The sequence below is a fragment of the Lathyrus oleraceus genome, chromosome 4, assembly GCF_024323335.1.
Source record: "Lathyrus oleraceus cultivar Zhongwan6 chromosome 4, CAAS_Psat_ZW6_1.0, whole genome shotgun sequence".
In the NCBI taxonomy this organism is placed as follows: Eukaryota; Viridiplantae; Streptophyta; class Magnoliopsida; order Fabales; family Fabaceae; genus Lathyrus; species Lathyrus oleraceus.
Genome location: NC_066582.1, coordinates 57,831,639 through 57,903,727, shown reverse-complemented (window position 1 = coordinate 57,903,727; position 72,089 = coordinate 57,831,639). Strand labels below are relative to the sequence as shown.

The 72,089-nt window shown below is 41.2% G+C and overlaps 1 long non-coding RNA gene across 3 annotated transcripts; it reads right to left on the bottom strand.

Moving 5' to 3' along the window:
- Positions 1-17,021: 17,021 nt before the first annotated feature.
- LOC127135153 (uncharacterized) lies at positions 17,022-70,138 on the bottom strand. 3 transcript variants are annotated; one of them, XR_007808441.1, is made up of 4 exons: positions 70,051-70,138; positions 18,170-18,410; positions 17,530-17,642; positions 17,022-17,334 (listed from the first exon to the last, which is right to left on the bottom strand). It is a non-coding gene; the product is annotated as an uncharacterized LOC127135153 (long non-coding RNA). The 3 variants fall into 3 exon arrangements; XR_007808440.1 differs by lacking the exon at positions 70,051-70,138 and adding an exon at positions 18,592-18,713; XR_007808439.1 differs by lacking the exon at positions 70,051-70,138 and adding an exon at positions 18,592-18,707 and having other exon boundaries at positions 18,170-18,372.
- Positions 70,139-72,089: the final 1,951 nt, after the last annotated feature.

Here is a 72,089-nt window from a genome sequence, read left to right as displayed (position 1 = left end):
ATAAAAAAAAAAAGAGTACACCCGGTGAGTCGAAAACCCAAAAGGGCGGCTCAGGCAAAAATGGGTATCCCGGTGGATTGAAAACCCGAAAAGGGGGCGATCCAGGCAAAAGTTAGGGAATAAGCGAATGACTGTGATCTGAGTTCATCAGTGTTATATCACCGTTTCATTCAATCCAGCAATCTTCGAAGGTTAAAGATCGACTAATCATCCACTTCAGAAAGCAAGATGAGCAGAGCGTCTTGAGGACATACGAACCATAGCAGAGTCGAAACTCAGTGGGACCCCGTTTCCACATTGCCATTAGGATAGTTCTCTTTTTATAGCGATCACCTCTTTTCAGGGATCAGCTTCCTGATACCCTCGCCTATTCCTGGCACAAATTTTCTCCCCATTAAGAGTCGAATAATTCAGTTAAAGAGCCTCTTTATTTTTCATTAATCAGTTTGTTTGCAAAAATGTCCGAATTTTTGATAAAACATATTGCATATGAACATAATGGTGGCTTTTGCAGATGATTTGCACAGGAAAACATTTAAAATTGCTTTGAATGTGCTTAATCCCGGACGGTGAATTCAAACCGAGTAATTCCCCCGAGGCATACGTGTATTTTTGGTTGCAGGTCACAGGAACCGGATGCCAAGTCATGAATCCTCATCCCCAAGCGGTTGACAAAGTCTCTCCTCAGCAGAGCATGTTCCCCAACAGAGTTGACAGTATCCAGACTGTCTATCCCCAGTAGAGTTGACAGTATCCAGACTATATATCCCCAGCGGAGTTGACGGTGCCAGACTGTATCTTCCTAGCAACAGCGGAGTGGTTGCATACCCAACGGACAAGAGGGTGGTGTTCCCAGTGTTCATCTCATCCCCAGCAGATTATTTTTAACAGATTTGTTAATCCCCAGCTTGAGGACGATTAGCAAGTTCATATCCCCAGCAAAGGTCGTTTCCTACGACATTTCCCCAGGAAGTGTTTTCCCCACAGACTCTCCTCACAGAGCCTCGCCGAACAAAGTTTCCATAGTTGATACTCCCCCCGCAAGGTCGACTTTTCAAGCAGCCAATTTATTTTTGGTGGCTCATTGGTCCCGGCAGACGGATCATTCCCCACAGAGCATTCAAGGATTGATACAGCGATCTGTTCCCTACCGGAGTTTGCTTCCCCTAGCAGATTTCTTTTTTCTTTTACACCATGCATAGCATTTGCATTCGCATGCATATCATATCAAGCATACACATAAGCTGATAAACAGGTTCTTCCAAGCAGACTGAAGAATTACTTTACAACCAAGGTCATGAGATCCAGCCAGAGGATCAAGCGTGAGTGATCCAGCCTGAGGGTCATTTTGAAGATTCAGCCTGAGAATCGTTTTCCCGTGATCCAGCATGAGGGTCACTTTTTGGAGATTCAGCCTGAGAATCGTTTTCCCGTGATCCAGCATGAGGGTCATTTTTGAAGATTCAGCCTGAGAATCGTTTTCCCAAGAGTCAGCCTGAGGCTCAATTTGAAGATTCCCCAGTGAAGTCGCCTACAAGCTTTATTTCCCCAGCAAGTCTAATTGAGGAGTCGTTACAACATGTTCTAGCCCGAAGAATATGTACGAAGCCCAAGAGTGGAATATTCTCGAAGCTGCATATCTAATATGAAGGTTGGGTGTAGATTTCAAAAGAGGGTCAACCAGCGCATGCCTCAGATGCGGGATCCTAATGATGGGAATTTATCATCAAAATAATCCAGATCTAGCCAGAAGATCGAAGTCAGGTCTAGCCCGAAGACCGGAAATAGATTCAGCCAGAGAATCGAAGCAATTCAGATCTAGCCAGAAGATCGAAGTAGATTCAGCCAGAGAATCAAAGGAAATAGATTCAGCCAGAGAATCGAAACGAAGGAGATCTAGCCAGAAGATCAAAGAAGATCTAGCCAGAAGATCAAAATCGTATCCAGCCCGAGGATCAAAATTAATATCCAACCAGAGGACTAAATTGAGTATAGGTTCAACCAGAGGATCGAAACTCCAGATTAAGCCAGAGGATCGGAAGAAAGATAAACAGCGCGGTGTATTTCCGCGTTTTTGTGGTATTCTCGGAGCACAAATTTTCGGTATGTCTTTGGTATTCAATCACAGCTCACCCCGTTTGTCTGATAAGCTGTTCGCTTTCATCCTACTCGGGTTAGCTGATGATTGAATAGGGGCAGCTGTAACACCCCAAAATTTGCCCTCCTCATTCATGCATTCATTTAGCATTTCATATTGCATTTCATCATGTCAATCAGAATTAGATCCAAAAAAAAAAAAAAAAAACGAAAAAAAAAAACGAAAAAAAAAAAAAAAAAACGAAAAAAAAAATAATTTTTTACAAAAAAATAAAAAAAAAATAATAATTTTTTTTATTAATTAATTAATTAAATAAATAATTAAATAAATAAAATATAATAAAAAAAATTTGGACTTGGGTCTCTCTCATTTGAGCCCACAAAACCATGAAATTCAGTCTATAAATACCAAGACTTCACTTGAGAGAACACAGAACAAAGGGGGATTTTGAAGAGAAGCAAAATACTTTGAGGTTTCCTTGGAACAAAACCCTGAGGAAAAAGATAGTGAGAGAAGACCTAACGGAGTTCAGAGCAGCCTCCAAACCCCGAAGGGAACTCAACTACACAGAGTCACCTCTGCCTCACATAAACCCTGAAGATTGTTTTGTAAACCTCACGGGTGCAACTCAATTTCAATCAAGCTCTCCAATCAGGTTTGCCATTATTCCCATTACCTTTGCCCATGGGTTTAATATGTATATGAATGTATAAACAATGCCTTGAATGTTTAACCGTTTAATTTTTGAGTGTATGCCACAGGGTTTGAGGTTTCTGAAACCATACTGTTATTCATGAAAAAAATGCTTATGATGTTTCACTAACCCTTTTGTTGAATTTTTGTGAGGGCTCACATGACTTTTGCAGGGATAACTTGCGTGGTTTCCCACTTTATTTGTGGGATAACCCCTGGAGGTTCATTCCGATTACCTGTACTGACTCACTTTTCTTTGATGGTACCAGCTTGAGAGATCTCTGGGTTTCTTGTCCCCTTGGTTGTTGTTACTTCGGATCTTTATCCGCGTGGTACTTTTACATTTTTCCCGCATTTTACTGCTTTCCTAGCTGGAAGACCTCGATAGGAGGCAACGTTTGAGCCCCTTGGTGACATTTTACTTTGAGATACATGTTTTGTGTTTTGTATTCATATCCCTGCAGGTAGCGCGGTTCCTTCGTCAAGGACTGCCTTTTTGCCCTTGAGCATCCCAAACCCTAACCCTTTATTGATTTTTCTTCTCCATAACACACGTTTACTCCTTCTACTACAGGCGAGTAAGTCTCCAAAGGTCGAGCATCCGGTAGATTGCGTAGTAACGTTGTTCGCCCAAAACCCAATCCATAACCCCGTAGTTAGCCGAACTACGTTTTGCTCTGATTCTCAGGCCAGATGAGATACGTAGGCATAAGACGCGATGTCTTAGCGAGCACACATCCCCCCAACCCATAGGTCAGCCGAGCTACGAAGACTCTGATTCTCATATCCAGATGAGATACGTATGCAGTGGATGCAACATCCGCGCGAGTCATTTTCATTTAACCCTTTTTTTTTGGTAAACAGCACAAGATAAACCCACACCCTTTAGACAAGAACTACAAAAGTGGATCCCGTAGAGTACTACGGATGCGTAGGGGTGCTAATACCTTCCCTTCGCATAACCGACTCCCGAACCCAAGATTTGGTTGCGAGACCCCGTCTTGTCCTTTCCTTTTTCAGGTTTACTTCGAGCGTTTCCTTTCCCTCCTTTGGGATGAATAACGCACGGTGGCGACTCTTCTGTCTTTTTCTTTCGCCGGTTGTTTTTTTTTTCGCACTGTATTTTTCAGGTTGCGACACAGGCCAAGATCTCTGGAGCCAAGAAACGCAAAGATGAGTTTTTGAAGTTTGATGATGCTTCCATGGCTAAGGAACTAGATTTTGGTATGGAGTTTGTTGAAAAGGCGCGAACATTAGAAGTAGAGCTCACAACTCTTCATTCGAAAAGATCATTGTGTGAAAAATGCTTGGAGTTTCACAAAGCAAAATACCTTCATATGAAGGCTCAACTCCCTTTTTATCTTTAGTCTCTTTTCCATTTATTCCTTCACGACTTTTTGGTTTCGATTGTACTGATTATTGACCCCTTGGGCCGTTGTAATGAACTTAAGCCATGTTGGCAACATTTTATCACCATGTTAGCCTCAACCAATTCGCATGCAATTATTCATTCATTATTTTTATCTCTTGGAGTGCTGGCTTATATTTCTTTAAATATTTTCCATTCACCCTTAAGATTTTTTTACCTTTATTAAGCTCCTCAATCTCATAAGCAACGTTAGAGAATACTTACAAAATTTGAAAAGGACCTTTCTGTTTGGGGGACCATTTCCCTAAGGCCCTATCTTTTCGATCCATTGGAAGGATCACTTTCCAAACCTAGTCCTCAGGAAAAAACATCTTAACTTTAACCTTCTTATTGTAAGATTTCTCTACTCTTTTCTTCTTCCTTTTCAATAATTCCAAGGCATTGAGTCTCTCCTCATCTAGATCAACTAACTCATCAATCATCATGTTCCAATATGATTCTGATGGAATTTCATGATGCCTCTGAATTCTTGTTGGTTGTAGGTAAATCTCGACTAGTAAAACTGCATCATGACCAAAAGTCATTCGAAATGGAGTTGAGTTAGTAGCCTCTTTGGGAGAGGTTTGTCACGCCCACAAAACCTAATCTAAAGTATTGTGCCAGTTTCTGGGCCTCTTCCTCACACGTTTCTTAATCAAACTATTTACCACCTTGTTTGCTGCTTCAACCTGACCATTATCCTGGGCATAATATGGCTTAGAAGTTAATAATTTGAAACTCATTTCCTTAGCAAATTCTTGCATTTTTCGACCAATAAATGTTGATCCTTGATCTGTTGTAATGGTCTATGGGATTCCAAATCTATAAATAATGTGTTTCTGGATAAATTCAATCACATCTTCTTGGTCTACATTTGGAAAAGGTATAGCTTCAATCCATTTTGTAAAGTAATCAATACCAACCAAAATATACCTCTGACTTTTAGATGATGGTGGTCGAATTTCTCCAATAAAATCTAAAGCCCAACCTTTAAAAGGCCATGGTTTGACTATAGAATACAGTTTGCTTGCAGGGACATGTTGTATGTCTGCATGTACTTGACACTCTTGGCATCCTTTGGCGAATTCAATGCAGTACTTATAGCGGTAAATTCATGATCATCAAGCTATAGATAAGCAAGACATCAAATAACAAGAGTCGCCACCGCGCTTTTATTGTTTCCAAGGGAAAAGGGAAAAGTACGAACAAAACCCAAAAATAAGAAGTTTTCAAATCAAAACTAATAAAATGCCAGAGATTACTGGTAAGGGGGTTGGTTACAAAGAGGGAAGGTGTTAGCACCCATAGTGTCCTAGGTACTCCTAGGGAGCCCTGTCTTGTGTGCATATGTATTTTGTACAAAGTGATGTTTACAAACCAATAGAATGGGGGGATGAGAAAAGAATTCATTGATTATATTTTTGTGTTTAACAAGACCTTCGAACTTGTGCCTACGTACTAACATAAAAATGAGGGATCAAAACCTCGTAGTTCGTGATACAAATTTCAAAGTGGATGCATTGCTTTTAATCAAAAATTAAGTTTGAAAGGCACGAGGGCCTAGAAAATGGGTTGAATGAGTTAATCCTTTTTGGCTTTTGAAAATTTTAAGTCAAGTACAGTTAAGTTTATTTACAATTTTGATTTAAGAAAAGAAGTTTGAAAATGCAATGGCATAAGGCCAAAGTTTCTAATTTGCAAAGGGTCTAAGTTAAAAAAAGACAAGCACAAGCAAAGATGTTTTTAAAAGGAGGGAGAGATTTTGAAATTAAAGAGATGGGGAAGAGATGAAGAGACTAATCCTAAGCATAAATTTAAAAGTTAAGAGTTAAAAAGATCTGACCAATGGGCTGCAATCCAATAGACAAGAATGTCATATTGAAACCCCAAATTCCCTTGTACATTAGAATCAAGCAACAAATAATGCACACAATATTAACTTGAAGAGCAAGGCATCAAATAAAGATAGCCACATCCAAGCTTTAGCCACTCCATGATCTCCTTCACATTTGCCCATGTAACAGATGAATTCCACAAGTCACTGGTTCAGAATAACAGCTTCATAATGATCATGTTGCAGATGAACTCAAAGGGATCTTCAATGATGTATCAAATGAAGTTTCAAATTACAAGCACTTGGTTACACAAAAGTTGGCATTGGCCAAGTCCTTTGTATAGGGAGTGTTGCCTAAATTCTAAGTCCAATTGTCTCAGATCAAACCAACAGTCCACACAAGAAGTTTTTTTTAGGGTTTTTGTTCTTATTATGTACATTAATGGTCAAAGACCACACAAGCAAAATATATCACAAAATATGGTCCAAATGAACAAAGTGAAAATGACATTAACATAAACAATTAGAATGGAGTGAATAATGGCAAATGAATAAGGCTTAAAGATAAAGTGAATTAAAAGTAAAAGACTTGAAATTAAATGTTAGTTGTTAATGAGTTAGAAGTTAGTATTGCTTTTGCTTGTTATTGTTTAAGTTATTCTTTGGAGAACACTCAACCCACTTATCACAAGCATAGATCCTTGAACCAAGACATCTTCCAAAGGAAGGAAAAAAGGTCAAGTTTCCACACAATACCATGAAAGAGGGGAGACTTACAATCTCACTAACTAGAATGATATGCCTTTTGTGTCAAAAATTTAGCGTTATGTTAAGCAATCGTAATTGGACTTATGTAGAAGTCACAACTATTTGAGATCGCGCAATAGAATTTTGGTGTTAATGCATGTTAGATACATAATATAATGCACTATGCTCATGAAACATACCACACACAAAAAGAATATGCAAAAGAGGTGGCCTAATCTCATCCATACTTATGTTGATTTTGCAATGAACTAGCCTTAGGATGTTGAGATATCATAGGTCAAATGAAATGGATGCATAAAGAAGGGGAATTAGATGAAGAGGGAGGAGAATGGATCAAAACTCAAATTGGACAAAGGAGTACTTTTACCAAATTAAGATCATTCATTCATTTTGGGAGATGGAATGTACATTCCATTAATCCCCTAAATCCAATGATCTTAATCTCACCAAGTCAAATCAACCTTGGCCAATGCCTAACAACACAATCCAAACTTATACAACCAATCAAAATGACTTAACACAATTATTTGGCACTTATTCAATTTAAAAATACTAAAAATAATGCATTAAGTTAAATATGGTTTGTCAAATTCCTAAAATCTCATCAAAACACCAAAGAAATGGCCATGAGATTTATCATAGGTCAAACAAGGTCAAAGGACCTTGGAGAAAAAATTTCAGAATTTTTGGAGACTTAAAAGTATTTTTAAACAATTAAAAATATTCACAAAATCAATTAAATCATGAAAAATATTAATAATGATCCAAAAAATAATTTTAATTCAAAATATGAAAGAGGATTTTATTTAAAAAAATTTGGTGAAACTCTCATATTTTTTGGATCAATATTAAAATTAATATGAATTAATGAAAATAAAACAAATTAAATGAAATTCAAATGATCAGAAAAAACGTGGACCACTTGATCTCCCTCATTAATTGAGGTGGCAGATCAAGTGGTCATCAGCGCATTTTCCACCATGGACTTAAGTCAATGCACCACAAGAATGGTAATCAAAACCAACGCGTGAAATTAAAACATTTTAAACAAGATCAATGGCTCAGAACCTGTCCAGCAAAACCACTGGCGCTGGAACTCCTGTCACCTTCTCAAGCGAGGCTAATCGGACTGGTTCAGTCATCACCATCACATAAATGAAAAAGGAGGACATGATCTAAAATAAAAAATGGCGTAGAGCACGAATCAGACATCAATTTTAACTAACTCCACATATATAGAAAGATATAAGGAGTTGAATTTTGAGGTGTGTCAACTGAGTTGCTTCGATTTGACCTCAAAGCAACTCAATCTTCTTACCTACATTGGTAGGACTTCAGACAACCAAAGATCCAAGAGAATTGATGAGAATTGAGTGAGAATCAAAGAGAAGAAGATTTCTGAAAAATACCTTCAATATTGTGCAGAACTGGATCTTGCTTGCTTCAAACTTGACTTGATCACACTCGAGGAGCTTGCAAAAGTGGTTTGGCAATGGAACAAAGCTTTGGATCCTGGAGTTTTTGAATCTCCAAACAGTGAGATTCAAACTCAATTTTCAAGTTGTAAATTCTCAGGTTTTCCTTTGAATTGTGAGGGTTTGAAAAGAGGGGGCAAAGCTGGCGCGCAAGGTGTCTTTGAAATGAGCTCAGAGGTCATGTATTTATAGAATTTGGGATTGATAGTTGCACACTTGACATTTTGCTAAATTTGGCAATGTCATGCACAAGCTTGCATGGGCGTGTACAGGCCCATGAAGAAATTCATTTTGATCCAATTCCAACTGTACTGAAGTTTAAATGATGCTTGAATGGCAAGGCAATGCAATGTGAAATTTTGGACATTTGATTTTTCCACTTCATGCAGACTTGTTAAGACCATGCGCAGCTCTAGCAAACCTCATCCAAAATGCATGAAATAGGACTCTTTAGAAAGCTTAGATCAAGGGGAATAACTTTTATGTTGGACACTTTTTCATTTGGAACTTGGAGCATGGTGAATTTTGAGGTGGAAGTTTGGAAATTTCAACATGTTAAAAATTTTTATAAGTGTTAAGTCATATATCTCAATATTCCACCTTACTTAACTTTTCATGTGAGCTCCAAATGAGAAAAGTGCCTTCATAAAAGTTGTATCTATTTAAAATACCTTCAAAATGGTCACACTTATCATGTCATTTGGATCTAGAATGATAGAGTTATGCATTTTTGAAGTTGAGGAAAATCACTTGTTCAATGGTATAGGGCAAAAATGACCTATAATGTATCCTCATATCACATGCTCATAAAAGTTGAATTAGCTCTCACTCCAAACATAAAAGTTGAAGTAAACATCTTGAATTTGATTTTGAAACTTGGAAATATTTCATATCATAAAATTTGAGCAAGTTATGGCCTTGGGTAGTTGACTTTCAAATTAGGGTTTAGACAAAATGACCTATAATGTTTCAACATAGGAAATGATTTTCCAAGCAAAACTAGCTCTAGGTCTCAAAATGAAAAATGTTTGGAATGTCATTTAGAGTAACTTTTCTCTTTGAATCATTTCCATATGGTGAAAATTATAGGAGATAGGATCTAGGGAGACCCAGTTTTGATCAAATGAACTCATCTAGCCAACCACCATCAACCAACTTGCTAACCTCCAATTCTCTTGACTTTTTAGGCTCATGGTAGATCATATATGCATAAGATGATGAAATTTGAAGTGTCCCTTGATAAATTTGATCAATTGGTGAGGAAGCTTGTTGAAGAAGTTACTCAAGATACCCAGACAAACTAGGGTTTCCAAGGCAAACTACCTCCAAACTCTTGAAGAATACTTGATCAAAGTAACATATGAAGATCATGGGGACTCATATATGATGCTTAGAGCCATTGTGATCATTCCTTGGTTGTGCTCTTGTAGCCCTGAGGGTCTTAAACCCTAGATATGAGCTTGCTAGATCAATGGGGATCATGCCCTACCTACAAAAGAGTTAGGCAAATGCAAAGACATATTTTTGGTATTTTGGTTAGTAAAAATGATAATATACAAGTATGATACAATCACATGGTGCTTGGTGATCTCTCCCAAAACAAACCCAATGAAAGAGGGGTAAGGAGGATGCCAAGGTATGATCCCAATGTTAATGCATGTGATGAAGTTGCATGAGGGATCTTAGGGTCAAAATTGGGGTCTTACAGTCTTTTAACATGGTAGGCCAATACAACCCTTGGCGAAATAATAATTACTTCATCTTATGGCCAACCTGATGTGCCCCACATGATCCACCATGGACAGTCGAAAGGGCTAGATATGCCTCTGATTCACTAAGACATTTTAGTAAAACTCCCTCAGGAGTCTTTTTGAATAATTCATTACCCAAAAGGACATAACTTAAAGCTCGATACCTGGTTTTCCATTCGGTAGAAACTGTCGGATTCTGCAAATACTCCACTATTGGTTTTATCCAATCCTCATCTATCCAGCTATCTAATGCCAATATTTCAAAGCTCTCTTTGTCAGCGTATCCCAGTTTTGTCATTTCCAAGTCTGATGGGGCTAATCTGGTCGACACAACTCTTCCTCTGACTTCAATGACTTTTTGCAATTTCTCTTTTGAAATTTTATACCCAAACGCAATTTGAGCCAAGTCATTAGCCACTTGATTTTCCAATCGAGGTATGTGTCGAATATTAGCCATCTCGAATCTTTCCAACAATCGACTGGTTATTATGAAGTACATGATGAGATTCTCTTTAACATACTTGTACTCTTTTGTGATATGTTTTATAACTAACTCTGAGTCACCCATTATTTCGACTCGAGTTTCCCCCAATTCCAATAATATCTCTAGGTCGGCTATCAAAGCTTCATATTCAGCCTCATTGTTCGAGCAAAGGCCTTCCACTTTATATTGGAATTTTATTGGAGTTTTATTAGGAGAAATAATTAGAACCCCTATGCTTGTTCCGTCTTTGTGACTAGATCCATCGAAGTATAACTTCCAGGACTCTAATTCGAGATAAGTCACTGCGTTGTCAGTTATAGAGTGGTCGACTATAAAGTCTTTTACCACTTGTCCCTTAATAGCCTTTAAGGGCCTGTAAGTTAGGGAATATTCAATTAAAGCTAGTGCCCGTTTTCCAATTCGACTATACAAAATTGGTTTAGACAGCATATTTTTAATAACATAGAAATGCGATGAAACATAAACGTCAACTGGTTTTATATAATGCTTCAACTTCGTACAAGAAAAATACAAGCATAAACACAAATTTTCAACTATGTTGTACCTAGTTTCTGCATCACTTAAGACCCTACTGAGGTAGTAAATGGCTCTTTCGACACCATTATCATCCTCATGAGCCAACATGCTTCTTAAAGTCTTGTCAGATGCAGATATGTACAACCTCATACTCCTATTCCTACAAGGCGGTATCAGAATCGGTGGATGGCTCAGGTATTCTTTGATCCTATCGAAAGCCTCTTGCTAGGCGTGCCCCCATTCATAGCCTTCCTTGTTGAGTCGGGGAAGGGGTGAGAAGGCTTGCGTTCTTCCACTAAGGTTCGAGATGAATCTCCTCAAGAAATTGATCTTGCCTAGCAGCGACTACAATTCCTTCTTAGTTGATGGAGTTTTCGCCTCCATTATGGCCTTGGTCTTGTTCTGGTTTATTTCGATTCCTTTTTTATGGACCACAAAGCTTAAGAAATCTCCTGCCTGCACACAAAATGCACATTTGAGAGGGTTTATTTTCAGACCATGTCTCCTCATCCTTTCAAAAGACAATCGAATATGGTCCAAATGGTTCTTCCCTGAAACAGACTTAACAACAATATCATCAATGTAGATTTTCATAAGAGTCTTTATGAAATCATGGAAGATCGAATTCATTGCTCTTTGGTATGTTGCCCCAACATTCTTTAGACTAAAAGGCATGACTACCCATTCATAGGTGCCTAAGGCTCCAGGGCATTGAAACGCTGTTTTTGGGACATCCTCCTCAACAATGAATATCTGATTATATCCAGAATATCCATCAAGCATGCTAAGATACTCATGGCCCACGGCAGAATCGACTAACATCTCCGCCACAGGCATTGAATATTCATCCTTTGGGGTCACAGTATTTAAGTCTCTAAAATCTATGCAAACCCTCAAAGTACCATTTTTCTTAATGACAGGTACAATATTTGCCAACCATTCGACTACCTGGTCGTACGAATGAATTTACAACGAAGAAGCCTTTTGACCTCCTCTTTAATATTTGAGAGAATTTCAGGTGCAAATCGCCTCGAATTCTGCTTGATGGGCTTCTTCCCAGGCTTGATTGGCAACCCCATTTCGACCAGGCCTTTGTTTAAACCAGGCATCTCATTATAATCCCACACGAAACAATCCTTCAACTCTCTCAACAATTGGATCACTTTGACTTTGATCTGAGGGCTGATATTGGCACTGATGTAAGTTGGCCTTTTTGTCGATCCCTCTCCTAAGTTGATTTCTTCGAGTGGATCTTGAGCCAGCATCTTGGTGTTTGTTGTCGACGAATCTTTCTCGAAACCCAAAGGCTCGTCATCATAAATGGCGTCGAGCCTCTGGCCTTCATCTTCATTCTGGACCTTATCAGGTGGTTCTGGATCAAAGTCCTTCCCAGGACCTTTTCGGTGAACTTCCTTGTTGGCCTCGACAGCCAAGTGCTTGTCTTCATCCTCTAAGGCCGCTTGCTGTTTGTTTCCGACTATGTAAGCCGAAATTCTTTTTAGTGCTTCGAACTCAGTCATCATCACAGAATTTCGCTTCCCCAACCTGTTGGGTCGACTCCTAACGTTCCTATGTACCCAAAATCATCTTCGCCCACTACTTCACGATCCCATTGAAAACCATTGGTGGGGTGTAGATACAAAGAACAATAGGCATTATCATCTGGAGTGAATGCAAAGCTGGTCGGATCAGATGGAGCAATATTGGCCAAATGTTTGTCAAACCGGTGTCTGTCGACATGATTGATTGGAGTATTGAAGTAGCCCTAGTCTGCTTCTACATTCTCCACAATACCGTCTGGGTGCCAGATGGTGATTCTCTGGTGCATGGAGGATGGTACAACTCCAACTCCATGTATCCATTCGCGTCCAAGTAGCAAGTTATAGTTGGCCTTTGTCTCCACAATCATGAACATCATTGATCGAGTGACAATTCCCACTGTTAGCTAGACTTGGATTACCCCAAGGGTGGTCCCCACCTTTTCCTCATAATTGGAAAGCACCGTGTTATGAAGCTTGGCATCGGTGTCATACTTACCTATTTTCCTCAAAAGGCGATGTGGCATCAAGTTCACCATTGCGCCACAATCAACCAAAATCTTGTTAATTGGGACGTCTTCGACTTTCCCAGGAATAAATAAAGGCTTAAGATGACTCTTCATAACCTCATTTGGTCGCTCGAAGAGAGCATTTTATTCCTCCATGCAATCATTATTCATCACGTAATAGCACACTAGTTTATGAGCGGCCATTTCCATGTTTGTGATATCGTTAGTATCTTCAACCTCAGTTATTTGGTCGAATTCTCCAGGGAGCACTGAGACCATATTAACTCTGATATCCAGCAAAAACTCTAACCCAAAGTTGAAATCATCTATGAGCATTTCGTCTTCTGATACTGCTCGATCATGTTTTTCTTTGTCTGTCTTTTCTTGAGTGGTAAGCATCCTCTCGACCAACATTAAATCCTCTTTCTCCTTCTTTCTAGCAGGCATGTTGGTGTTGGATTCAGCGTTTTCTCTTGCTCCAATCTCCCTCTGCACCTTTCTCCTTCTCTGTTCCCTTCTTCATTGGGACCTCGTCATGGGATTTTTCCCTTTGTAGTTCTCAGAGATATGGGCTGCCTTTTGGGACACCTAGAATTCTTTACGGTAGGCCAGCGACGAATATTTGTCTATTTCGAAGTTCTACCATTTTCCATGACCATGCTTTCTGCCGTAGGTTGTCCTCACCCATTTTCCATTGGAATCCTCTACATTGGGTTTGAAGGAGATATGTCTTGTAGCAGGATCCTTTTGTCTTAAGCTTCACCAAACGTCTGTCTGGGTCGAAACACCTCCTTGGATTGAAAGCTCTTCTAGACCTGTAGACCCATTGGTCCTGAGGGGCTCCCTGATCCCATCTGTATTTTGCCTTCCTGACTCCCTCAAGATTGTACGCCGCTTTCTTGTCGAACACGACACTGCATCGAGGGCATAACATGACTTCTGATTTCTTCCCTTGGCATCTATGGAGGAAATCCATAAGAGTCTATTCTTCTTTTGGGAAGGCCAATTTTTTGTGTTCTTCTTGTCGACGCTCGTCGTCGACTTCCATGGAAGTTTCCTCTGAAACTTCGACCATGTTTACATCATCTGGCTCTATGTAGTGAGCGTCAGCTACCTACAGAGGGTCAGATTCAATCTTCATCTGGCTCCTGGGTTTCTCTCTGAATTTGAGTCTTCCCTCCTTAATAGAATTCTGAACAAGATCCTTGAAAAGAAAACATTGAGACCTTTTATGAGCCAGGAAGTTATGGTACTTATAAAAACCTATTTTCTTTCTTTTTTCTAAAGGAGGCATTTTAGCACCAGGAAGCACTATCATTTGGCCATCCTTAACTAACAAGTCAAAGATTTTGTTACATTTTATAACGTCGAACGTATACGTTTTCTTAGGAAATATATCATTCTTTTCTGGTTCGATAGGGTTTTTCCCATTCGAAGGAGCCAAAACCTTACATGAATAAGGAGAGCCTTGCTTCAGTTCAGCAAGAGCGATCTCGCTTTCATTCGAAGGCTTATCATATGGTCCTTCGTTATCTTTATTAAATTTGACGTAGGCCACTCTCTTATTCCTATTGGCTCTAGTTTTTTCTTCCTTCAAATGCCCTAGTTGTCGAACCCTATCGGCCAGTTGGGCCATATCCCTCAAGTATTGGGTGTCCAATTTCTTCCTAATGGAATAATCAAGGCCTCAAGCGGCCATTTCGACCAACTCATGTTCTGGAACTTGCGTAAAACATCTGGCTTTTAACAAAACGGAATTTATTCAAATAGTCATCAATTGGCTCAGTAAACTTTCGCTTGATGCTGGCCAACTCTTTTAGACTAATCTTCGTCTGTCCCATGTAAAACTGCTCATGGAACATTCTTTCTAACTGAGTCCAAGTGTGAATCGAACTCTGTGGCAAGGTCGTAAACTACGTGAAGGAATTCTTTGTGAGAGAACTTGGAAAGTAATTTATCCTAAAAATTTCTCATGCCTCTATTAAATACCTAGCCACATGTCCGACATTGGATTCAGTTGTATCCCCAGAAAACTTAGTGAATTTAGGGACCTTCCATCTAGGAGGTAAGTCTGACTAGAGGATATATTCTAAGAGTGGTGACGTATAGTTTGGCCTTTGAAGACCAAAGTTTACCTCGTTTCAAGCCATGATTCTTTCAACCATGGCTGCCAGATTATTATCCGCTGCCATATCATCATGTTGCATTTGTTGTATGAGGATATCAGCATTCTGATTCCTATTTACCAATGTTATCTTTGGTTCTTCCTTCACACGACCTCGTGGTTGGTTTCTAGGGAGTTCGACCCTATTTTGTTTGATCGCTCCTCCCATATTTGCCACGTTTGCCCCGGGTGTGTCTCTTTGGTTCTGTTGAACTTGGTTAATGGTAGGATCCTCCTCGAAGGCTACCCCCTAGTTTTCTACCATATACTCTCTTTGTGGACGACGGGGAGGCTGAGGCACACCAAAGAAGTTCGCCAGGCGCATCATTTGTGTTGCCACTTGTCGGTTAGACTGGGTAGTATCCTGGATCAAAGGGTTAAGGATTATCCTCATAGTTTGGCCCAACATCTGGACCATGTCATGGTTACTTTCATCCATTTGCTGTCTAATGATTGCAACGGAATTTTTCGTCAAATTTGGCATGCGGGTAGAATATCTCATTCCTAAAGAATGACTATTTTGACCCATGTTCACCCCAGAACCTACTTGCTGCAACGGCGAAGTCATCACACATCCTGAAAATACTAGAGGGCCGCTTTGTAAGTTTTCCATCATCGAAGTTTGCATTCCATAGGGTTGATCTCGACCACTTAATGGCATCGAAAATCCTGGAGGCGTAAAAGGTCTAAACACAAAAGTCCCTATAGGTGGGGGAGTTTGTGAAGGGCCCATTGGCCCAGTAAAAGTCAGGATAGGCCATGCGTGGGCAATCGGATGCGTAGGCATTGAACTTTCCATCGATGTTATAGGTTCAGAAACGGTTGTTAGAATCGTCGGTCCCTCCGTCGAAGGAACTGGGGGTGGTTCTCCATTATTAGTTGGCATATTCTGAGGGTTCCCACTATCTGGCTGGTTTGAATTTTCCATTCCTCTCGTGTACCTTCCTCTTTGTCTATCTTCGTTGGTGGTGATTACTTTACCACTTCTTAATAACATACAACAAATTTTCAAAAGGAGAAAGATGACCGAACGACAAGAACTAATACAATGAAGAAAATTTACCTTTTTGTTTTCAAAACAGTTAGCATCTTCCCACTGAGCGTGCCAATTTGTTTACCGTAAAAATTGGTAAACAACCGCTGATCTTCCAAATTAAAATATTTTGGTTACTTACAGGATCGATCAGATTGATCCTAGGACATGTGCTAATTGTTTTTAGGGCGAAGTCTGATAAGTGATAAACACTTCGACAAAGTTCATACTTAAATGACTTGTTAAAGAATATAAAGGAAAGATAATGCAATGAAGACAATGAAAGTACTAGAAAGTAAATGGCGAAGAAGATAAATTTCTGGGGAAAAAAAAAAGAAAAGAGTGATTAAATTACTTTAAACAAAAACATGATGTCACAACAAACATACATTTTCTCAATTTACACTTTCTCTACATATGAATACTTTGGGTAATTTATACCAATCGAAATAACCGCTTCCAACGGCCTATTCACCAGATTGAGACAAGTGGCACTCTGCATGTGCGTGATCGCCCACCATGCCCCACGTATGTCTGTCGAACTATCGTTAGTGATGCTTCTGTTTTCCTACTGCTAGAAACATTTCTAAGTCCACAAAACACTTTTACCCTTGTATCAAGGTATTTTCGACTGGAATTTCAAACTTTATAATTTTGTCGAAGTATTCAATTTCTTCGTAGGAGTTTATTTCCTTATTTAATTCCCATAATCCATATCAGGCGTCGAAGTTGGAGCTAACACCCATACCATCAATTACATTCAAATATCCAAAATTAATTCAATTGAATTACAATTTCGATTCATTAACACTCAAGACTAATTAAAACATTCAAAATATTTTCATAGCATCCACAAACCACAACAGTTCAAGACATGGTATCATAGTAATATACATCACCTATCATCCTAACACTAGCATGCCAAAACACGATTTTGCAGCCAATAATTAAACATCAGATGATGCATCAACATCAACACACAACTACAGCAAGTCCACCTACAGCCACCCAAACCTTCGACAATAACAGACCAAACCTCAACCTGCAATGGCCAGTTTCACAATAGGGAATCAGTTAAAAAATCCATAGCACAAACAATATCGGTTAAGGAGCATCATTTAACACCAACTCACAATAACCTTTCAATAATTCTAAACATAATACAAACTACAAGTGAATAATTGACAAGTAAATCTCACATAATTAATAAATCAGTAATCTAATATTTCTTTCTTACCTAAATAATTTTCCATTAAGCATTGCAGCCAACATTTTTATTTGTCTTCTTTCACAACAAATGCGTTCTGCAAGCAGTCCTAACAGCATGTGGTCCTAGCAGGGCAAAGAAACCTGAAAATTCACCACCAAATACACATGTTTAATTCTATACATTCAAATCAGGAAAATGAATAATTAACTTGATGATACTCCTACTGCAAGGCTAGATAGCAGTAGCAGTATTTTACAGAAAATTAGATGGAATTTGATAAGTTATTTTCATTTCATGTGAATTACAAACTTAGCTCACTAAAATAGTTCATAGCATACTAAATGTTAAGTGGGTCTAATGTATAGTTGCAGCATAGCTAATTTCAACTCAATGAACAAACTAACCAATTTACATTTCATACTAAGTGAATTTCAATTGAATTTGTAACTAACTTCACCTAATCTCTAATGGACTAACAAACAGAGTGAACCAATTTTAAAAGTTCCTAACAGGACCAATTCACAGTGAATTTCAGAATTCATTTCATCCGAATTTCAATTTCATTTGAATCTGGATTCCTAACTAACTTATGAATTTGAGAAGAATGTCATTGTGAATTTCAATATAATTTCTAACAAACTTGGAGATGTATAAATAGTATAAATACCTTACTGCAGAACTTCAATGAAAAAAGGAACCAACTTCGATCTTCAATTCTCAACTCTTCATTCTATTCTTCAACCTTCAATCTTCTTTCATCTTCAATCTTCAATCTTCTTCAATCTTCAATCTTCTTCAATCTTCAACCTGCAATCTTCATTCTGCAATTGGGTGTCTCCACTCTGCAACCTGGGAATCCCATTCTGCAATCTGCAACAATCACCACAATCCCTCAATCCGCAGCACAACTACAACAACAACAACAAGAACGCACCAGAACAGAAGAAGGGAGAAGAAGAAGGACATATCGTATCAGAAGCCGAAGAGTATCAGAAGTAGAAGCACATTAGAACAGCAGCAGAAAAGGATCGAAGAAGAAACGCAGAGGGAGAAGAATAAAGAATGAATCGAAGCTGAGGAATTCAATACCTGCAATTAAGGGGAGGATCCTCAACTTGAGTTCTCAATCTGCAAGCTTTTTTTTTCAATCTTCAACCAGTTTTTTGCTTCATAAACCTGCCGTGAGGCCTGTACCCCTGTCTCCATTACTATTATTAATCTATTTATTTTATTTTAATTATTAAATAATCGATGGTAATTAAGTATTTTTGGAATGAGGTTAAGATAATTTTGGCTTAACTTTCATCATGTTGATTTTGATTAGTTAAGTCGTAATTAATTCGAATTAATTTTGTTAAGTCTACAAATTATGCATAATTAGGTTAGCCCTTTTTATATATTCTGAGGTGATTAGCTCTAGTTATAATTAATTAGTATTAGGTGTCTTTAATTAGATTTTTATTAAATTCAACATTAATCAATTTTATGCATATTGACCATTTTACCCCTAGGTAGAAAAATCTTGATTTTTCAATACATACTCCCCTAGTTTAGGATTTTAATTAGAATTGTCTAATTTCATTTAGTTAATTAATTCAATAGGATTTATCATTCTACATAGTTTCAACTATTCGTTTCAACCCCTCTGATTTAGTGTTGACCAAAGGACACTTTGGTCAACCAAATCCTTTGTAATCATGGTGTAAACCCCAAGCCTATTTCAAGTGATCAAAAGATCCTTGATCACTTGATATGACAAGTTCATTGTGCTCAAACTATTGTGGATATGTTGAATCTCAAGAGCTCAAGACCTCAAGGTTCAAATAGAAGATCAAGACTTCAAGTCAACATCAAATCAAGCATAGTTAGCAAAGTGGATTGCCTCTTAAGCACAACAAAGGTATCAAAACTTGACAAGTGCGATTCAAATTGTAAGCTATAAGCCTTAAGTGATGAGGAATAATGAGATAGAGTTTCTCATATCCTTGTTTAGAATGATTATGTGTACGGGGCGTAGGCCCTAGCTATTCAAAGCATTCGCCCTCATTCATAGACTTTAGCATAATTCGTATCAAACAATTGTCAAGTCTCCTCAATATAACATATAACATGACATCATCAAGACCAATAATCATAAATGTCTAAACACTCGTCAATCATGGTAAGAGTTATACGTTATGAGCCTTAAGTAATGAGGAATGATGAGACGTAGTTTCTCCTATCCTTGTCTAGAGTGACTTTGCGTACGGGTTGTAGGCCCTAGCTATTCAAAGCACTCGCCCTTGTTCATAGACTTTAGTGCAATTAAAATCATGTAATTGGCAAGTCTTCTTCTTCAAGCAAGCATCAATCAATCAACACTTCAATAGTGAAGCATCATTGCACATCAATCCTCCTTCAACAGTGAAGCACCATTACTCCCTTCAGTATCATACTCTCCTCTTGAATGTTCATACATTTCTTGGGATCATTACCTCAGGGTCACATACCCATTTCTCAATCAATTGCTTCATGTGTTGCCTATCAGTTCAAACTATGGCATACTTTGTTGTTTGCCCCCAAGGTCCTGACCTTGGCAACTTCTTTTGGCCTATGGAGTACAGACTTTGGCTTTGCTTCTTGCCCACAAGGTGCAGACCTTGGCAACCTCCTTTAGCCCATGGAGTTCATACTATGGATTTATTATTTGCCTATGAGGTACATACCTTGGCATCTTGCCCATACAGTTCAGACTGTGGCATCTTTTATTCCTTGCCTACAAGATATAGATCTTGGCATCCTTGCACCCATTAAGTTCAGACTCTGGCCACCCTTATTTTGTCTATATAGTATAAACTTTGACATATTATTCTTCCTTTCAGTTTAGACTTTGGCATTCACTCATCTAGCCCATTGGGTTCAGACTCTGGCTACCTCTTCCATTGCCTTATAGTTCAGACTTTGGCATCATACTCTTTTGCCCTTTTGGATTTCAGAGACTCTAACATTCAGACCAGTCCATTTGCCTTGTGTAGTTCAGACTATGGCACTCTTATACATCTTACCCATGGAGTTCAGACTTTGTCAACCTTCGACATTGTCTTGAAGTTCAAACTTTGGCATTATGTTCCCTTTTCCCTTATTGAGTTCAGACTCTGGAAATCGGTTCCTTGCCTTTGTATTTAGTTCAGACTATGGTATTCATCTATCTTGCTTTATGGATTTCAGACTCTGGCTATATCTCATTTACATTGTGGTTGATTACCATCATTGGTTATTGCCACGTCCTTGCTTTGCTAAGCAATTTGCCTTGCCTCTTGGCAATCAATCTCGTTCTATTTTATTTCAGCCGCAATAGGTTGAACTACGATTGCTCTAATTTTCTCATTGCACGATGAGAATACGTAGGCACGAGGGGTCGAATCCTCCACGAGCATACTTATTTGTTATTCTTCTTTTCGCCTTAGGGCACCATTCATATCTTTCATTATCCATTATCTACCTTCAATCATAAACTGTTCACCTAGTGACATACTGTTTCTTTGAAACCAAAATACAATTTTCTCTGGAATTCCATATATACCCTTTTAGGACCATATAGTGACAAATCCGCATTTGTGCCTAGAGTTGTTTGGATTGTCCCCAGATATTTATTTACTTCTTTTTCGGCTCAACCATACAGTGATACCATGTTGTAGGCCCTCACTTGTGGTTTGTGCCACCTTCCCTCTATAGTACAAATTCCATTTCTCATATGGATTCCAATATATCTTCCCTTTGGTTTCAAATTATACTTTTCCAGTCACTTATTACCAAATCTTCACTTTTGTGACTTTGGTCACTTCATTCCATTCATCTCCATGATGCATTCATATTCTACCTTCATTCACTCTATGTGATATACACTCTATCTTTGAGCCAAATACATTATCTTTTGTGCTCCATCATGTACCTCTTTATGAACCAAGAGTTGTTTGGCTTGTACCCAAACACCTAATTCATTCTTCTTCGGTTTCTCCGATACAATGATACTGTGATGTAGGCCCTGACTTGTTGATTCAGACCAGTTTACTCTTGGGTTCATATTTCACCCCTGTTGGAGTTTAAATAACACAATTCTTTGATTCAGACCATACCTTGTTATCACGATTCTTTTCATCTCCCACCACTAGTTCTATGAACTACATAGCTCTGAATTCCTTATTTCACTATGAGGATACGTAGGCATGAGGGTCTCAATCTTCACCAAGCACTTTATCTATTTCTTTTCCTTTCCCTTTATTCTTTCACGATTAATCCTTAGATATAACACCTATTTAAGCTAGAACAATCAAAACGGTTCCCATGCAGTACAATGGATGTCAGGGGTGCTAATACATTCCCCTTGCATAACCGACTTCCTTACCCAGCATATCTCTTTCCCCCGGGTTTTATCGATGTTTTCCATTTCCTTCAAGAATAAATAAAGTTCGCTGGTGAATCTGTTGTATGTTCGAGCGTACGATGCGTTCGGGTATATTTCTGCTAGCTTCAAATATTTCCCCTTTCCTTTTATAGGAATAAATAAAGTTTGGTGGTGACTCTGTTTAGTCCATCATTGCGAGTGTGTGATTGCGCTTCTCTAAGTTGTGTTCTCATTTTTTCGAGGTGCGACAGATGGCGACTCTGCTGGGGACCTCGATTTCCCTAAGTGAGTCAAGCCTAGTTAGGTTATTTGTCTGCCTTTTTTTGTTTACTTGTGTGGCTTTTCTTTATTGCTTTTGCTATCTTTATTATATTATTGATATAATTTTTTGTATTGGTTCTATTATGCTTTGGTACTTTGATACTCTGATTGCAAACCTTGTGGGAAATAATTTTTACCCGAGTCTCGAGTAAAAACATAAGATAGGACGAGGTTGAGTAGTGCGGGTCCGCGAGATAAATTTCTCATTGGGTCAGTACGAGAACCTTACTTAGAGTAGATCATTGGGAGGATGTTATCGCCCGACAAGTAAATTGTTATAAGCTTCAATATTTTCATTAGGATCCATGACTCTGAGGATCATTTGTAGAACCTTAATCCTTTTACCAATTAGGAGAGATGATTGCGTAGTATGTGTAGCGGGGTATTCGTTACCATTAGAGATATTGACTAAATCCAAGGTAAACCATACAAGTCGAGTCGCCACCGCACTTCTATTTATCCAAAGGAATGGTTAGAAAGCGAATAAAAACCTAAGAGTTTTATCAAATCAAAAACTAGTAAAAATGTCAGAGATCTGGGTAAGGGGGTTGGTTATGCAATGGGAAGGTTTTAAGCACCCAAAACATCCTAGGTACTCCTAGGGAGCCCTTTTCATATTTGTTGTAAGGTTGGTATTTTGTGAAAACTATTTGTGCAAACATGATTGAAGAGATGAGAAAAGAATATACAATTTTATTTACATTTTATGTTTGAATGGATAAACTCATTGCCTACGTACCATCTTAAAAAAGATTAGGATCAAAACCTCGTAGTTCGGGGTAAAAATCTCAAAATGAGTGAGTGGATTGATTGGTCCAAAAGCCTTAAGGTCTTTTGTTATCCAAGGGAGAAAACTCAACCTAAAACCATAAATCCACCATGTGAGGATAGCTTCGACATGCTAGTGAGGGGTTAACCCTATAATAAGCATGGAAGACTCATTGTCCATCACTAAGGATAAAGGTGAGTATTACATCTACCTCAAAGATAACTCAAACCTAATAGCTAAAGGTTATGAAAAATTTGATTAAGGAAGTGGCCATTGAAACCACAAAAGTATTTGAATGGGTTATATTTACCAATGAAAAGTATGTACAAAATGGTCAAAGTTGACTTAGAAGTTCAATTCTAAATAAGTGTTAAGAAAAGAAAGTTTGAAAATCAAAAGCATAAGGCTTAGGTTTCTAATGTTTGAAAAGAAGTGTTAAATGTTTGCACAAAAGTTTTGGCTTGGGTTAGAGTGGAGAGAAGAAGAAGAATGGCTAAAGTCCTAAGCATACAAGAGGTAAGGGATAGGAAACAAAACCACAAATGGAGTTCCTCTCTTGAGATCATATTGATGATCCAAGTAGCTCACATCCTTTGGAATAAGCAATCACATAAGCATAAACTCAAGCAATCAACAATCAATGAATTCTTGGAAAAGGCTCCTCAAGGTATCTTGGATCTCTCTCTCTTAGAAGCTCATGGTAATGGTTCCTCAACTAGGCTCAAGTTGGAATCCCTAGCACAAAAAAACACACACATCGAAAGGTTCTATTCACAATCAAAGAATGGACAAGAGGGAGTTTAGAATATGGTCCTTTCAATGTTCATCTTCAAGCTTTAAGCATTCTAAAGGCATGAGGCCTAGTTGCTCTTTGACATTTAAGCACTCTAAAGGCATGAGGCCTAGTTGCTCTTCAAACTCCATTAGCTTGGGTAAAGTCCTAAAGTCTAAGTCCATTTTTTCCAATTCTTTGCATTTGGTTCACAATCAAACAAACAAAACACAAGCACAAAAGTATATACACAATTATATGCTCAAGTGAGCAAAAGGCAAATGGCATTAACATAAACATGTGCTTCAATGAGCAAAGGAAAAAGCAAATGAATAATATGTACAAGAATAATAAATTGCATAAATGTAAAGTGCAAAAAAGTAAATGTTAATGGTTAATGGTTAGTAGTTAGTGTGCCATAAGGCAAATTTAGCGTTATGTTAAGCAATCGTAATTGGACTTATGTAGAAGTCACAACTATCTGAGGCCAGTCAATAATAATGTAGGCAACAACACAAGTTAGAAGTCTTGATTAGTGAACCAAGTTCCAACAACTTTCCATGCCAAAAGAAAAAGAGGATTGATCTTGTATTGGTTTAAGTCCTTTGCATGATTTAGGAAACAACCTATCCTTAATGCAAAGCCATTCACTTGATCAATTGATCAAGATGCATTAAATTTGAATCAAGGAAGATTAAGTCTCCCTAATCAATGTTAACTTATCAACCTTTAACTCATTGATCAAAAAGAAAAAAAAAAGAAGAAGAAGAAGGAGATGAATAATGGAAATGGAAATGGAAAGAATAAAGTGCATTAAATGAAATATAATGTACCAATCAACATATGTTGACCAATGACATTGAGGATCATGGTCAAACACTCAAAAACAGAAGTGAGATGAAGATTGGAAGTCAAGAAATGAACAAAATATTTTTGACATTTTTTAATATTTAAAATAAACTTGAATTAAAATATTAAAGAAAGGTCAAACTTCAAAATCACTTCAAATCAACTTTGAAAAGTCCAAGTGATTTATCCTAAGTTCAACAAGGTCAAACAAAGTTTGACAAAAAATTTCAGCATTTTTAAAAGTCAGAAACTATTTTTAATCAATTAAAAATGAATAAAAATAACCTAATTGAACTAAAATCTCAAATCAATTAATAAATTGATGAGAATATTTTTCATAGATCCATCATCATTCAAAGAGGTTAGGAAAATATTTTTGTATTTTTTGAATATCAAAAACTATTTAAAATGAATTAAAAATAACCAGAAAAGAGAAAATTCACAAAAAATATCAAATGACAAAATAAAAAATATTAAAAATCATTTTTAGAAACTAGAATTTAAATGGAGAAGAATGCAATTGGTCCCATATTTTTTGGATTAAAAATGATAGAGTTATGAATTTTTAAAAATGAGATGGAATTAAAAAATGAAATGGAAAAATAAAATCAGAATTAAAAATGGCAAAAAGCGTGAGCCCTTGGATCTGAGCTCATTAATTGAGCTAGCAGGTCCAAGGATCCAGAGGCGCACGTCCAACATGTTCCACAGTCAATGCAACCACACGTGGTATTTAAAAAAGTCATAAGAATGGACAACCAGGATTAGATCTGGAAATGGAAATGGATGGCCACAATTGGATCTGGAGACCAGACGGTGGCCAGCGCCACCGTCTTCTCCGGCTAGCTCCGGTGAGAGCTCAAATTTGCAGAAGAGCAAATATGCACCAAAACACACGATCCAGACATCAATCAAAAGAGGAAGTGATGTACATCACTCCTATACCACTCACTTCCACTCTAGATTCCTATTAAGAGAGAAATCAGAGATGGAAGCTTGATGGTGTTCATCATGAACTTGCTTGATTTTGAAAATTGAGCATACAACAATGATGCCTCTATAGAGAGGACTTCAGACAACACAATAGCCAAGCAAATAGGTCAAGGAATAGGGAGTTTCGAAGAAAAAACCAGTTGATGAACACCTTTGAACTGTGGAGCTTTGAGTCTCTTTCCTTGCTTCCTCTTGCCAAACAGAACTTCTATGGACTGGATGATGAAGGTTTAGGAACTTTAGATCTGAAAATTCAACCAAATGCAATTGAATTTCAGATCTGAATTTTTTGAGAAAAATGAACTTGTTCCTTTAGGTATGGTTGTGGATTCAATTGTGCAGCATATCAGGCGCCTTCAGGTTGAGATTTGGAGTGAGCAAGCATGTCTATTTATAGCTGAATTGGAAGCAAGGCAAGGAAATACTCGTGTGTGCATGAGCTTGGATCCTCCATGCATGGGCCTGTACAGGCGCATGTGAGGCCCAAACTCAATTGCATTTGCATGCTGATGATCAAACAAATGGATTTGGACGTGTAGTTGGCAATGCATAAGCTTGTGCAATGAGTTTCAAACAAGTTTCCATACTTGCACCAAAATGTTCCCCTCTTCGAAAATGCCACTTGAAAAAATGAAACATAGGCATGTGGGTAATGGTTGAAAAGGTCTTGACATAAGGAACAAATGTTATGTTGGCCAAAAACTCATTTGAAGTGTGGAAATTTATGAAAACAAGCCATGAAGTTCATAGTGCAAAACATGCTTTTGAAAATTTTGCCAAATTAGCCCAACTTCAAGCCCCTCTGGTTTAATGATGCAAGCCTCAAATGGAAAAACTTCCAACATAAACGTTGTAGATCTTTTCAAGGCAATCAAGATGGACTTAAATTTTTCATCATTTGGGTTTTTTATGAAAGAGTTATGGGCACTTGAAGTTGTACTTTTTTGCCTTTCAATGCATTTAGTCCAAAGTGACCTATAATGTTTTGCATTATCACATGTATTTACTTTGAGATTATGAAATTTGTTCAACATAACATTTGAAATAGACATCTTAAGCTTTCCAATGCATTTTATCCCACCTCAAAATCATAAAAAATGAATGAGTTATGTTCTTGGGAAGTTGACCCAAAATTAGGGTTTCAGTCAAAATGACCTATAATGTCTTGGAATGGATAATGACCTTCCAAGCTTCAAATCAATTTTTGATGAACATGAAAGTTGTTCATATTGTCCTTAAGAACATTTTTTCTCTTAGGATAATCTCAATTTGACCAACACATAAAAAGTTAGGTCTCAGTGTATTTCAAAATAGTCAAATGAATTGACTGCTCAACTTCTCAAGTCCACAACTCATATCTTGATGAATTGATGATTGAGGACACTCAAATAAGTTCAAATATGCATGAAATGATGAATTAAAGAATTTCCATTGATTGTATTTGATCATGGGCTAAGGTTGCTTCATGAGCAAGGCACACTTGGTACACAGATGAATTAGGGTTTCCTTGATAAACAACACTCAAACCCTTTGACTTGCTTTGATCATTGAGACACTAGGGAGGCATATTTGATGGATGAGAGATTTGGGAACCATTGCCATGCTTGCTTTCATCTTCTCTTGGCCATATCTTTACACAAAGGATCTCATAGAAGCTTTTGATCTTGTGATTGCTCAAACTACAAACAAAAATGTTAGTGACATATTTTTATGCTTTTGGTTAGTAAATAAAATGAGAAAAGTAATGATATACAATTCAAGCATGCTTGGTGATCTCAAACCACTCACAAGAAGTTCCACCCAAAGGCAAAGGGAACCAAGATGCTCATGATCCTTGAGGCTTTGCAAATGCAATGTTATGATGCCATGAGGGATCTTAGGGCCAAAATTGGGGTCTTAAAGATGCCCTATTTAAGGTCATTCTAGCCGGAGAAGTGAAGGTTAAAATCTTCGTCTCGACGAGGTAGAATGGGCTTAAATAATAACAAAGAGACGAATTTTGGTCCCTAAGAGACCTCATGATGCAAATGTATGTATGCAAAAGGGTAATACTTTGTGGGGATATGTGTCCACAAAGAAGAAAAGAAATAAGGAGAAACTGACAATCCGTATGAGTGATAAACTCACAAATGGGACAGAGACTCTATGACTCTTCTGAGGATAGAAGAGGGATAAAAATGCGTGAGCAGGGCACGACTCAAAGCTTGGGGAGCATAATTCCAAAAGGAGTAAATCAATGGAAAGACCCGAGCTGACTCAAGGGCGCATGTATTGGGGAATATGCCAATACAACAAAAATTATCCATAATGGATACTTCGGATAAAAATTCGGACTCAGGCTAGGAGAATCCACTAAGGGACCTCGCTGGGGAAAACCCAAACAAGACTCCTCTGGGGAGGCAACGGGATGAGGTATTACCGGTTACTGAGTAATAAGCTCAAAGAGACATGTGATCTGAACACCGGTATAAGGGTGAGAAAACAACATGTTCGGGAAGAATGAATATCTAAGACCGGTATAAGGGTGAGAGATATCAAACATCCGAAATCATCTGAGGAAGACCTAAAAAGGTATACCTTAGCTCAGGAAACTCTGACTCCGCGAAGGGACAAAAAGTCATAATAGGGAGCAGAAGGGAAGGAACACCAGGGATGCCGGTTACTGGGCATATAATAGGTGACCAACCAAAGCGTGAATTGGGGAATATTCCCAAGACACTCATCATCCAAAAGAGGGCTAAAAGCAAACTTGATTATAGGATGGACATTCGATTCCAAAGAAGAGATACGAATCTTACTCGACTAGGGAAGAACAAAAAGGCTTCGACCAAAGAGCGCATGAGATATATCATCTATTACCGTCAGAACATAGATAACATACTCGCATGGAAGATTATCCACAACCGGTTACTGGGTTAATAAAGGATAAATCGGCCGAAAAGAAAGGACATTGGGATACCGAATACTGGGTATATAACGATGACCAATCCAAGGGAGAAACAATCGTTACCAACAACAAAGGGTAGACGAGAGATGACCTGCCGGGGATAAATTGCTTGATCAGAGCAATTATCCGAAAGATGAGGGAATATCAATACCGAATATTGGATAAAGATAACCGTCAAGGAGGGGATTACATCTACCGGATACTGGGTAGAAAACCACGGAAAAGTAACTGTCACCAATTAGGACGAGCAAAAATAGTTACCTCTTCCAGGGGATAAAAATGGGATTTACAACTACCGGTATGCAGGTAGAAAACCACAGACTCCGCCGGGGATAAGATGAATGGTTACTGGTTACTGAGCAATCATTTAGTTACACCACAGGGGAGTGCAGGAAACAGCCACAAGGGGCCAGTCTAGGGTCAAACTAGATAGGCACACTGAAACAAAACTTGTCCCTATGAAGATATAACTCAATGGGGAATTCCATCCCAATGTATGTGTTGGGGAGGAAACAGAAACAATCCACATCCACGAGGATATAACTCAGTGGGGAATATAGAAGGAAAGATAAATATTTCCTGCTTATGGGGCTGACTCTATATGGAGAGATCAAACACCAACATCTGCTTGGGGAACATAATACCCTCAAACAAGAGATAACGAACAAAGATATATGGCAAATAATGCGTCATGAATATTTGAATGTTATCAATATGCACATATGCATGGTTTATGTATGATGAATGCTGACAAACAGACATTTCTAACACAAACAAGTCCAACGAACAAGTACACAAACATCCGGTACTACATCTCAAGAGAGAAAGCCAGGACCACAAAGATCTCTGCAGGGGATGAGCATCAGTCATTCCAACTGGGGCTAGGATCATCATACAAATGAAATCTACCATGGAAGCACTCTACTGGGGAAATTATCAGAGGGGAACATGGAACTCTGTGGGGAACAACCATCAAATCATAAGTTTCCAAGGGTCATCAAATACTGTCCCAAAATAATGGGATCACATCTACGGAGGAGGAAGGATCATTATCCTGCTGCAGGAAAGAGGAATGAATAATCTTACCAATCACTCTGCTCGGGAGAAAACCACAAAATGGCTCCAGAGGAAGAGGACACAAGCATGCCAGGAATATGAACAAATGTCTTACCCTGTCAAGAATCTTACCATCCTTGGGAGAGCATTGAAGACATCCTCAGTATCCCCTCATCTTCGTGAATGTTCACTTTGTTTAAAAACAAATTATGAAAGATTTGAATAAAACAATGATATTTTTCAATTAAAACATGTTAAAGATTTGTTGAAACAGAAACAAATAAGAGTGCAAATAATTGGATAAAGGCTCAAATTTATTTGATGGAATGGTAGTCTGCAAATGGCAAGACTCCATAGATCTTTTCAAATTTGAAATTGGTGATATATATTGGAAAAGGGCTACATTGAACATAATGACCATTTCTCCACCAACTCTGAATCCGATGTATTTGAAGCTTTGGTTGATGATGACTGAGCGAGGATCTCTGACGAATGACAGTTGTTAAGCAAAGTCTTGTCAGGATGCAGTTACTTGCCAAATCCCTATTTTTTGTCTAGATTGCCCCAGGATGAGGTACTCAATCTAGCGGGATGTATTCATTTTTTTTTGTCTCTAACTTTTGCCTGGATCGCCCTTTCGGGTTTTCAATCCACCGAGACGCTCATTTTTTGCCTAAGCCGCCCTTTCGGGTTTTCAACTTAGCAAGCTATTCTGTTTTTATTTTAGGCGAAGTATTTCTTGACTGCATCTGAATTCACAGGACGAGTGAAGTCCTCCCCATCCATAGTTGTAAGTATCAAAGCACCGCCTGAAAAGGCTCTCTTAACAACATATGGACCTTCATAGTTTGGAGTCCACTTGCCCCTGGAATCGGGTGCGAAGGACAAGACTTTCTTGAGCACAAGGTCACCTTCTCGGAACACACGAGGCTTGACCTTCTTATCAAAGGCTTTCTTCATTCTTTACTGATATAACTGACCATGACACATGGCAGTCAATCTCTTCTCTTCTATCAAATTCAGCTGGTCATAACGACTCTGAACCCATTCAGCGTCAGTCAACTTGGCTTCCATCAAGACTCTCATTGATGGGATCTCCACCTCTACTGGGAGCACAACCTCCATGCCATAAACAAGAGAGAAAGGGGTTGCCCCTGTTGAAGTGCAGACAAACGTACGATATCCATGTAAAGCAAACGGCAGCATCTCATGCCAATCTTTGTACGTAATAACCATCTTCTGGATAATTTTCTTGATATTCTTATTAGCATCTTCAACAGCCCCATTCATCTTGGGTCTGTAAGGAGAAGAATTATGATGCGCTATCTTGAACTCACTACACAGTTCTTTCATCATCTTGTTGTTTAAGTTAGATCCATTATCAGTAATGATCTTATCTGGCACACCATAGCGGCATATGAGTTGATTCTTGAAAAACTTCACTACCACCTGCCTGGTCACATTTGCATATGACGCCGCTTCAACCCACTTGGTGAAGTAATCAATTGCTATGAGAATGAATCTGTGTCCATTGGACGCTTTTGGCTCTATCATGCCAATCATGTCGATTCCCCACATGGAGAAAGGCCATGGTGATGAAATAACATTCAGAAGTGTCGGGGGAATATGAATCTTATCCGCATAAATCTGACACTTATGGCATTTTTTCACATATTTGCAACAGTCAGACTCCATTGTCAGCCAATAGTAGCCTGCTCTTAACATATTTCTAGCCATGGCATGTCCATTGGAATGAGTGCCAAATGAACCCTCATGGACCTCAGTCATTAACAGGTCTGCTTCGTGTCTATCCACGCATCTGAGCAGCACCATATCAAAATTTCTCTTGTAAAGCACATCACCATTGAGGTAGAAACTGCCTGACAATCTCCTCAAAGTCTTCCTATCTTTCACAGATGCCCCAGGCGGGTAAATCTGGCTCTGAAGGAAACACTTGATATCATAGTACCACGGCTTATCATCTTTTACTTCTTCTAATGCAAATACATGAGCTGGTCTGTCCAAGCGCATCACAGTGATGTTGGGAACTTCATTCCACAGTCTGACTACAATCATTGAAGCAAGCGTAGCAAGAGCGTCTGCCATCCGATTCTCATCTCGAGGAATATGATGGAAGTCAACCTTAATAAAGAACGTTGAAATCCTCCTCGCATAATCCCTATATGGAATGAGACTAGGCTGATTCGTTTCCCATTCACCCTTGATCTGATTAACAACGAGGGCCGAATCACCATAAACATCAAGATGCTTGATTTTAAGATCAATGCATTCTTCCAATCCCATAATAAAGGCCTCATACTCTGCCATATTATTCGTGCATTTGAAAGTTAGCCTTGCTGTAAAAGGAAGATGTGTGCCCTGAGGAGTAATAATCACTGCCCCAATACCATTTCCATATTGATTTACAGCGCCATCGAACACCATACTCCATCTGGAACCAGGCTCTGGCCCTTCATCGAGTGTAGGCTCATCACAATCTTTCATTTTCAAATATAGAATCTCCTTATTTGGGAAGTCATACTGAACAGACTGATAATCCTCAATTGGTTGATGTGCCAAGTGGTCAGCCAAGATACTACCTTTAATAGCCTTCTGAGCTCGACACTCGATACCATACTCAGACAACAACATCTGCCAACGGGCAATCCTCCGAGTTAAAGCAGGCTTCTCAAAAATGTACTTGATTGGATCCATTTTGGATATCAACCAAGTTGTATGATTCAACATATACTGGCGTAAGCGCTTAGCAGCCCAAGCCAAAGCACAGCATGTCTTCTCAAGCATTGAGTATCGAGACTCACAATCAGTAAACTTCTTACTCAAATAGGAGATGGCATACTCTTTCTTTCCTGATTCGTCCTGCTGACCAAGGACACAACCCATTGAGTCTTCAAGAACAGTCAGATACATAATCAATGGTCTCCCTTCCACAGGCGGAGACAGAATTGGAGGTTCAGACAAATATTCTTTAATACTGTCAAAAGCCTTCTGGAAATCCTCGGTCCAATCATGAGACTGATCTTTCTGGAGGAGCTTGAATATCGGCGCACATGTGGCAGTCATGTGTGATATAAATCTGGAAATATAATTCAAGCGGCCAAGAAAACCTCGGACTTGCTTCTCAGTTTTGGGCGCAAGCATCTCTTGTATTGCTTTGACCTTTGCAGGATCAACCTCAATACCTCTTTCACTAACAACGAAGCCCAATAACTTGCCGGAACGGACTCCAAATGTACACTTGTTGGGATTCAGACGAAGCTTATACTTCCTCAAACGCTGAAAAAGCTTCAACAGGTGCTCTACATGTTCAACTTCCGTTCTTGACTTAGCAATCATATCATCAACATATACCTCGATCTCCTTATGTATCATATCATGAAACAAGGTAGTCATAGCTCGTTGATACGTGGCTCCGGCGTTCTTCAAACCCAAGGGCATCACTCGATAACAGAATGTTCCCCAAGGTGTGATGAATGTTGTCTTCTCCATATCCTCGGGTGCCATTTTGATATGGTTATATCCGGAAAATCCGTCCATAAACGAGAAGACCTTGAATTTAACTGTATTGTCTACCAACATATCAATATGTGGTAGATGGAAATCATCTTTCGGACTAGCTTTATTCAAGTCTCTATAGTCCACACACATCCGGACTTTTCCATCTTTCTTAGGCACGGGCACAATATTGGCCACCCATTGAGGATATGTAGAAGTCACCAGAAACCCCGCATCAATTTGCTTCTGAACTTCTTCTTTGATCTTTACTGCCATATCGGGATGAGTTCTTCTGAGCTTCTGCTTCACAGGCACGCACTCAGGCTTTAAAGGCAAGAAATGTTGCACGATATCAGTATCCAGACCAGGCATGTCTTCATATGACCAGGCGAAGACGTCAATATATTCTCGTAGCAACTCAATCAACCCCTTCTTAACAGACTCTTCCAGGAGTGCCCCAATCTTCACTTCTCGCACACAATCCTCAGACCCCAAGTTGACTATTTCCAGATTCTCAAGATGCGGCTGAATGATTTTCTCTTCATGCTCAAGTAGACGAGTAATCTCGTCAGGTATCTCTTAAACATCTTCTTCTGCCTCAAATACAGGGAACTCAAAGTTGGGAGATGGTGTTGGATCATAATGTTCAATGGGTTTGATTAACCTGCATAATGATTTTAGATATAAAAGAAGCTTTAGAACTCAAAACAAAGCAAATCATTATGCAGATGAGAAGATTGATTTTATTCTTTTCTTTAGGGTTTTTTGTGATCACCAATTTCATGCAAAAAGCAAAAAGGGGAAATGATTGGAAAAACAAACATTTAACATGAATTTATTGAATGAAAATATCATTGAATTTATGTGCCAACAATGTCATCACTCCTCCTTTTGGCATGGGAGAAGGGTTTTTTAAACACAACGAACATTACTTCGACTTATGGATAACTGTTGGAATATCCACAGCGACCCAATTATTGCAGATTCCTTCAGGGATGATGAAATTTCCAGAATCCTCTTCGTCCTCTTCCAAAATCGCAGCAGCCTCTTCGTCTTGACTGTTGTGGATGAAACCTCCACTCTTGAACAAACCTTGCTTATTGAAGACCCCAGAAGAATAGCCTATGCCAGCCCGGGACTTATTGTCTTCCAACTTGATCATTTGCCCCAATCCAGCAGTTGCACCATGCTCAATGGCTAATTTCGCATCTTTATAGGAAGCAAATGAAGAAGTTCTCTTCTCAACAGGTTCAACAATAGATAAAGCTTGGAACGGCGTTTCAACTTCATCCTCAGTATCTATATAAGAGAAAGAAGACAAATGGCTAACCAGGATAGCCTTTTCTCACCTTACCACCACCAGCTTCTTATTCTTTATAAATTTCAGTTTCTGGTGTAGGGTGGATGTCACGGCTCCAGCCTCGTGAATCCATGGTCTGCCTAGGAGACAGCTATACGATGGGTGAATGTCCATAACCTGGAAGGTAATCTGGAAATCACTTGGTCCAATTTTGACTGGGAGATCAACCTCTCCAATCACAGTTTTGCGAGACCCATCGAAAGCCTTCACAACTACTCCACTCTGCCTCATGGGAGGCCCTTGATATGACAACTTCGAGAGAGTGGTTTTCGGCAATACATTCAACGATGGTCCAGTGTCCACCAACACATTGGACATGGCATCATCTTTGCATCTCATAGATATATGTAATGCCAAGTTGTGGTCTCTTCCCTCCTCAGGGAGATCAGCGTCACAAAAACTCAGGTTGTTACAAGCGGTGATGTTTGCAATAATGCTATCAAATTGCTCAAACGTGACGTCGTGATCCACATACGCCACATCCAACACCTTCTGCAGAGCTTCTCGGTGTGGTTCTGAATTCAAAAGTAGTGATAACACAGATATTTTGGATGGCGTTTGTAGAAGCTGGTCTACAACATTGTACTCGCTTCTTTTGATGAGTCTCAGCATCTCATCACAATCTTCTTTCGTATTGCCACGTGGGCCAACAGAAGTAGGAGTCTTCAATGTAGAGGAGGGATTAGCAACAAGTGCCGGATTCGGAGTGCTCACAGCATTCCCAATCGGGCGTTCAACAAAATCAGCAACAACACTTCCTCGAGCATCAGCTTGAGGTCTCGATGGAGCTGAAAATACACGGCCACTACGGGTCAAACCACTGACATCGACAATATTAACGACAGACGAAGAGGGCAGGGACACCTCTTTCCCATTCTCCACTGCTACAACATTATAGCGATAGGGAACCGCCTTCTCAGAAGAGTACGGTACAGGGCCGGCAGGCTTGATGACGAGAGTAGGGGAAGCCTTCTGCTTGCTATCATCATACTTGATAACGACAGGCTCAGGTATCCGGAGAAATGACATTGACTTCGAGAGCATCTTCGCCAACATTTCTATTTTGAAGGATCTCAATGACTCCTTCGTCCAACATCTCTTGAACATCTCTGCGCACCTGGCGACAACCTCTCTGATTGACAGAACATACTCGGCATCTATCGTGGTCGTGCTCATAATGACTATAATCACACAGCAAGCGATGCATCTCAACCAGCGATTGTCGAATATGAATGACATATTTAACTTTGTACTTGCCAGGGCAGCCCTGGACCATATTAACAGATTTCCCATGCTCGGGCAATGGGTTCTTCTTTACATTCGGACCTACATCCTCGAAAAACAAAATCCCACTTCTCACAAGGTCTTGCACCTTGGTCTTCAGGGGATAGCAATTTTCTACATCGTGTCCGGGAGCACCGGAATGATACACACAATGAAGCTCAGGCTTGTACCACCACTGGGGGTTAACAGGTACAGCGGGAGGGTCTCAGGGAGTGATTAATTTTCTATCGATCAAAGATGGATAGAGTTCAGCATAAGTCATCAGAATTGGATCGAAGGTGACCCTTTTCCTTTCATAGCTGGCGCTGGCATTGTTGTTGTTGTTTCGAGGCTGGTAGGCCTGCTGTTGCAGACGCGGTTGTTGTTGTTGATATTGTTGAGTTTGCGGTTGTTGATAATGTTGAGCTTCCCTGAAAACAGGTTCTATATGAGCCACCTGATGCTGATTACTGACTGGGCGAGCAATCTTCCTCTTCACAGAGGGTCTTCTCTTGACATGGGAAGACACAGCATGTGCCTCTCCCTCCTTCTTCTTCACAAAGCTTCCATATCTCTTTGCTGAAGAGCCTTCCTCTCGAGTCAAACGTCCTTCACGGACTCCTTCCTCCAGTCTCATCCCCATATTCACCATCTCGGTGAAGTCTGAGGGAGCACTGGCTATCATTCTCTCATAGTAAAATGAGTTCAAGGTCTTCAAGAAAATCTTGGTCATCTCTTTCTCCTCAAGGGGAGGCACTATCTGAGCTGCCAATTCGCGCCACCTCTGGGCGTACTCTTTGAAGGCCTCCTTATCCTTCTGCGACAATGCTCTCAATTGATCTCTATCCGGAGCCATATCCACATTGTATTTATATTGCTTGACGAAAGCCTCGCCAAGATCGTTGAAAGATCGGATGTTCGAACTCTCCAAACCCATGTACCACCAGAGAGCGGCACCGGACAGACTGTCCTGGAAATAGTGGATGAGCAGTTGATCATTATCAGTTTGTGTCGACATCTTGCGAGCGTACATCACAAGATGGCTGAGAGGGCATGTGTTTCCCTTATACTTCTCAAAGTCAGGCACTTTGAATTTAACAGGGATCTTCACGTTGGGCACAAGGCACAACTCAACAGCACTCTTACCAAAAAGGTCCTTCCCCCTCAAAGTCTTCAGTTCGTTGCGAAGCTCAAGGAATTGATCCTTCATATCATCCATCTTCTCATAAACGTCTGGGCCCTCAGATGGCTCAGAATGATAGATGGTATCCTCAACCCTTGGTGACGTGTGTGTAGCACCTCAAATTTGCACCTCCCATTTGTATATACATTTCATTTTTAGGTCATTAACCTTGCATTCACATTGCATAGTCCATTGCATATCATCAGGCAAGACTGGTCAGGAGATTCAACTGTGCAAGACAACAAGAGCATTTTCCATGAGATCAAAGCCCTAGGGTGATTCCCATGAGCTCACATGACTCAAGGATCATTTTGAAGTAGCTAGGTCAAGTGTTGAAGGCTCAAAACTCAGCAGTGCATGTGCAAGTCACCTGAGGCCCATGAAAGTCAACAGAAGTCAACTGCAAAGTCAATTGTGGATTTGAAGGTGGGAAGTGGTTAGAGATGCTTCATTCATGTTCAAGCAGGTCTCATTTGACATTTCAAATATCAACATTGAAGAATTTGAAGTCAGATCAAGACTTTCCAAAAATAGCAGGTGACCTGTAATTTGAACTTTCCAAAAATGGAAAGATTTTGGACCAACTTCAACTCAAGATTACATCATCAAGAAAGCTTAAAATGAATTTTTGTCCAACATGAAAGTTGAAGTTCCTTCTCTCCCATTTCCAAAAAGTCCAAGATCATGGATTTCTCATGTGTGGTTGAGGAGATATGGTTCAATCAGGGCAAAGTGTGTTTGAAAGTTCAAATGGACATAACTTTTTAACCAAAGCTCCAAAATGTGTGGTTCTTTTTGCATTTTGATCCTTATAACATGTACTTTCCAAACATACCATTACTTGACATGAATTTCATTTGCATCGGCATGTGCTCACTCATGAAGTTTTTGGAAGAAAATTGCATAACATCTTTTTGATTGATCATGAGCATACAAGACCAATTCACAAGTGTGCATGGACTCATTTTAAGGGAATTTTGGGCCAGAACTAGTACTGTTCACGTGCATGGCATGCATGTGAGGTGAAAAATCATTTTTGCACAAACACCTTCCAACTTGCTAATCACCTTTGGCTTTGGCTTAAACATGATCTAAACATGATTAGCATGAGGTATAAAGGGATAATCATAACTGTTTTTGATCATTAGCACATTTTCAGATCTAGAATCACAAAAATTCTCAAAAATTTTCTCTCAAACTTTTTCCAAAATTCTTCAAACATAAGCACTTTCTATTGATAAATTCATCTTCATAAGGCATTTCTGAGAAGATTTGGACGTGGAATCAAGAGAAATCGTGGCAGATTGAGTTAGGTTCAAAGCTTGAAGGTTCCATGGTGATTTCAAAATCCGTTGGATTCGTGCATACTTAAGCTTCACATTCATCATCAAACACTTCAATAAGCATATTGGAAGAGTTCTAGAGCATCACAAGCCTTGAAGCAAGCTGAATCCAGTTCTGTTCATCAAGAGGTTAGTTTTTTGATCTCAATAATTCTCAAAATCTTCGTGATATTTGTGTAGATCGTGGTTTGGTGATGATGCTGATGTAAAATTCGAGTGATTTGGTGCCCTATACACAAAGTTATGTTCAATTAAAGTTTTGATGTCAATTTTTGATTCCTTCGATCTGAACGTGCATTGATGTTTTTGCATGAATTATTGTTGGATTCTTGATGTATGTGGAAGGATGAGTTGATTGATATAGGTTTTGTTAGTTTCTGGAACAATTTCTGAAATCTGGAAAAATCGTATGAAGATCTTCATGATCTTCATCTTCCATGCATGAACTCATACTGTTCCCAGTTTTGCTACGAATTGGCTAGCTTTTAGCTACGAAACTTCTTGGTTAGCTACGAAATTCAAAAAGCGCGCCAGGTTTAGGGTTAGAGTCCAAACGCTGTCGTTTGGTTGATGCGCGCGCTTGTAGTTCAAATCTGGCACCGGTTCGAATCTGAGCGAGAGGACTTTTTCAGATTGCCTTGCCTTTATTCCACTTTCCCTCCAATTTTCATACCTTGGCTCCATTTCATTTTTCAAGTTCTTTCCAAACTTCAAAAAATCATATAAAAATGAAAAATGCTCCAATTGATCTCCAATTTTTTGCATTGTGTTCCTTATCTTGTCTATTTTTTCATGAACATAAGATTGCAAGTTGTGCCTGGCTTAAAAAATGATTTGTCCTAGGGTGATTGAACATGTGTCCATTTGTGCTATTGCCTTGTTCCTTTCATCATAAAATGCTTGTTTCTTATCCAATGCTTCTGAAATTTTGTGTGTGGATTCTAGACATGTTGAGTGATACTTTGGCTTTGGTTTGAGATTTTTCCCATGATCCATCTCTGTTTTATGCTTATGCTAACTTGGTGTGACAATTTGTGTCACACATGTGATTGTTTGGATTGTGCTATGTGATTGCCATGCCTAATGATGTCCAATGCCTCTGATTTTTTGTGTGATGATCATGTTATATGTCCTGTTTACTCATGAATTTTGCCAAGATTATTTGAGTCATTTTTGATTTGATGTGCATTTGTTTCTTCTGATGTCTCAATGTGACTAGCTTTTGCATACCTTGCCATGTTTTGCTCATGAAATGAATGTGGTTAATGATTTTGATGTGAGACTTTTTGAGACTTATTCTTGATTGGATAAGGTTGATTCATGTTAAATTTGAGGTTCTGTTTTGACTTTTTCTCCATCTTTGACCCTAGGCTTTGACCTAGTGGTTTGTGGCTTACATGTGGGCTTTGATTTCAGGTTTAAACATCCAAGTCCATAGTTGATGATGCTTCCCCATTTGAGCATTGATGTTTGCTCTTGATTACTAACACTTGTGTGTTTTGTAGGTTGATGCTAACTCATTTGAGTTTGCCTTGTGGCTTGCACATTGTGAACATTGTTTGTCTGTTTGTTATTGCCTGTTGATTGTTTGTCTGTACAGTTGAACTGATTGGTTTAGATTTTTCACAGGTACCTAAGTTGCTTTGAGTTCTTTTGAACTTGCTTTGCTTTGCTTGGTTGCTTAACCACTGAGGTATAATTCTTCTGACTTCATGTAGTCTGGAAGACCTATCCTGTTATGTGGGCAGGCACCTGTCTGAAGCCCTCCTTAAGAGGCAATGCTTGTGAATGTTTACTTTTGTGCCAAGCAGGTAAAGACCTCTTAGGAGGCAATTGGCAGATAAAAGAGATGTGTAATCCATCTCCTGCTACTCAGTGTGTCATTCACTTTGCTCACACACCTTGTGTTGATGCATTGTGGATAATAACCCAAGATCATGTTGTGTCAGTCACTTGTGGAGAAGAGTTCCTACATTCTGAACTCCCACACTTTCATTTGTTTGAAGCTCTCCCAGGCCAGGGATAAGAGCTGTGAGGTCTTATCCTCACTTCCCATTTCATCTGCTTCACCCTAACTCTCAATGTTAGGGTTAAGAGCTAACCACACCCCATTCCAGTTGGCTTGCTTTTGCTGCCTAACCTTGTATGAGCCCAAACTGTTTGCATATAGTGTGTGTGCTTGTTTATTGTGCTTGTGTTTGTCTGTGCTGTTTAGGATAGCTTGCTTCCTGTGCAAGTTAGGATAGAAACCTTAACCCAGGGCCATGGTGGATTTACATGATAACTATTAGGCTCGAGTCAGTCTCCCTTCTAGTTTGTCATTTCCCAGTCTCTGGTTAGGTTAGAAGTTCTTTCCCTGTTTAGGGGAACTACGTCGCCCTGATCCTCATACCAGATGAGGTACGTAGGCAGGAGATGAGCTGATCTCTCCGGGCGCCCTTTTTCTTTTTCAACCCTTTGTGTTGTGTTGGAGTCCGACATAAGTCCAGCGATTGGCAGTTGGTTTCCCGTGTCTTGTTTGCTTGTTGGAGTCCGACATAAGTCCAGCGATTGGCAGTCGGTTTCCTGTGTGTGTTTATTGGTTCGGAGTCTGATGTAAGTCCAGCGATTGGCGTTCGGTTTCCAGGTTTGCCTGTTTGTGTGGAGTCTGACGTAAGTCCAGCGATTGGCAGTCGGTTTCCTGTTTGTGTTTTGTTTGGCGTGTGTTAGCCGAGCTACGAGTGCTCTGATTCTTCTCCGGTCAGAGAAGATACGTATGCATAGGATGCGACATCCTAGCGAGCACGTTTCCCCTGTCCCGAACTACGTCGACTCTGATGTCTGTGTCTGACAGACTACGTAGGCCCAGGATGCGATATCCTACCGAGTCCCGTTTCTTCCGTTTTCTGTGTTTCCTTCCAGCCTTGTGTGCAGTGTGTGAGCAGTTTCTAGCAACCTTATCCTTTCTTTTGAGCGTGGATCCCGTCGAGTACGACGGATGCGTAGGGGTGCTAATACCTTCCCTTCGCATAACCGACTCCCGATCCCATCTTTCTCTGGTCGCGAGACCATGTCTTTTCCAGGTTTACTTCGAGCGTTTCCTTCCCCTCTTTTGGGATAAATAACGCACGGTGGCGGCTCTGTTGTTTTGTTTTCCCGCCGGTTTTTCGCGTAATGCGACAGCTGGCGACTCTGCTGGGGACTAGAGAAGTCGACCTCTTGATGGTCCATCTTCCCTAAGCGAGTCTCTCCTAGCGCTCTCTAGGATAGGGTTTGGTTGCTTTTACTGTTTCATTTATTGCATTCATTTATTTATGTTTGTATTTATGTTTGCATTTATGTTTGCATTTATGTTTGCATTCATCATATATTCATCTGTGCTGGTTGTGCTGTGTTTGTCTCTCTATTGGGGTGGGAGTTACATGAGGTAAAAGGCCCAATACCCAGGCTATGAGTGAAATCTAGGACACCTAGGAATAGAGTGATTCTTGGGAACCGGGTGGTATTGCGCCACTTAGCGGAACTTGATATCACGAGCAGTTCAGATCCTGATGGGGTATTATCGGTGCATACATCGGTTGTGTACATGATGATATTCTATGAAAGGGTTGTTTATCCTGCGTTTCTCTTGACCTTACCCTGGCCTAGATGACACCCGTGAGCGGGGAGGGATTGAATCATTTGCAGGTACAGATGGTGACTATGGTTCAGATGAACTTATGGGTACTTACTTATGACACGCCGGAATTCTGTCCGTGATATCTATCAGCGGGTTCCGTTTATTTCGGATCCCCGGGTTGAATTTGAGGACACTTGTTCAGAGGATCTGGTTGTCATCCGTTCAGTGGATTTCCTCGATGATGGTGATATATTCCCCGGTTCCGTTTATTTCGGAACTTCCCAAGTTGGATTTATGGTTAATCGGGCCCTCAGATGATTGTAATCAGTTCAGAGACCGGTTCAGTACAGTTGATCCTCAGATGACTTGGAAGATGGCACAGTGACCTGCCTGCATGCATTCGCATCATTCCCATTTCGCATTCATCTGCATTTAACCCATGTCTATCCGTACCCAGGGTCCATTTTTGATTGAGATTCCGGTTGAGAGACATCCGGATGTCAGAATGTTGTTGATGAAATATTATCCGTCTTAATGAAACCAGAATCAAAGGACGGAATTTTCCTCATACGGATAGACATTGCATGCGTGAGTCATATTAACCTGTTTTCTGTTTTGTAGGTGTCAGTATCTAACCGGTGCACATAGCTTTCCCGCTCAGACATCCTGCCAAACTCAACAAACTCGGGCTGATGGATCCACCCAACGCCGACATTCTCGAATTGAAAGAGATAATGAGGGAGTTGTTCAAAGTCGTGCAAGGGCTCGCCTTGGGGCAGAAAGCAATGGCTGAGAGGTTGGAATGGATTGAAGGCTGGATGATAAAGGAGAAAGTTCAGGGAAAGGCTCCGTCATCCGTAGTACAGAAGCCCTCTGGCAATGGTCAGCTCAAGAAGGAGGTTGAATCAGGTGGTGTGCAGGCCGAAAAAGAACGCGGTAAGGATCGTTACCACCCTTATGCTGCCACTGTAACCATTCCTGTTGGTAATCCATCAGTACCACAGCAACAACCACCACCTCAACAGAAGGCACCGAAAGCTAAGGGCCAAGTGAAGAAGGGGACGACGGATCGTCAGTTTGATAAGCCGCCCGTGACTTATACCCTTCTGTTCAAGAGGTTGAGGGATCTTGGGTTAGTTCGGCCAAGGATATTGGTTCCTGTAGAACTGCATCAGAGGCCTGCAAACTACGATGAGAATGCCAAGTGCGAGTTCCATTCTGGGGCACCAGGGCATAACATTGAGGGTTGTAGAGCTTTCAAGCACGTCGTCCAAGATATGGTGGATTCTAAGGTCATCAGTTTGGCGCAGATACTGAATGATGATGTTAACCCCGTGCCAATGCATGGTCCTGTAGAGGTGAAGGTGATGTCGAAGGACAAGAGAGGAACAAAGGTGACTGAGGGAGATCAGTTAAAAACTCCAATGTCTATGGTCCCAAAACATCTGATGAAGAGAGAAGCTTTCCCTAGTGTTGATAACTGTTGTGCGGCCGTCGCCACAAATGGGTGTGTAGTGATGGGGGAAACGATTCAGAGGATGATAGAAGTAGAAATGGACGGTGAAAAATTTGAAACACCAAGTCAGGCAGTTGAAACCGTCAAGGTAGAGGATGCCATATGTGCTGAGAAAGAGAAGAAGTTGTCCATTTCTTCTTACAAACAGGCCGTGGAAGTGGTGAAGAACGGAGAAGCCCTAGGCTGGGGAAAGATCATAGACATTGTGGTGAAAGCGGATATGTTCGGGGTTGGCTATCAGCCAGATCAAGAGTCGTCTAGACAAAACAGAGGACGTTGTCCACCGTTCACATTCGTCAGTCCCGGAATGCTGGATCCAGGTCACGCCTGTACAGTGGGTGAAGAGATTGACAGTGACCGCGAGCTTGAGTCATGGATAAAATCGTGCGTACCAGGGAACTGGAAGGCCTCAAAGATCATCACCGTCACTCATCATGAAGAGTAGTATTTCTGTTTTTCAATTCTGTTTGCATGAAAGCCATACGTTTTGCCCGAAACGTAATGGTCCATTGTAAGGGCCATCTCATGTGTTTCATTTTGCAACATTTTGCATCAGTAATAAATGGATGTTTTTATGATTAAAAGCGGTGTTCCCTGTTTTTCATTTATTTTTGCAGTTTAATAAAAAAATAAAAAAGGGCAATGTTTATTTTCATTTTTCTTTCCTTTTGATTTGTCTTGTTCCGACCTCAAAAGTGACTATCCTCCTGATCTCATTGATAACAATTCGGTTACACCTTTGTATGACTTCGACAATCCGCTCTATCATGCCGAAGAAGAAGGCGAAGAAGATTGTGATCTGCTGGAATTAGCCAGGTTGTTGAAATAAGAGGAGAAGGTGATTCAACCGCACGAGGAGCGATTCAATTGTTATTCTAGGCACCGCCGAGGTCAGAAAGGAAGTGAAAGTTGGGGCCGCTTCAGAGGCGAGTCGAGAGCAGAATGGTAGCCCTGTTGAAAGAGCGTGTTGATATCTTCGCCTGGTCGTATCAGGATATGCCAGGGTCGGATACCGATGTCGTTGGGCACAAGCTACCATTAAGAGAAGACTGTCCTCTAGTGAAGCCCGTGCCATGTATCAAAGAGCCATGGTGACTTTGTTTCATGATATGATTCATCGTGGAATCAAATGCCATGTGATGACATGATAGCAAAGTCCCAAACAGAAGAGGGGCATCCGGTAGACCGGGGCAAGTTGTTTGACCGGTTGAGACAACGCAGACTGAGGTTGAGTCCGAATCAGTGCACTTGTGGAGTGTTGTCCGGTAAAACGCTGAGGCTTATTGTGAGCGGATAAGAGGAATTGAGGTTGATCCTGCTAAAAAGAAAGAAAAGAAAGAAAAGAAAAAAAAAGAAAAGGAAAAAGCGATACAAGAAACGCCTGGACCGAGAACAGAAAAAGAGGTTCGTGGTTTCTTAGATAGATTGAACTGCATTTCATGGTTCATATCTCATCTGATAGCCACGTGGGAACCCATTCAAACTGTTGAGAAAAAAAAGGGAGCAAACGGTCAGGTGGATAATGATTGCCAATGGGAATTGAAAGATAAAAGAATAAGTTGCAGGAACCTCTGATTCTGATGCCTCCTGTGGAAGGAACAACTGTTAATCTGGTACTTGACAGCCCTCGAGGGGTCTGTGAGGTGTGTAGTGGGTCAGCATGACGAGTCTGGTCGAAAAGAGCATGCAATTTATCTTAGCAAAAAGTTTATCGACTGTGAAACAATACATGCACTGCTCGAGAAAACTTGCTGTACTTTGGCATAGGCTGCTCGCCGACTGAGACAGTATATGCTGGTTCATACCACTTTGTGGATGTCCAAGATGGATCCACTCAAGTATGCGTTTGAGAAGTCAGCATCGACCGGACGGGTTGCGAGATGGTAAAAAAAGTGAGTTTGACTGATTTGTGATATACGGTACACCTCTCAGAAAGTAATCGAGGGGAGTGTATTGTCCGATTACATCGCCGAGCAACCCATTGAGGATTATCAAGCATGGAAGTTTGAGTTCCCTGATGAAGACATCTCGAGGTGCTCAAATCGAAAGATTGTGAGGAACCGATCCCGGAGGAGGGGCCTGACCCTGAATCCGAACGGATTCTGATGTCTGATGGGGGGAGGTTAATGTGGATGAGTTAGTGCCGTTTTGGTTACGCCAAAGGGATCCCGCATTCCTTTTGTTGCCCGGATAACATTTGAATGCACCAACAATGGTGGCTGAGTACGAAGCTTGTATCCTGGGTATCGATCTTCGGTGCGTACGTCTACTGGGGCAACGCCGCGCTCGCTCGTGTATGGGATAGAAGTGGTATCACCTACTGAAGTCTAGATCCCATTGTGGAGAGTCGTGATGGACGAGAAATTAGAGAAGGCTGAGTGGATAAGGACTCGGTATGACGCGTTGAGCCTGACTAAGGAAAAAGGGCTGACAGTTACTTGTCATGGGGCAGTTGTACCCAGTGAATGAAGCGTGTTATTAACCAAGAAGTGCGACCTCGTGCGTACCACGTGGGAGAGCTGGTATTGAAAAGGATCCTTCCTCCTCAACGATCGTAGGGGCAAGTGGACACACAATTATGAAGGTCCATTCGTGGTCAAGAAGGTTTTCTCTGGTGGAGCCTTGTTGTTGACGACCATGGATGACGAGGATTCTCCATCCCTTGTGAATGCGGACGCAGTTAAAAAATACTTCGTAAAAAGAGACCCGCTGGACAAAAAGAATAAAAGAGTCCAGGCAAAAAAGGGTATCCCGGTGGACCGAAAACCCGAAAGGGCGGTCCAGGCAAAAGAGGGAATGAAACGAACAACTGCGTCTAGCATGGTCATTTGTGCTTTGGATATGACTTGGATAATCCCCGACAGAAATCGATCGGAAGCGTCTTGTTCAGAAGACAGAAAGTGCGGAAAGTCTTGAGGACATATGGGGTGTAACCGAGTTGAAACCCGATGAGATCACGGTTTCACATTGCCATTAGGATAGATTTTTCCTTTCGTGCGCGATCACCTCTTTTCAGGGATTGCTTCCTGTATGTTGCTCGGTTCTGAGCCACCTTTTTGTTTCAGTCAATAAAATACGTGTTCAGTCAAATAATTTTGATTTTGTCTTCATAACCGCTTTGATTGCAAAAACATCAGTTTATTTTTGATAAGAATATTTGCATTTTGAAACATAGAGGTCCCTTCCGATGCATGCTTATAAGATTGAAATCTGGAAATCTTATTCGGAAGTTTGAGTGACCTAGGTAATGATGGCACGCCTGGGGCACGCTTTTATCTAACGATCTCTTGTGCAGGTGCTGTTAGATATCTTCATTCACTTATAGTTGGTGATGGATAACCTTTTGACAAAAGATCCCTGCAGAGTCCAATCAGGGGCAAGGGATAGAAGAACGGCGAAAAGACGGTGGAAGAAGGACGACAATCCTAGAGGGTAATCAAGAAGACTCTTCAAAGTCTGAAAATTAGAGAGTTTGCCTCGGATCTGAGGAGCATTTGTCTCAAAGCAAAGAAAAGACGAGAATACTGGGTGATGGATCAGAAGAGACCAGATGAGTCTGGGAGCTCTCAAAAGTAGAAAGCCGACACCGTGATTGGATGGAGAACACCAATGTTCGATGAGTTGACGGGCATTCCATGTCAAATAGGCCGTATCTCCCCAGTGGGTTTGAGGGTGTTATCTCCCTAGCAGATTCGAGATCGGTGTCTCCTCAGCGAGCCTGAAGGTTGCCATATCCCCAGTGGAAGTGTCGGTGGGTAGATTGTTCCTAAGGGTTGAGGATGTTTCCCCAGCAGGCTTGAGAGTGGCCGTTTCCCCAAGCAAGTCTGAAAGCTGTTAGAACTGTTATTCCCCAGCAGTCGGGTAACAGGTTCAAAGGCTATTCTATCCCCAGCTAGTCTGAGGATTGTTGGTTCCCACTGAGTCTGAAGGATGTTGTATCCCCAGCGGAGGTATCAGTGAGTAGTCTGTTCCTCAGCAGTCGGGTACGAAATACTGTAATCCTCAGCATGGTCGTGAATGCATTTCCCCAGCAGGGTTGTGATTGTCTTCCCCCAGCAATTTTTGAGTGGGTGGTCTTCCCAGCGGAGGTTTGTGTTGATGGTTTTCCCCAGTGAAGTCCCCAAGCGGATCATGCTTGGTGAAGATTATCCCCAGTAGAGTTTATCCTACCTATGGATTGGCTGCTATCCTCAGCAGAGGTGAGCATTGGTTGTTTCCCCTAGCGGGGTCCCTCAGTGGATTGGATTCAGTGGAGGTCGTCCTCGGTGGGATTTATCCTTTCTCCAGCAGCAATGCTAGTCGCCAGCACGGTTGAGAAGTTGGCGTGTTCCTCAGACAGAGTCTCCCCAGAGTTGACTTGGTTTCCTCTGCCGTCTCCAGAGTATCAGATCAGCAAAGCACCCCCAGCAGTGCATCTCCCCACCGAGTCGGAGAATCTAATCAGATTTGTGCACTCAGAGGAGCGACCATTTGCTCCCCAGCAGGAGTTTTCATCATTTTGCATCTTGCATGTAGTGATCATTGCATCCTTAAATAGCGTAGCATTTCCATTCAATATGGAGCATTACGCCATAGAAAAATTCAAACATATGCATTCATGTGTTAAACCTAATCAGACCGTATCCCCGGCAGAGGCAGATCATTGTTCAACATTTGTACGGCACATTTGCTACAGTTGCTCTTGACAGATAGCATCCAAGAGTGGTAATTCCCCAGAGGTTTATTTCCTCACCCGCAGGTGAGAGGAAAGCTTGATGCTCCCCAATGAGATCCCCAGCAAGTGTTTAGCCTTGCCTTGACATATGTAGATGTCATCCCTGTGATACCAGTAGGTGTCATGTCAGCACCCGTGTGTGTTCTTTCTTTAGTGTCGGTAAACACCATTGTTTTGGTGTCGGTAAACATCGAGTCTCACTCCAGTCATCGGTAAATGTCTGATCGTCCTTTTTTAGTGTCGGTAAACACCATTGTTTCGGTGTCGGTAAACATCAAGTCTCACTCCAGTCATCGGTAAATGTCTGATCGTCCTTTTTTAGTGTCGGTAAACACCATTGTTTCGGTGTCGGTAAACATCGAGTCTCACTCCAGTCATCGGTAAATGTCTGATCGTCCTTTTTTGGATGTCAGTAAACATCATCTTTCGATGTCGGTAAACATCGAGTCTTTCTCCCAGTCATCGGTAAATGTCTGGTCTTGCTTCACTTCTGTACGCATCATCTTTCGATGTCGGTAAACATAGTCTCTTCCCCATTCATCCGTTGATGTCTGGTCACCTCTCCGTTGGTGTCGATAAACGTCGAGCTTCTCCCGTTCGTCCGTTGACGTCTGGTCGAGTCTTCCCCATTCATCCGTTGATGTCTGGTCACCTCTCCGTTGGTGTCGATAAACGTCGAGCTTCTCCCGTTCGTCCGTTGACGTCTGGTCGAGTCTTCCCATTCATCCGTTGATGTCTGGTCACCTCTCCGTTGGTATCGATAAACGTTGAGTTTTTCCCATTCGTCCGTTGACGTATGGTTGTATTTCCTTCTCCCCATTCATCCGTTGATGTCTGGTCACCTCTCTCCGTTGGTGTCGATAAACGTCGAGCTTCTCCCGTTCGTCCGTTGACGTCTGGTCGAGTCTTCCCAGTTCATCCGTTGATGTCTGGCCACCTCTCCGTTGGTATCGATAAACGTCGAGTTTTTCCCATTCGTCCGTTGATGTATGGTTGTATCTTTTTCCCCAGGTCATCCGTTGATGTCTGGTCACCTCTCCGTTGGTGTCGATAAACGTTGAGTTTTTCCTATTCGTCCGTTGACGTCTAGTTGTATTCCTTTCTCCCAGTTCATCCGTTGATGTCTGGTCACCTCTCCGTTGGTGTCGATAAACGTCGAGCTTCTCTCGTTCGTCCGTTGACGTCTGGTCGAGTCTTCCCAGGTCATCCATTGATGTCTGGTCACCTCTCCGTTGGTATCGATAAACGTTGAGTTTTTCCTATTCGTCCGTTGACGTCTAGTTGTATTCCTTTCTCCCAGTTCATCCGTTGATGTCTGCTCACCTCTCCGTTGGTGTCGATAAACGTCGAGCTTCTCCCGTTCGTTCCTTGACGTCTGGTCGAGTCTTCCCAGGTCATCCGTTGATGTTTGGTCACCTCTCCGTTGGTTTCGATAAACGTTGAGTTTTTCCTAGTCGTCCGTTGGCGTCTGGTTGTGATTTCTATTCCCATTCATCGCCTTTCGATGTCTGGATGTGGTTCCTTTTCTCCGAAAAAAAATCAAAATCCCCAGTGGAGTCGTTGGTGAACATCTTGACTGGTTCAGTGACAAATATCAGATCCCAGTGGAAGCGTCCGTTGGTGAATTTTCCTTTTTTGGATACCCGCAGAGTGCAAATTTCTACGGTTCTTTGGTATTCAATCCCTGTTTACCTTGAAGGTCTGACAGCCGTTGCTCTCATCCGTTCAGGTTCCCAGTTGATTGAATAGGGGCAGCTGTAGCACCTCAAATTTGCACCTCCCATTTGTATATACATTTCATTTTTAGGTCATTAACCTTGCATTCACATTGCATAGTCCATTGCATATCATCAGGCAAGACTGGTCAGGAGATTCAACTGTGCAAGGCAACAAGAGAATTTTCCATGAGATCAAAGCCCTAGGGTGATTCCCATGAGCTCACATGACTCAAGGATCATTTTGAAGTAGCTAGGTCAAGTGTTGAAGGCTCAAAACTCAGCAGTGCATGTGCAAGTCACCTGAGGCCCATGAAAGTCAACAGAAGTCAACTGCAAAGTCAATTGTGGATTTGAAGGTGGGAAGTGGTTAGAGATGCTTCATTCATGTTCAAGCAGGTCTCATTTGACATTTCAAATATCAACATTGAAGAATTTGAAGTCAGATCAAGACTTTCCAAAAATAGCAGGTGACCTATAATTTGAACTTTCCAAAAATGGAAAGATTTTGGACCAACTTCAACTCAAGATTACATCATCAAGAAAGCTTCAAATGAAATTTTGTCCAACATGAAAGTTGAAGTTCTTTCTCTCCCATTTCCAAAAAGTCCAAGATCATAGATTTCTCATGTGTGGTTGAGGAGATATGGTTCAATTAGGGCAAAGTGTGTTTGAAAGTTCAAATGGACATAACTTTTTAACCAAAGCTCCAAAATGTGTGGTTCTTTTTGCATTTTGATCCTTATAACATGTACTTTCCAAACATACCATTACTTGACATGAATTTCATTTGCATCGGCATGTGCTCACTCATGAAGTTTTTGGAAGAAAATTGCATAACATCTTTTTGATTGATCATGAGCATACAAGACCAATTCACAAGTGTGCATGGACTCATTTTAAGGGAATTTTGGGCCAGAACTAGTACTGTTCACGTGCATGGCATGCATGTGAGGTGAAAAATCATTTTTGCACAAACACCTTCCAACTTGCTAATCACCTTTGGCTTTGGCTTAAACATGATCTAAACATGATTAGCATGAGGTATAAAGGGATAATCATAACTGTTTTTGATCATTAGCACATTTTCAGATCTAGAATCACAAAAATTCTCAAAAATTTTCTCTCAAACTTTTTCCAAAATTCTTCAAACATAAGCACTTTCTATTGATAAATTCATCTTCATAAGGCATTTCTGAGAAGATTTGGACGTGGAATCAAGAGAAATCGTGGCAGATTGAGTTAGGTTCAAAGCTTGAAGGTTCCATGGTGATTTCAAAATCCGTTGGATTCGTGCATACTTAAGCTTCACATTCATCATCAAACACTTCAATAAGCATATTGGAAGAGTTCTAGAGCATCACAAGCCTTGAAGCAAGCTGAATCCAGTTCTGTTCATCAAGAGGTCAGTTTTTTGATCTCAATAATTCTCAAAATCTTCGTGATATTTGTGTAGATCGTGGTTTGGTGATGATGCTGATGTAAAATTCGAGTGATTTGGTGCCCTATACACAAAGTTATGTTCAATTAAAGTTTTGATGTCAATTTTTGATTCCTTCGATCTGAACGTGCATTGATGTTTTTGCATGAATTATTGTTGGATTCTTGATGTATGTGGAAGGATGAGTTGATTGATATAGGTTTTGTTAGTTTCTGGAACAATTTCTGAAATCTGGAAAAATCGTATGAAGATCTTCATGATCTTCATCTTCCATGCATGAACTCATACTGTTCCCAGTTTTGCTACGAATTGGCTAGGTTTTAGCTACGAAACTTCTTGGTTAGCTACGAAATTCAAAAAGCGCGCCAGGTTTAGGGTTAGAGTCCAAACGCTGTCGTTTGGTTGATGCGCGCGCTTGTAGTTCAAATCTGGCACCGGTTCGAATCTGAGCGAGAGGACTTTTTCAGATTGCCTTGCCTTTATTCCACTTTCCCTCCAATTTTCATACCTTGGCTCCATTTCATTTTTCAAATTCTTTCCAAACTTCAAAAAATCATATAAAAATGAAAAATGCTCCAATTGATCTCCAATTTTTTGCATTGTGTTCCTTATCTTGTCTATTTTTTCATGAACATAAGATTGCAAGTTGTGCCTGGCTTAAAAAATGATTTGTCCTAGGGTGATTGAACATGTGTCCATTTGTGCTATTGCCTTGTTCCTTTCATCATAAAATGCTTGTTTCTTATCCAATGCTTCTGAAATTTTGTGTGTGGATTCTAGACATGTTGAGTGATACTTTGGCTTTGGTTTGAGATTTTTCCCATGATCCATCTCTGTTTTATGCTTATGCTAACTTGGTGTGACAATTTGTGTCACACATGTGATTGTTTGGATTGTGCTATGTGATTGCCATGCCTAATGATGTCCAATGCCTCTGATTTTTTGTGTGATGATCATGTTATATGTCCTGTTTACTCATGAATTTTGCCAAGATTATTTGAGTCATTTTTGATTTGATGTGCATTTGTTTCTTCTGATGTCTCAATGTGACTAGCTTTTGCATACCTTGCCATGTTTTGCTCATGAAATGAATGTGGTTAATGATTTTGATGTGAGACTTTTTGAGACTTATTCTTGATTGGATAAGGTTGATTCATGTTAAATTTGAGGTTCTGTTTTGACTTTTTCTCCATCTTTGACCCTAGGCTTTGACCTAGTGGTTTGTGGCTTACATGTGGGCTTTGATTTCAGGTTTAAACATCCAAGTCCATAGTTGATGATGCTTCCCCATTTGAGCATTGATGTTTGCTCTTGATTACTAACACTTGTGTGTTTTGTAGGTTGATGCTAACTCATTTGAGTTTGCCTTGTGGCTTGCACATTGTGAACATTGTTTGTCTGTTTGTTATTGCCTGTTGATTGTTTGTCTGTACAGTTGAACTGATTGGTTTAGATTTTTCACAGGTACCTAAGTTGCTTTGAGTTCTTTTGAACTTGCTTTTCTTTGCTTGGTTGCTTAACCACTGAGGTATAATTCTTCTGACTTCATGTAGTCTGGAAGACCTATCCTGTTATGTGGGCAGGCACCTGTCTGAAGCCCTCCTTAAGAGGCAATGCTTGTGAATGTTTACTTTTGTGCCAAGCAGGTAAAGACCTCTTAGGAGGCAATTGGCAGATAAAAGAGATGTGTAATCCATCTCCTGCTACTCAGTGTGTCATTCACTTTGCTCACACACCTTGTGTTGATGCATTGTGGATAATAACCCAAGATCATGTTGTGTCAGTCACTTGTGGAGAAGAGTTCCTACATTCTGAACTCCCACACTTTCATTTGTTTGAAGCTCTCCCAGGCCAGGGATAAGAGCTGTGAGGTCTTATCCTCACTTCCCATTTCATCTGCTTCACCCTAACTCTCAATGTTAGGGTTAAGAGCTAACCACACCCCATTCCAGTTGGCTTGCTTTTGCTGCCTAACCTTGTATGAGCCCAAACTGTTTGCATATAGTGTGTGTGCTTGTTTATTGTGCTTGTGTTTGTCTGTGCTGTTTAGGATAGCTTGCTTCCTGTGCAAGTTAGGATAGAAACCTTAACCCAGGGCCATGGTGGATTTACATGATAACTATTAGGCTCGAGTCAGTCTCCCTTCTAGTTTGTCATTTCCCAGTCTCTGGTTAGGTTAGAAGTTCTTTCCCTGTTTAGGGGAACTACGTCGCCCTGATCCTCATACCAGATGAGGTACGTAGGCAGGAGATGAGCTGATCTCTCCGGGCGCCCTTTTTCTTTTTCAACCCTTTGTATTGTGTTGGAGTCCGACATAAGTCCAGCGATTGGCAGTTGGTTTCCCGTGTCTTGTTTGCTTGTTGGAGTCCGACATAAGTCCAGCGATTGGCAGTCAGTTTCCTGTGTGTGTTTATTGGTTCGGAGTCTGATGTAAGTCCAGCGATTGGCGTTCGGTTTCCAGGTTTGCCTGTTTGTGTGGAGTCTGACGTAAGTCCAGCGGTTGGCAGTCGGTTTCCTGTTTGTGTTTTGTTTGGCGTGTGTTAGCCGAGCTACGAGTGCTCTGATTCTTCTCCGGTCAGAGAAGATACGTATGCATAGGATGCGACATCCTAGCGAGCACGTTTCCCCTGTCCCGAACTACGTCGACTCTGATGTCTGTGTCTGACAGACTACGTAGGCCCAGGATGCGATATCCTGCCGAGTCCCGTTTCTTCCATTTTCTGTGTTTCCTTCCAGCCTTGTGTGCAGTGTGTGAGCAGTTTCTAGCAACCTTATCCTTTCTTTTGAGCGTGGATCCCGTCGAGTACGACGGATGCGTAGGGGTGCTAATACCTTCCCTTCGCATAACCGACTCCCAATCCCATCTTTCTCTGGTCGCGAGACCATGTCTTTTCCAGGTTTACTTCGAGCGTTTCCTTCCCCTCTTTTGGGATAAATAACGCACGGTGGCGGCTCTGTTGTTTTGTTTTCCCGCCGGTTTTTCGCGTAATGCGACAGCTGGCGACTCTGCTGGGGACTAGAGAAGTCGACCTCTTGCTGGTCCATCTTCCCTAAGCGAGTCTCTCCTAGCGCTCTCTAGGATAGGGTTTGGTTGCTTTTATTGTTTCATTTATTGCATTCATTTATTTATGTTTGTATTTATGTTTGCATTTATGTTTGCATTCATCATATATTCATCTGTGCTGGTTGTGCTATGTTTGTCTCTCTATTGGGGTGGGAGTTACATGAGGTAAAAGGCCCAATACCCAGGCTATGAGTGAAATCTAGGACACCTAGGAATAGAGTGATTCTTGGGAACCGGGTGGTATTGCGCCACTTAGCGGAACTTGATATCACGAGCAGTTCAGATCCTGATGGGGTATTATCGGTGCATACATCGGTTGTGTACATGATGATATTCTATGAAAGGGTTGTTTATCCTGCGTTTCTCTTGACCTTACCCTGGCCTAGATGACACCCGTGAGCGGGGAGGGATTGAATCATTTGCAGGTACAGATGGTGACTATGGTTCAGATGAACTTATGGGTACTTACTTATGACACGCCGGAATTCTGTCCGTGATATCTATCAGCGGGTTCCGTTTATTTCGGATCCCCGGGTTGAATTTGAGGACACTTGTTCAGAGGATCTGGTTGTCATCCGTTCAGTGGATTTCCTCGATTATGGTGATATATTCCCCGGTTCCGTTTATTTCGGAACTTCCCAAGTTGGATTTATGGTTAATCGGGCCCTCAGATGATTGTAATCAGTTCAGAGACCGGTTCAGTACAGTTGATCCTCAAATGACTTGGAAGATGGCACAGTGACCTGCCTGCATGCATTCGCATCATTCCCATTTCGCATTCATCTGCATTTAACCCATGTCTATCCGTACCCAGGGTCCATTTTTGATTGAGATTCCGGTTGAGAGACATCCGGATGTCAGAATGTTGTTGATGAAATATTATCCGTCTCAATGAAACCAGAATCAAAGGACGGAATTTTCCTCATACGGATAGACATTGCATGCGTGAGTCATATTAACCTGTTTTCTGTTTTGTAGGTGTCAGTATCTAACCGGTGCGCATAGCTTTCCCGCTCAGACATCCTGCCAAACTCAACAAACTCGGGCTGATGGATCCACCCAACGCCGACATTCTCGAATTGAAAGAGATAATGAGGGAGTTGTTCAAAGTCGTGCAAGGGCTCGCCTTGGGGCAGAAAGCAATGGCTGAGAGGTTGGAAAGGATTGAAGGCTGGATGATAAAGGAGAAAGTTCAGGGAAAGGCTCCGTCATCCGTAGTACAGAAGCCCTCTGGCAATGGTCAGCTCAAGAAGGAGGTTGAATCAGGTGGTGTGCAGGCCGAAAAAGAACGCGGTAAGGATCGTTACCACCCTTATGCTGCCACTGTAACCATTCCTGTTGGTAATCCATCAGTACCACAGCAACAACCACCACCTCAACAGAAGGCACCGAAAGCTAAGGGCCAAGTGAAGAAGGGGACGACGGATCGTCAGTTTGATAAGCCTCCCGTGACTTATACCCTTCTGTTCAAGAGGTTGAGGGATCTTGGGTTAGTTCGGCCAAGGATATTGGTTCCTGTAGAACTGCATCAGAGGCCTGCAAACTACGATGAGAATGCCAAGTGCGAGTTCCATTCTGGGGCATCAGGGCATAACATTGAGGGTTGTAGAGCTTTCAAGCACGTCGTCCAAGATATGGTGGATTCTAAGGTCATCAGTTTGGCGCAGATACTGAATGATGATGTTAACCCCGTGCCAATGCATGGTCCTGTAGAGGTGAAGGTGATGTCGAAGGACAAGAGAGGAACAGAGGTGACTGAGGGAGATCAGTTAAAAACTCCAATGTCTATGGTCCCAAAACATCTGATGAAGAGAGAAGTTTTCCCTAGTGTTGATAACTGTTGTGCGGCCGTCGCCACAAATGGGTGTGTAGTGATGGGGGAAACGATTCAGAGGATGATAGAAGTAGAAATGGACGGTGAAAAATTTGAAACACCAAGTCAGGAAGTTGAAACCGTCAAGGTAGAGGATGCCATCTGTGCTGAGAAAGAGAAGAAGTTGTCCATTTCTTCTTACAAACAGGCCATGGAAGTGGTGAAGAACGGAGAAGCCCTAGGCTGGGGAAAGATCATAGACATTGTGGTGAAAGCGGATATGTTCGGGGTTGGCTATCAGCCAGATCAATAGTCGTCTAGACAAAACAGAGGACGTTGTCCACCGTTCACATTCGTCAGTGCCGGAATGCTGGATCCAGGTCACGCCTGTACAGTGGGTGAAGAGATTGACAGTGACCGCGAGCTTGAGTCATGGATAAAATCGTGCGTACCAGGGAACTGGAAGGCCTCAAAGATCATCACCGTCACTCATCATGAAGAGTAGTATTTCTGTTTTTCAATTCTGTTTGCATGAAAGCCATACGTTTTGCCCGAAACGTAATGGTCCATTGTAAGGGCCATCTCATGTGTTTCATTTTGCAACATTTTGCATCAGTAATAAATGGATGCTTTTATGATTAAAAGCGGTGTTCCCTGTTTTTCATTTATTTTTGCAGTTTAATAAAAAAATAAAAAAGGGCAATGTTTATTTTCATTTTTCTTTCCTTTTGATTTGTCTTGTTCCGACCTCAAAAGTGACTATCCTCCTGATCTCATTGATAACAATTCGGTTACACCTTTGTATGACTTCGACAATCCGCTCTATCATGCCGAAGAAGAAGGCGAAGAAGATTGTGATCTGCTGGAATTAGCCAGGTTGTTGAAATAAGAGGAGAAGGTGATTCAACCGCATGAGGAGCGATTCAATTGTTATTCCAGGCACCGCCGAGGTCAGAAAGGAAGTGAAAGTTGGGGCCGCTTCAGAGGCGAGTCGAGAGCAGAATGGTAGCCCTGTTGAAAGAGCGTGTTGATATCTTCGCCTGGTCATATCAGGATATGCCAGGGTCGGATACCGATGTCGTTGGGCACAAGCTACCATTAAGAGAAGACTGTCCTCTAGTGAAGCCCGTGCCATGTATCAAAGAGCCATGGTGACTTTGTTTCATGATATGATTCATCGTGGAATCAAATGCCATGTGATGACATGATAGCAAAGTCCCAAACAGAAGAGGGGCATCCGGTAGACCGGGGCAAGTTGTTTGACCGGTTGAGACAACGCAGACTGAGGTTGAGTCCGAATCAGTGCACTTGTAGAGTGTTGTCCGGTAAAACGCTGAGGCTTATTGTGAGCGGATAAGAGGAATCGAGGTTGATCCTGCTAAAAAGAAAGAAAAGAAAGAAAAGAAAAAAAAGAAAAGGAAAAAGCGATACAAGAAACGCCTGGACCGAGAACAGAAAAAGAGGTTCGTGGTTTCTTAGATAGATTGAACTGCATTTCATGGTTCATATCTCATCTGATAGCCACGTGGGAACCCATTCAAACTGTTGAGAAAAAAAAGGGAGCAAACGGTCAGGTGGATAATGATTGCCAATGGGAATTGAAAGATAAAAGAATAAGTTGCAGGAACCTCTGATTCTGATGCCTCCTGTGGAAGGAACAACTGTTAATCTGGTACTTGACAGCCCTCGAGGGGTCTGTGAGGTGTGTAGTGGGTCAGCATGACGAGTCTGGTCGAAAAGAGCATGCAATTTATCTTAGCAAAAAGTTTATCGACTGTGAAACAATACATGCACTGCTCGAGAAAACTTGCTGTACTTTGGCATAGGCTGCTCGCCGACTGAGACAGTATATGCTGGTTCATACCACTTTGTGGATGTCCAAGATGGATCCGATCAAGTATGCGTTTGAGAAGTCAGCATCGACCGGACGGGTTGCGAGATGGTAAAAAAAGTGAGTTTGACTGATTTGTGATATACGGTACACCTCTCAGAAAGTAATCGAGGGGAGTGTATTGTCCGATTACATCGCCGAGCAACCCATTGAGGATTATCAAGCATGGAAGTTTGAGTTCCCTGATGAAGACATCTCGAGGTGCTCAAATCGAAAGATTGTGAGGAACCGATCCCGGAGGAGGGGCCTGACCCTGAATCCGAACGGATTCTGATGTCTGATGGGGGGAGGTTAATGTGGATGAGTTAGTGCCGTTTTGGTTACGCCAAAGGGATCCCGCATTCCTTTTGTTGCCCGGATAACATTTGAATGCACCAACAATGGTGGCTGAGTACGAAGCTTGTATCCTGGGTATCGATCTTCGGTGCGTACGTCTACTGGGGCAACGCCGCGCTCGCTCGTGTATGGGATAGAAGTGGTATCACCTACTGAAGTCTAGATCCCATTGTGGAGAGTCCTGATGGACGAGAAATTAGAGAAGGCTGAGTGGATAAGGACTCGGTATGACGCGTTGAGCCTGACTAAGGAAAAAGGGCTGACAGTTACTTGTCATGGGGCAGTTGTACCCAGTGAATGAAGCGTGTTGTTAACCAAGAAGTGCGACCTCGTGCGTACCACGTGGGAGAGTTGGTATTGAAAAGGATCCTTCCTCCTCAACGATCGTAGGGGCAAGTGGACACACAATTATGAAGGTCCATTCGTGGTCAAGAAGGTTTTCTCTGGTGGAGCCTTGTTGTTGACGACCATGGATGACGAGGATTCTCCATCCCTTGTGAATGCGGACGCAGTTAAAAAATACTTCGTAAAAAGAGACCCGCTGGACGAAAAGAATAAAAGAGTCCAGGCAAAAAAGGGTATCCCGGTGGACCGAAAACCCGAAAGGGCGGTCCAGGCAAAAGAGGGAATGAAACGAACAACTGCGTCTAGCATGGTCATTTGTGCTTTGGATATGACTTGGATAATCCCCGACAGAAATTGATCGGAAGCGTCTTGTTCAGAAGACAGAAAGTACGGAAAGTCTTGAGGACATATGGGGTGTAACCGAGTTGAAACCCGATGAGATCACGGTTTCACATTGCCATTAGGATAGATTTTTCCTTTTGTGCGCGATCACCTCTTTTCAGGGATTGCTTCCTGTATGTTGCTCGGTTCTGAGCCACCTTTTTGTTTCAGTCAATAAAATGCGTGTTCAGTCAAATAATTTTGTTTTTGTCTTCATAACCGCTTTGATTGCAAAAACATCCGTTTATTTTTGATAAGAATATTTGCATTTTGAAACATAGAGGTCCCTTCCGATGCATGCTTATAAGATTGAAATCTGGAAATCTTATTCGGAAGTTTGAGTGACCTAGGTAATGATGGCACGCCTGGGGCACGCTTTTATCTAACGATCTCTTGTGCAGGTGCTGTTAGATATCTTCATTCACTTACAGTTGGTGATGGATAACCTTTTGACAAAAGATCCCTGCAGAGTCCAATCAGGGGCAAGGGATAGAAGAACGGCGAAAAGACGGTGGAAGAAGGACGACGATCCTAGAGGGTAATCAAGAAGACTCTTCAAAGTCTGAAAATTAGAGAGTTTGCCCGGATCTGAGGAGCATTTGTCTCAAAGCAAAGAAAAGACGAGAATACTGGGTGATGGATCAGAAGAGACCAGATGAGTCTGGGAGCTCTCAAAAGTAGAAAGCCGACACCGTGATTGGATGGAGAACACCAATGTTCGATGAGTTGACGGGCATTCCATGTCAAATAGGCCGTATCTCCCCAGTGGGTTTGAGGGTGTTATCTCCCTAGCAGATTCGAGATCGGTGTCTCCTCAGCGAGCCTGAAGGTTGCCATATCCCCAGTGGAAGTGTCGGTGGGTAGATTGTTCCTAAGGGTTGAGGATGTTTCCCCAGCAGGCTTGAGAGTGGCCGTTTCCCCAAGCAAGTCTGAAAGCTGTTAGAACTGTTATTCCCCAGCAGTCGGGTAACAGGTTCAAAGGCTATTCTATCCCCAACTAGTCTGAGGATTGTTGGTTCCCACTGAGTCTGAAGGATGTTGTATCCCCAGCGGAGGTATCAGTGAGTAGTCTGTTCCTCAGCAGTCGGGTACGAAATACTGTAATCCTCAGCATGGTCGTGAATGCATTTCCCCAGCAGGGTTGTGATTGTCTTCCCCCAGCAATTTTTGAGTGGGTGGTCTTCCCAGCGGAGGTTTGTGTTGATGGTTTTCCCCAGTGAAGTCCCCAAGCGGATCATGCTTGGTGAAGATTATCCCCAGTAGAGTTTATCCTACCTATGGATTGGCTGCTATCCTCAGCAGAGGTGAGCATTGGTTGTTTCCCCTAGCGGGGTCCCTCAGTGGATTGGATTCAGTGGAGGTCGTCCCCGGTGGGATTTATCCTTTCTCCAGCAGCAATGCTAGTCGCCAGCACGGTTGAGAAGTTGGCGTGTTCCTCAGACAGAGTCTCCCCAGAGTTGACTTGGTTTCCTCTGCCGTCTCCAGAGTATCAGATCAGCAAAGCACCCTCAGCAGTGCATCTCCCCACCGAGTCGGAGAATCTAATCAGATTTGTGCATTCAGAGGAGCGACCATTTGCTCCCCAGCAGGAGTTTTCATCATTTTGCATCTTGCATGTAGTGATCATTGCATCCTTAAATAGCGTAGCATTTCCATTCAATATGGAGCATTACGCCATAGAAAAATTCAAACATATGCATTCATGTGTTAAACCTAATCAGACCGTATCCCCGGCAGAGGCAGATCATTGTTCAACATTTGTACGGCACATTTGCTACAGTTGCTCTTGACAGATAGCATCCAAGAGTGGTAATTCCCCAGAGGTTTATTTCCTCACCCGCAGGTGAGAGGAAAGCTTGATGCTCCCCAATGAGATCCCCAGCAAGTGTTTAGCCTTGCCTTGACATATGTAGATGTCATCCCTGTGATACCAGTAGGTGTCATGTCAGCACCCGTGTGTGTTCTTTCTTTAGTGTCGGTAAACACCATTGTTTTGGTGTCGGTAAACATCGAGTCTCACTCCAGTCATCGGTAAATGTCTGATCGTCCTTTTTTAGTGTCGGTAAACACCATTGTTTCGGTGTCGGTAAACATCAAGTCTCACTCCAGTCATCGGTAAATGTCTGATCGTCCTTTTTTAGTGTCGGTAAACACCATTGTTTCGGTGTCGGTAAACATCGAGTCTCACTCCAGTCATCGGTAAATGTCTGATCGTCCTTTTTTGGATGTCGGTAAACATCATCTTTCGATGTCGGTAAACATTGAGTCTTTCTTCCAGTCATCGGTAAATGTCTGGTCTTGTTTCACTTCTGTACGCATCATCTTTCGATGTCGGTAAACATAGTCTCTTCCCCATTCATCCGTTGATGTCTGGTCACCTCTCCGTTGGTGTCGATAAACGTCGAGCTTCTCCCGTTCTTCCGTTGACGTCTGGTCGAGTCTGCCCCATTCATCCGTTGATGTCTGGTCACCTCCTTGTTGGTGTCGATAAACGTCGAGCTTCTACCGTTCGTCCGTTGACGTCTGGTCGAGTCTTCCCATTCATCCGTTGATGTCTGGTCACCTCTCCGTTGGTATCGATAAACGTTGAGTTTTTCCCATTTGTCCGTTGACGTATGGTTGTATTTCCTTCTCCCCATTCATCCGTTGATATCTGGTCACCTCTCTCCGTTGGTGTCGATAAACGTCGAGCTTCTCCCGTTCGTCCGTTGACGTCTGGTCGAGTCTTCCCAGTTCATCCGTTGATGTCTGGCCACCTCTCCGTTGGTATCGATAAACGTCGAGTTTTTCCCATTCGTCCGTTGATGTATGGTTGTATCTTTTTCCCCAGGTCATCCGTTGATGTCTGGTCACCTCTCCGTTGGTGTCGATAAACGTTGAGTTTTTCCTATTCGTCCGTTGACGTCTAGTTGTATTCCTTTCTCCCAGTTCATCCGTTGATGTCTGGTCACCTCTCCGTTGGTGTCGATAAACGTCGAGCTTCTCCCGTTCGTCCGTTGACGTCTGGTCGAGTCTTCCCAGGTCATCCATTGATGTCTGGTCACCTCTCCGTTGGTATCGATAAACGTTGAGTTTTTCCTATTCGTCCGTTGACGTCTAGTTGTATTCCTTTCTCCCAGTTCATCCGTTGATGTCTGGTCACCTCTCCGTTGGTGTCGATAAACGTCGAGCTTCTCCCGTTCGTTCCTTGACGTCTGGTTGAGTCTTCCCAGGTCATCCGTTGATGTCTGGTCACCTCTCCGTTGGTTTCGATAAACGTTGAGTTTTTCCTAGTCATCCGTTGGCGTCTGGTTGTGATTTCTATTCCCATTCATCGCCTTTCGATGTCTGGATGTGGTTCCTTTTCTCCGAAAAAAAATCAAAATCCCCAGTGGAGTCGTTGGTGAACATCTTGACTGGTTCAGTGACAAATATCAGATCCCAGTGGAAGTGTCCGTTGGTGAATTTTCCTTTTTTGGATACCCGCAGAGTGCAAATTTCTACGGTTCTTTGGTATTCAATCCCTGTTTACCTTGAAGGTCTGACAGCCGTTGCTCTCATCCGTTCAGGTTCCCAGTTGATTGAATAGGGGCAGCTGTAGCACCTCAAATTTGCACCTCCCATTTGTATATACATTTCATTTTTAGGTCATTAACCTTGCATTCACATTGCATAGTCCATTGCATATCATCAGGCAAGACTGGTCAGGAGATTCAACTGTGCAAGGCAACAAGAGCATTTTCCATGAGATCAAAGCCCTAGGGTGATTCCCATGAGCTCACATGACTCAAGTATCATTTTGAAGTAGCTAGGTCAAGTGTTGAAGGCTCAAAACTCAGCAGTGCATGTGCAAGTCACCTGAGGCCCATGAAAGTCAACAGAAGTCAACTGCAAAGTCAATTGTGGATTTGAAGGTGGGAAGTGGTTAGAGATGCTTCATTCATGTTCAAGCAGGTCTCATTTGACATTTCAAATATCAACATTGAAGAATTTGAAGTCAGATCAAGACTTTCCAAAAATAGCAGGTGACCTATAATTTGAACTTTCCAAAAATGGAAAGATTTTGGACCAACTTCAACTCAAGATTACATCATCAAGAAAGCTTCAAATGAAATTTTGTCCAACATGAAAGTTGAAGTTCTTTCTCTCCCATTTCCAAAAAGTCCAAGATCATGGATTTCTCATGTGTGGTTGAGGAGATATGGTTCAATCAGGGCAAAGCGTGTTTGAAAGTTCAAATGGACATAACTTTTTAACCAAAGCTCCAAAATGTGTGGTTCTTTTTGCATTTTGATCCTTATAACATGTACTTTCCAAGCATACCATTACTTGACATGAATTTCATTTGCATCGGCATGTGCTCACTCATGAAGTTTTTGGAAGAAAATTGCATAACATCTTTTTGATTGATCATGAGCATACAAGACCAATTCACAAGTGTGCATGGACTCATTTTAAGGGAATTTTGGGCCAGAACTAGTACTGTTCACGTGCATGGCATGCATGTGAGGTGAAAAATCATTTTTGCACAAACACCTTCCAACTTGCTAATCACCTTTGGCTTTGGCTTAAACATGATCTAAACATGATTAGCATGAGGTATAAAGGGATAATCATAACTGTTTTTGATCATTAGCACATTTTCAGATCTAGAATCACAAAAATTCTCAAAAATTTTCTCTCAAACTTTTTCCAAAATTCTTCAAACATAAGCACTTTCTATTGATAAATTCATCTTCATAAGGCATTTCTGAGAAGATTTGGACGTGGAATCAAGAGAAATCGTGGCAGATTGAGCTAGGTTCAAAGCTTGAAGGTTCCATGGTGATTTCAAAATCCGTTGGATTCGTGCATACTTAAGCTTCACATTCATCATCAAACACTTCAATAAGCATATTGGAAGAGTTCTGGAGCATCACAAGCCTTGAAGCAAGCTGAATCCAGTTCTGTTCATCAAGAGGTCAGTTTTTTGATCTCAATAATTCTCAAAATCTTCGTGATATTTGTGTAGATCGTGGTTTGGTGATGATGCTGATGTAAAATTCGAGTGATTTGGTGCCCTATACACAAAGTTATGTTCAATTAAAGTTTTGATGTCAATTTTTGATTCCTTCGATCTGAACGTGCATTGATGTTTTTGCATGAATTATTGTTGGATTCTTGATGTATGTGGAAGGATGAGTTGATTGATATAGGTTTTGTTAGTTTCTGGAACAATTTCTGAAATCTGGAAAAATCGTATGAAGATCTTCATGATCTTCATCTTCCATGCATGAACTCATACTGTTCCCAGTTTTGCTACGAATTGGCTAGGTTTTAGCTACGAAACTTCTTGGTTAGCTACGAAATTCAAAAAGCGCGCCAGGTTTAGGGTTAGAGTCCAAACGCTGTCGTTTGGTTGATACGCGCGCTTGTAGTTCAAATCTGGCACCGGTTCGAATCTGAGCGAGAGGACTTTTTCAGATTGCCTTGCCTTTATTCCACTTTCCCTCCAATTTTCATACCTTGGCTCCATTTCATTTTTCAAATTCTTTCCAAACTTCAAAAAATCATATAAAAATGAAAAATGCTCCAATTGATCTCCAATTTTTTGCATTGTGTTCCTTATCTTGTCTATTTTTTCATGAACATAAGATTGCAAGTTGTGCCTGGCTTAAAAAATGATTTGTCCTAGGGTGATTGAACATGTGTCCATTTGTGCTATTGCCTTGTTCCTTTCATCATAAAATGCTTGTTTCTTATCCAATGCTTCTGAAATTTTGTGTGTGGATTCTAGACATGTTGAGTGATACTTTGGCTTTGGTTTGAGATTTTTCCCATGATCCATCTCTGTTTTATGCTTATGCTAACTTGGTGTGACAATTTGTGTCACACATGTGATTGTTTGGATTGTGCTATGTGATTGCCATGCCTAATGATGTCCAATGCCTCTGATTTTTTGTGTGATGATCATGTTATATGTCCTGTTTACTCATGAATTTTGCCAAGATTATTTGAGTCATTTTTGATTTGATGTGCATTTGTTTCTTCTGATGTCTCAATGTGACTAGCTTTTGCATACCTTGCCATGTTTTGCTCATGAAATGAATGTGGTTAATGATTTTGATGTGAGACTTTTTGAGACTTATTCTTGATTGGATAAGGTTGATTCATGTTAAATTTGAGGTTCTGTTTTGACTTTTTCTCCATCTTTGACCCTAGGCTTTGACCTAGTGGTTTGTGGCTTACATGTGGGCTTTGATTTCAGGTTTAAACATCCAAGTCCATAGTTGATGATGCTTCCTCATTTGAGTTTGCCTTGTGGCTTGCACATTGTGAACATTGTCTGTCTGTTTGTTATTGCCTGTTGATTGTTTGTCTGTACAGTTGAACTGATTGGTTTAGATTTTTCACAGGTACCTAAGTTGCTTTGAGTTCTTTTGAACTTGCTTTGCTTTGCTTGGTTGCTTAACCACTAAGGTATAATTCTTCTGACTTCATGTAGTCTGGAAGCCCTATCCTGTTATGTGGGCAAGCACCTGTCTGAAGCCCTCCTTAAGAGGCAATGCTTGTGAATGTTTACTTTTGTGCCAAGCAGGTAAAGACCTCTTAGGAGGCAATTGGCAGATAAAAGAGATGTGTAATCCATCTCCTGCTACTCAGTGTGTCATTCACTTTGCTCACACACCTTGTGTTGATGCATTGTGGATAATAACCCAAGATCATGTTGTGTCAGTCACTTGTGGAGAAGAGTTCCTACATTCTGAACTCCCACACTTTCATTTGTTTGAAGCTCTCCCAGGCCAGGGATAAGAGCTGTGAGGTCTTATCCTCACTTCCCATTTCATCTGCTTCACCCTAACTCTCAATGTTAGGGTTAAGAGCTAACCACACCCCATTCCAGTTGGCTTGCTTTTGCTGCCTAACCTTGTATGAGCCCAAACTGTTTGCATATAGTGTGTGTGCTTGTTTATTGTGCTTGTGTTTGTCTGTGCTGTTTAGGATAACTTGCTTCCTGTGCAAGTTAGGATAGAAACCTTAACCCAGGGCCATGGTGGATTTACATGATAACTATTAGGCTCGAGTCAGTCTCCCTTCTAGTTTGTCATTTCCCAGTCTCTGGTTAGGTTAGAAGTTCTTTCCCTGTTTAGGGGAACTACGTCGCCCTGATCCTCATACCAGATGAGGTACGTAGGCAGGAGATGAGTTGATCTCTCCGGGCGCCCTTTTTCTTTTTCAACCCTTTCTGTTGTGTTGGAGTCCGACATAAGTCCAGCGATTGGCAGTTGGTTTCCCGTGTCTTGTTTGCTTATTGGAGTCCGACATAAGTCCAGCGATTGGCAGTCAGTTTCCTGTGTGTGTTTATTGGTTCGGAGTCTGATGTAAGTCCAGCGATTGGCGTTCGGTTTCCAGGTTTGCCTGTTTGTGTGGAGTCTGACGTAAGTCCAGCGATTGGCAGTCAGTTTCCTGTTTGTATTTTGTTTGGCGTGTGTTAGCCGAGCTACGAGTGCTCTGATTCTTCTCCGGTCACAGAAGATACGTATGCATAGGATGCGACATCCTAGCGAGCACGTTTCCCTTGTCCCGAACTACGTCGACTCTGATGTCTGTGTTTGACAGACTACGTAGGCCCAGGATGCGATATCCTGCCGAGTCCCGTTTCTTCCGTTTTCTGTGTTTCCTTCCAGCCTTGTGTGCAGTGTGTGAGCAGTTTCTAGCAACCTTATCCTTTCTTTTGAGCGTGGATCCCGTCGAGTACGACGAATGCATAGGGGTGCTAATACCTTCCCTTCGCATAACCGACTCCCGATCCCATCTTTCTCTGGTCACGAGACCATGTCTTTTCCAGGTTTACTTCGAGCGTTTCCTTCCCCTCTTTTGGGATAAATAACGCACGGTGGCGGCTCTGTTGTTTTGTTTTCCCGCCGGTTTTTCACGTAATACGACAGTGTGCACGACAGGAGGTGGCACTAAAAGGACCAGGCTAGATGCCGGCAAAGAAGCAAGAGTAGGAGCAAAACCCTCTGGCACAAAATTGGCGGGCATTCCCCAAGGGAACCCGGCTGGCATAGATGGCGCAAAATGAGCAGTTGCAGCAGGCACGGTAGAAGTTACGATCTCAGAAATGATTGTCCTCTGGGGAGGAGTTGATGGCGTTGGAGAATACTGGCTCTGAGCGGCCAAGAATGACTCCATCAAGGCAGTCAACCTGGCTACCTCCTCTTTCAGCTCGCGGTTCTCTTGTTCTAGATGATCCGTCAGTCTCGAAGAATTGGCTCTAGTGTAGTACCAGTGAGTCAGCTTGTCTTCAAAATAAATGAAGAACACAGAGTTAGACCAGAGGACAAGAAGCCTGGAATAAAACCTGCTTATGCACATGATGCATGCAATGTTTGTGCATATGATTTGTTTTCTTATATCAGAGGAACTTTAGAGTTCTATTTGCAAATTTTGGGAAATATTACATTTTTATCACATATGGAAATATTTCATCAATAATATCTGGAAAATATATTTTTACACCAAAGAAGTACAGCATTGGTAACCAAGATACAATATAAGAGAAAAGGATAATGACCATCCTATGGATCCCTAGAAACAATCATCTAAAGCTCGGGACACAGGAAGATAAGATGTACGAAGCCTCTTCACCTCCTCCTCATAGGCTGCCTCCATATCTGCCTTCTCCTTGGCGAGTCGATCGTACTTCCTCTTCCAGAACCTAGAAGACTGAGGAAGTAGAGAAGTCCATGCATCATCAGGATCATCAGTGACCTGATGCTCGAGAAACTCAATCAAAGCATCCTTCTCCTTAATCAGCTGAAGCAACTCTTCACGTTTACGGATCCAAGCGCGTGAACGGTCTTCATCTCTCAACTCCTCCACTCCTTGGCCAGGGAGGGTTGATGGCCCAGCCATAACCAAAGGTGTAGGTCTCGGATATTCGTAAGGCATGAGATACTCAGAAGCTCTCTTCCTAACCCAAGCAGTGTAAGGCTCCAGAGCGACACAGTTCTTCGGACCTAGCTCCTTCCTTCCTTTCCTATGAATCTTGCGCCAAGCGCGGACCATCCTAGATTTCAAGCCTTGGGGATCTTTACCCTCCTGAAAGAACACACCCTTCAACAGAACGTTATTGGGTTTATCCTTTAGGGGGAACCCAAGCTGCCGACGTGCCAAAATAGGGTTGTAGTTAATCCCACCACATGTACCAAGAAGAGGCACATTGGAGAATTCACCACAAGAGTCGATAATCTGCACACCATCATACACACGGTTGTACCAAGAGATATCATCATTAGTGAGAGACATAAGTCTCGTGGACCACCGTAGACATCCTTTGTTCTCCTTGAAAGCGACCGTCTGTGGTAAGTGAGAAATAAACCACTTATACAACAAAGGCAAACAACACACAATGGCACCACCACCCTTTGCATTCCTCATATGCAAAGAGAAATAAGTGTCACCCAACAGAGTCAGAACGGGATTAAGAGTAGAGAAAATCCTAATAGCGTTCACATCCACAAACTTATCGATGTTGGGGAATAACACTAACCCATAGATGAGAAGTACAAATATGGCCTCAAAGGCGTCCTCACTCATGGCCTTCCCATACACAATAGCTTGAGCAATGAGGAACTCAGAAGGGAGACCTTGAATTCCACCTTTGGTAGTCATATGAGCACCAACCAGAGATTCATCTATATGCAACATATCAGATATCTCTCGAGAAGTAGGAATACTCTCCAAGCCACTGAACGACAACTGGTCTAGAATGGGTATGCCCACAAGGTAAGCATACTCCTCAAGCGTAGGCAAAAGCTGAAAGTCCGGAAAAGTGAAGCAACGATACAAAGGATCATAAAACTGCACCAATACACTCATCAATCCTTCATCCACCTGAGTAGTCAGAAGAGGAAGAAGCTTCCCAAAACGAGCTTTGAAACCCAAGGGATCTAATACATAGGATGTCAAATTCCTTACCTAATTAATTTTCCATTAAACATTGCATCCAACATTTTTATTTGTCTTCTTTCACAACAAATGCGTTCTGCAAGCAGTCCTAACAGCATGTGGTCCTAGCAGGGCAAAGAAACCTGAAAATTCACCACCAAATACACATGTTTAATTCTATACATTCAAATCAGGAAAATGAATAATTAACTTGATGATGCTCCTACTGCAAGGCTAGATAGCAGTAGCAGTATTTTACAGAAAATTAGATGGAATTTGATAAGTTATTTTCATTTCATGTGAATTACAAACTTAGCTCACTAAAATAGTTCATAGCATACTAAATGTTAAGTGGGTCTAATGTATAGTTGCAGCATAGCTAATTTCAACTCAATGAACAAACTAACCAATTTACATTTCATACTAAGTGAATTTCAATTGAATTTGTAACTAACTTCACCTAATCTCTAATGGACTAACAAACAGAGTGAACCAATTTTAACAGTTTCTAACAGGACCAATTCACAGTGAATTTCAGAATTCATTTCATCGGAATTTCAATTTCATTTGAATCTGGATTCCTAACTAACTTATGAATTTGAGAAGAATGTCATTGTGAATTTCAATATAATTTCTAACAAACTTGGAGATGTATAAATACCTTACTGCAGAACTTCAATGAAAAAAGGAACCAACTTTGATCTTCAATTCTCAACTCTTCATTCTATTCTTCAACCTTCAATCTTCTTTCATCTTCAATCTTCAATCTTCTTCAATCTTCAACCTGCAATCTTCATCCTGCAATTGGGTGTCTCCACTCTGCAACCTGGGAATCCCATTATGCAATCTGCAACAATCACCACAATCCCTCAATCCGCAGCACAACTACAACAACAACAACAAGAACGCACCAGAACATAAGAAGGGAGAAGAAAAAGGACATATCGTATCAGAAGCCGAAGAGTATCAGAAGTAGAAGCACATTAGAACAGCAGCAGAAAAGGATCGAAGAAGAAACACAGAGGGAGAAGAATAAAGAATGAATCGAAGCTGAGGAATTCAATACCTGCAATTAAGGGGAGGATCCTCAACTTGAGTTCTCAATCTGCAAGCTTTTTTTTTCAATCTTCAACCAGTTTTTTGCTTCATAAACCTGCCGTGAGGCCTATACCCCTGTCTCCATTACTATTATTAATCTATTTATTTTATTTTAATTATTAAATAATTGATGGTAATTAAGTATTTTTGGAATGAGGTTAAGATAATTTTGGCTTAACTTTCATCATGTTGATTTTGATTAGTTAAGTCGTAGTTAATTCGAATTAATTTTGTTAAGTCTACAAATTATGCATAATTAGGTTAGCCCTTTTTATATATTCTGAGGTGATTAGCTCTAGTTATAATTAATTAGTATTAGGTGTCATTAATTAGATTTTTATTAAATTCAACATTAATCAATTTTATGCATATTGACCATTTTACCCCTAGGTAGAAAAATCTTGATTTTTCAATACATACTCCCCTAGTTTAGGGTTTTAATTAGAATTGTCTAATTTCATTTAGTTAATTAATTCAATAGGATTTATCATTCTACATAGTTTTAACTATTCGTTTCAACCCCTCTGATTTAGTGTTGACCAAAGGACACTTTGGTCAACCAAATCCTTTGTAATCATGGTGTAAACCCCAAGCCTATTTCAAGTGATCAAAAGATCCTTGATCACTTGATATGACAAGTTCATTGTGCTCAAACTATTGTGGATATGTTGAATCTCAAGAGCTCAAGATCTCAAGGTTCAAATAGAAGATCAAGACTTCAAGTCAACATCAAATCAAGCATAGTTAGCAAAGTGGACTGCCTCTTAAGCACAACAAAGGTATCAAAACTTGACAAGTGCGATTCAAATTGTAAGCTATAAGCCTTAAGTGATGAGGAATAATGAGATAGAGTTTCTCATATCCTTGTTTAGAATGATTATGTGTACGGGGCGTAGACCCTAGCTATTCAAAGCATTCGCCCTCATTCATAGACTTTAGCATAATTCGTATCAAACAATTGCCAAGTCTCCTCAATATAACATATAACATGGCATCATCAAGATCAATAATCATAAACGTCTAAACACTCGTCAATCATGGTAAGAGTTATACGTTATGAGCCTTAAGTAATGAGGAATGATGAGACGGAGTTTCTCCTATCCTTGTCTAGAGTGGCTTTGCGTACGGGTTGTAGGCCCTAGCTATTCAAAGCACTCGCCCTTGTTCATAGACTTTAGTGCAATTAAAATCATGTAATTGGCAAGTCTTCTTCTTCAAGCAAGCATCAATCAATCAACACTTCAATAGTGAAGCATCATTGCACATCAATCCTCCTTCAACAGTGAAGCGCCATTACTCCCTTCAGTATCATACTCTCCTCTTGAATGTTCATACATTTCTTGGGATCATTACCTTAGGGTCACATACCCATTTCTCAATCAATTGCTTCATGTGTTGCCTATCAGTTCAAACTATGGCATACTTTGTTGTTTGCCCCCAAGGTCCTGACCTTGGCAACTTCTTTTAGCCTATGGAGTACAGACTCTGGCTTTGCTTCTTGCCCACAAGGTGCAGACCTTGGCAACCTCCTTTAGCCCATGGAGTTCATACTATGGATTTGTTCTTTGCCTATGAGGTACATACCTTGGCATCTTGCCCATACAGTTCAGACTGTGGCATCTTTTATTCCTTGCCTACAAGATATAGATCTTGGCATCCTTGCACCCATTAAGTTCAGACTCTGGCCACCCTTATTTTGTCTATATAGTATAAACTTTGACATATTATTCTTCCTTTCAGTTTAGACTTTGGCATTCACTCATCTAGCCCATTGGGTTCAGACTCTGGCTACCTCTTCCATTGCCTTATAGTTCAGACTTTGGCATCATACTCTTTTGCCCTTTTGGATTTCAGAGACTCTAACATTCAGACCAGTCCATTTGCCTTGTGTAGTTCAGACTATGGCACTCTTATACATCTTACCCATGGAGTTCAGACTTTGTCAACCTTCGACATTGTCTTGAAGTTCAAACTTTGGCATTATGTTCCCTTTTCCCTTATTGAGTT